This window comes from Microcaecilia unicolor, chromosome 2 (genome assembly GCF_901765095.1).
Source record: "Microcaecilia unicolor chromosome 2, aMicUni1.1, whole genome shotgun sequence".
In the NCBI taxonomy this organism is placed as follows: Eukaryota; Metazoa; Chordata; class Amphibia; order Gymnophiona; family Siphonopidae; genus Microcaecilia; species Microcaecilia unicolor.
In genome coordinates, this window is record NC_044032.1 from 336,968,485 (window position 1) to 337,040,573 (window position 72,089).

At 42.4% G+C, this 72,089-nt stretch overlaps 1 protein-coding gene across 2 annotated transcripts; it reads right to left on the bottom strand.

Moving 5' to 3' along the window:
* Positions 1-11,732: 11,732 nt before the first annotated feature.
* On the bottom strand, positions 11,733-49,234 carry LOC115462444 (zinc finger protein 501-like). 2 transcript variants are annotated; one of them, XM_030192448.1, is made up of 3 exons: positions 49,011-49,234; positions 29,647-29,773; positions 11,733-14,180 (listed from the first exon to the last, which is right to left on the bottom strand). In XM_030192448.1, exons 1-3 carry the CDS (start codon positions 49,203-49,205, stop codon positions 13,129-13,131), a joined length of 1,374 nt encoding a protein of 457 aa, XP_030048308.1. In that variant the 5' UTR covers positions 49,206-49,234; the 3' UTR covers positions 11,733-13,128. The 2 variants fall into 2 exon arrangements, with proteins under 2 accessions (XP_030048308.1, XP_030048307.1); XM_030192447.1 differs by having other exon boundaries at positions 11,733-14,183.
* Between the last annotated feature and the right edge of the window lie 22,855 nt (positions 49,235-72,089).

Here is a 72,089-nt window from a genome sequence, read left to right on the forward strand (position 1 = left end):
AAGACAATTATAGTCCAATTCTGACTGTCCATTCATAATAGAGAGTGTGTCATTAGCTAGAAAGGGAATAACAAAAAACAAAATAAAATTGAACTTTTCAATCAGGATTATGGCTAAACTGGAAATAAAACAAAATATGAGTCTATAATGTCCATAAACAGCAACAGTAAATCTCTAATTAAGTATCGGTTGGTTCAGAATTCTCTTTCATCGATCATGGTTGAGACGGTGGAAGCGCTGAAGAATCTGGACGGAGATCTGGAAGATCTAACAGGGCTGGATTTTCACAGCAACTTGGGCAAGGAATCAGTAAAAGTGACAGTTTTAATACTAGGAATTGGGATTTGCAGAATGTATCCCCACTTCTGGCTTGCATAGTGTGCAAGACAGATTGGTAATTACTACTAAGAGATGATCAAATAACAATAGTTAAGTATATGGAACAAAAGAAAAGGGTACAAAACAAAACAATAAAAATTAAAATTTAGAGATGATGTTGATGGTTCAAGTTATTGATGTATGGAGGGTCAGGAATATGGTGCACAAAAATAGTCAAAAGACACAGGCAATGCGTTGCAATCTATCGCCAATAGGTATGGAATCTTCACCTGCGATGACTACCATTCACCAAGGGTTGGGCCCTCAGCTGCAGGAGGCCAGCAGGACTTACGAATTAGATGATTCAGAAAGAAGGGTAGCTTAGGAAATAGTCATTGTCAAAGCAGAAGACTAATGTGCAGAAATTTGAAACTCATAACTAGTCCAGGTGATGGAAGTATCTTCTGGAATCATGGTCGCTGTCTGTTGTAATAGAGAGCTCATACGTAAAGTGCCATGTAGGCTCTGGAAAAGATGAGCCTGCAAAAATATTTAATACAGTAGAATATTTAAGAGCATAACCAAGAAGGTCTAAATTAATGACATCATTTGGACAAAACAAAATTCTCATTGGAGAAGTTAGCACTTCTTTTTCTTGCCAGAGGTCAGTGGCAGCAGAAGTACCAAACTGGAATAGAGGCGGTGGATCAGGAATTGGATTTGCAGTCTTCACTCAACCTACAGGACTTAATAAATAGAGATGAAATACGAGTAATGCCTAGTAGTTAAATCTTAGCACAGGATCATTAGAAAGAAAAGTCAAAGAATACATTGTTAGTTCCTTGGGGCACCAATAGGTGGAGCATAGTCTCAATATATAAAATCACAAGTTACAAGTAGAAAACAATTTTTCTCTGCAGATTAGATTTTGCTGGCACAGGAAGTCAGCAGAGTCTGAGGAAACATTGTGGTCAGAGTCTGCTCCAGGAAAAGCCTTCAATATGATATTTAGAGAGATAGAGAAAAGCCAATATCAGAAATGTAAAAACTATATATTTCTATGAGGCCTCCTCACGTGACCTTTACAGGGTTTAAATAGGTCAAATGAGAAGGACAATAACCTATAGTCCTCTGTAATAGTTCAGAACCAATTTGGAAAATGAAAATTATATTAAATTCTAAACTGATCATTTCTATGCTTTCACAATTTGGGCCCTAAATTATGACAGCATATCAAGATTCACATTCAGAGGGATAGCTAAAAATAAGCTTATATATTCCCAGGAATCAATTTACAATTTAGAATATATTTTAAATACAGAGGAGGAGCCGCTTTATAAGCAGGAGACAAGTAGGAACATTTCTTAAAACATTTTAGTAAAATGCAAAAAATCAAGGATATAATAACAATTTTTATTAATGCAATAAATGCACACAATTGACCAATAGGATATGTTCATATAGACCAGTATGATAAATGGAACAGCTTGTAAGCCTACATTGTAAATTAGAATTCTAAACAAAGAGTAGCAAGGATAACACAGAATCATAGAATAACCCATCTAGTTATTAAAAATCTGAAACACATAATGAATTCCTGTATCATATTTTCTCTAAAGTTCATCTTTACAAAAGCTTTGGACTCAGTATAAGTACTACAAGGGTTAATCTCTGAACCCTATTGCATAGATAATAAGGCAGGCACTGTAGTATTATGGAATCCGGAAATGAAATTTAACTGCGCCATTTGGGGTTTGAGAACCAAAAATGCTCGAACTCTATACAATAATATATCTTAAAACTATAAATCTTCAAGAGGCAGGGAAGGAAGTTTGAAAGTAGGAGATAAGACGTGAAAAGGAAAATTAAAACAGTTAATTCATTATTACGGAACACATCTCCAATAGAGAGCCAGGAAGTGAACATCAGCACTAGTTATTTTAAACAACGTCACAAATAAACAGTGTTTTAGATGGCATATAATATAGAACCTTTTATAGTAAATATCTGGAATAATTATGCAATTTTCAAAGAACACATACACATACAAATTAAAACTAAAAAGTGCTTGCATTTCTAGTGAAAGCAATTTACCAGAAGTCAAAAACAATCAGGTATTTAACATCACGTCACAAATCAAACAAACATTGCTTAAATGAAATAATATACAATCCTGGAAAAAAAAACACTCCTTTGAGATTTACTACCACTGCAGTTGATAGGCAATCTCTCGGGGTAACCTTAGAGCACTAATTTAAAACTAAAGAAATGATTCCTTAATAACTAGCTGGTTTAATATATGCCATTTACCACAGGACACACAGCAACATATAGACATGAAATTAAAACAGTAACCTAATCCTGATAAGTAGAAAACTTGAAGCTCAGAAGAGGAAGCAAGATATTTCTAAATGTAGTCCAAAACCAATCATTGGAATTGTGCACGGTTAAGGAATTGTTTAGGGTTTCAAAACAAAAAACATAAAAATAAATATTCCAGTAGCCAATCACAAGTCACAGCACACAGACAGAAAAGGAAAACCACACTCATACACATACACAGCTATTGTCCCACATACAGAGGTGTCCCTGTGTATTGAGGACAAAATCTTAATCCTAAATTTGGTAAAATAAAACATTTAAATTAAAGCTAATCCAACAGGCCATGAAAGTATACAAAGGCAAGCTTAATAGTAACACATACAATAAATGAAAATATACTCACGATTCATGCAACATACTCTCCAGCGCAGAAAATCAATTGAGAAAAAGGACAGTTGGCGGGATCACTATGCCCTTCTGAACTCTCGGTGGCATAGGGAGGTCAACCGCAAAATAGGAAGGTTTGTTTCGGACGGAAAGTCCTTACCAGAGATCTGAATAGATGTCAGATCACCAGTATCTGGTGTTGGGTGCGGAGAGGAAGATATGATATAATGGGTAGTGAACAACATCACCCAATATGTATAATAACGGGACCTAGTGAGCAAGTGGTCTACAAATAAGCTTCAGACCTGTAATTTGCTATAGAAAAAATGAACTAGATTAATAATAATATATATATTGACCAGATCTAGAACCTGGTACAAGGTCAGTGGTTCAAAAAGCAGCTTCAGAGATAGCAGGGAGACCTAGAAATGATAATGTGCTAACAGTTTACAAAAACATGCAATGATTATCCTGATAGTAAAACATACAGAGACATAACACAATCATACTCACGCATCTATTAATGTATTCCAACATAGGGACCCAAAATAAAAATTACCAATTGGCGGAAAGCTCCACGCTTTGACCGCAGGTGACATTAACAGAGAAACAAAAACTACAAAGTATTCAGTGTCAGCTAGTATACGTATCCTACTCTAAAAATACTGCCCTCCAGAGTATGCTTCTATAGAAATTGACCATGGGATTACACTCGCCATGAATTTGGCATGGGATTACACTCGCCATGATATGGGATTACACTTGCCATGAGGTGGGATTACACTCGCCACGAATTAAGCATGGGATTACACTCGCCATGAGGTGGGATTACACTCGCCACGAATTAAGCATGGGATTACACTCGCCATGGTATGGGATTACACTCGCCATACTGAAACCCCAAAGAGCGGGGGAAGCAAAAACTCCTGAAAAATGTTAGAGAACGGCGAAAATAAGTTCCCTAAAATGAAAGGGCAGCGATCTAATTGGTTTTCGCCGGTTAGGAAATTGGGAATACCCTCGCCAATTTGTCACTAACCCCCAATAGATGCTTAAATATTCGTCTAGAAGGAAAAAAATTATAAGGCCCTAGTCAACCTGTACACAATCGCAACTCAAAGCGTTAGACGTCTCTTTATTGCCTCAGCGGTCATCTGCACAAGTAACTCCAATGTGGGCAATAAACCCGAATCATAAAGGCAGGCCACTCCGAAAATGGAATGGAATTTCTGCTCAAAATCTAATAATTGAGATACCGTCATCCATCGAAGGGTCTCTGATCCTCCGATGGGTGTAAGCCCCAGGCATCGATATCAAAGCCAATGGTTATAGCGTAACACTGGTACATAAGAAAATAATAAAAGTATAGCATGTCCAAGGGAAGGGCCCCTAAAACCTACTTCAGAGGTGGTAAAAAGAGGACTAAAAAAGAAATAATTTAAAGCAAAGCAAAACACATGTAAGGTCATCGGGGAAGGTACAACCATTAAAAAAAAAAACATTAGTTGGAACACCTTAGCCAGAAAAAAGTGAAAAATCCCACGTTCATCATTCACTAGACAATATATTTTCCCATTCAACAAATCACGAGAAGGAAACTCAAAAGCATTAGAACGGAACAGCTGACAGTAAGGAAGCCTGCAATGCAAGGGCAAACAGTACAAATAGATTCATTCATGCAGTTATACCTGTAGTAAAAGAAGAAAACTATTTAGGACAAATAAGGAAAGGAAAAAAAGTTTTGCAGCTTGACAACACATCTAAATTCAAAAGTGAGTACTGCTATTCTAGCATTGAAGTCTCAAAGAAAAATGACAGACTGCCAATAGATTCAGATTCAGTGAAACCGGAAACAAGCAGCGGAAACTGTTGCCAAGCAATAATGAGCAGCTTAGAAACAGTTTCTACAGAGAAAAGGGAAGTGAAAAAATGTCGCAGCAAGTTTAATATACCCAAATAGTGTTTAGACAAAAAAGAAACATAACTGGCAGTACGGGAAAGTTCAATAAGTGAATGTTGGAAGCAGCTTTGTAAAAAAAAAACTTTAAAAGTAAAGTTAGTACTGAAAACAGAGAAACTTACAGTCTCCAACAGGAGGGGAGGGGCTTTGCTGAAATCTAAGTAGAGTACATCTAGCACACATCCTCAATTCAGTTCTCTGGTCACCCATTCAAACAATTCAATCAGATTTGTTTGGCACGATTTACCTTTGGTAAAACCATGTTGTCTTGGATCTTGTAACCTATTGGATTACAGGAAATTCACTACCAAGAAAAGCACAATGGACTTAACCAACTACCGACCAGTCGCTTCCATCCCACTCACAACAAAATTGATGGAAGGCATAGTGACGAAACAACTCACGGAATACCTGACCAAACACTCAATTCTACATGAGTCTCAATCAGGATTTCGATCAAATCATAGTACTGAAACTGTACTAGTGTCGGCAATGAACACATTCAAAACAACGATCGCAACCGGCAAGAACATATTCATTCTACAATTCGACATGTCTAGTGCCTTCGACATGGTGGATCATGGAATACTATTACATCTACTAGAGTACTTCGGAATCGGAGGCCCAGTTCTCAAATGGTTTGAAGGATTCCTCACCACCAGATCCTACCAAGTAATAACGAATATGGACAGATCACCACCTTGGAGACCAGAATGCGGAGTTCCCCAAGGATCCCCCCTCCAACTATCTTCAACCTAATGATGATACCACTAGCCAAACTCCTAGCCAACCAAAACCTTAACCCCTACATATATGCCGATGATGTTACGATCCATATCCCGTTCAAAAGCGACTTAAATGAAATAACCAACGAGATCAACCAGAGCTTCCAGACTATACTCTTGGGCGAACTCATTCAAGCTAAAACTCAACGCAGAAAAAACTCAATGTCTAGTTCTCACCTCCCAATACAATACAAACAACTACCCTACAATAACCACACCCTACTGCACACTTCCTATCTCAGAAAATCTGAAAATCCTTGGAGTCACCATTGACCGAAACCTCACTCTCGACACCCACGTGAAGAACACGACAAAAAAAATGTTCCAATCGATGTGGAAACTCAAAAGAATAAAACCTTTCTTCCCAAGAAACATCTTCCGCACCCTAGTACAGTCACTGGTAATAAGCCACTTGGACTACTGTAACGCTCTGTACGCAGGCTGCAAAGAACAGACCATCAAAAAACTCCAGACAGCCCAGAACACCGCAGCCAGACTCATTTTTGGAACACCTAAATACGAAAGTGCGAAACCCCTCAGAGAGAAACTGCACTGGCTCCCACTCAAGGAATGAATTGAGTTCAAGATCTGCACGACTGTACACAAAATCATTCATGCAGATGCCCCACTCTATATGCTAAACCTAGTGGACTTACCGCCCAGGAATGCCAAAAGATCGGCCCGCAAATTCCTCAACCTGAACTTCCCCAGCTGTAAAGGAATGAAATACAAACAGGCTTATGCTACTACCTTTGCGTACAAAAGCACACAGTCTTGGAACGCACTACCCATGGCCCTGAAAACCATAACCAATCTAACAAGCTTTCGCAAAGCTCTGAAAACACATCTCTTCAACAGAGCCTACAAAAGTCACCCTCAATGAAACAAATCATTCCTTAAACTACCCAAGTACACCTAAAACACCTCTCACACGACCTTACCTAACACCTTTCCATCTGAATTCCTCTTTCACCTCAGCTTATGATTGACTGTTTTTTTTTTTTTTCAAATCATGTAACAACATTTTCATTTCCATACTCTGTAAGCCACATTGAGCCTGCAAAAAGGTGGGAAAATGTGGGGTACAAATACAATAAATAAATAAATCCTTTCCTTCAGTATCGCTTCTATTACTTTACCAATAACTGAAGTGAGGCTTACCAGCTTGTAGTTTCCAGCTTCTTTTCTGTCACTTTTGTGAAGAGGGCCCACATCTGCTCTTCTCCAATCTCATGGAACCTCCCCTGTCTCCAAGGCTTTATTAAACAGATCTTTAAGAGGACCCCCCCAGAACCTCTTTGAGCTCCCCCAATATCCTGGGATGGATCCCGTCCGGTTCCCTGGCTTTGTCCACCTTCAAATTTTCAAGGTGGACAAAACCAGGGATATTGATATTTTTCTTCCATAATTTATTTATTTATTTATTTATTGCATTTGTATCCCACATTATCCCACCTCTTTGCAGGCTCAATGTGGCTTACAATTCATCATGGATAATGGAAATAGAAGTGAATATACATATGGTTTACAGAGGGTTTTGTGTTACATGGTGGTGAAATACATGATGGTGTAAAGCAGAAAGACATTATAAGACAGTTCTGGAAGTTTTAAAGATTATACAGTTACACATGTTGATCTTTGTGATATATCTTGTCGAAGAGATAGGTTTTCAATAGTTTGTGGAAATTGGTCAATTCATAGACCGTTTTCAGGTTACGTGGCAGCACGTTCCAGAGCTGCGTGCTCGTATAGGAAGAGGTAGATGCATGCATTGATTTGTATTTCAGACCCTTGCACTTGGGAGGATGAAGATTAAGGAATGTACGAGAGGATCTTTTTGCGTTCCTGGGTGGTAATTCTATCAGGTCTGACATGTAGGCTGGGGCGTTACCATGGATGATTTTATGGACTAGAGTGCACAGTTTGAACGTGATGCGTTCCTTTAGTGGTAGCCAGTGTAGTTTTTCCCGTAGGGGTTTCGCGCTTTCGTATTTTGGTGCGCCGAATATTAGTCTGGCTGCCGTATTCTGGGCTGTCTGGAGTTTTTTAAGTATTTGCTCTTTACAGCCAGCGTAGAGTGAGTTACAATAGTCCAGATGACTGAGTACCAATGATTGTACCAGATTGCGGAAAACAGTTCTTGGAAAAAATGGTCTAACTCTCTTTTTAGTTTCCACATTGAGTGAAACATCTTTTTAGTTATGTTATTTGCATGGTTCTCAAGTGTTAGATGTCGATCAATGGTGACTCCAAGGATTTTTAGGGAGTCCGAAACTGGTAGATTTAGTTTAGGTGTATTGATGGTGGTAAATTTATTCTTGTTGTATTGCGAGGTGAGTACCAGGCATTGGGTTTTCTCTGCATTGAGTTTCAGCTGAAATGCATCTGCCCAGGAATTCATAATATGTAGGCTTTGCTTGATTTCATTGGAGATTTCCCTTAGATCTTGGGATGAAGATCGTTACATCATCATATATATGGGTTTAGGTTCTGATTCGATAGTAATTTGGCCAAGGGTGTCATCATTAGGTTGAATATGGTCGGTGTGATGCTATAGCCGCTCCATTCTCATATGTACCTTTGTCAACCATTCTCCAGGATTTTCTTCCGTGAATACAGAACAGAAATATTTGTTTAGCATGTTTGTTTTTCCTCAACATTTTCCACATTTTGGTTCACAGCATCTTTCAGTCTCAAAATTCAATTTTTAGTCTTCCTCCTTTCACTAACATACCTGAAAGAATTATTGTTGCCCCTCCTTAAATTTCTAGCCATTACTTCTTCCATTTCCACTTTTGTCAGACGTATCTCTCTCTTGGCTTCTTTTAGTTTCATCCGGTATTCCTCTCTATGTTCCTCTTCTTGAGCTTTTCTGTATTTCATGAACGCCAACTCTTTCGCCTTTATTTTCTTAGCCACTTTTTTGGAGAACCATATTGGTTTCCTTTTTCTCTTGTTTTTATTTACTCTTACATAAAGGTTAGTTGCCATATTTATAGCTCCTTTCAGCCTGTACCACTGCCTTTCCACTTCTCGTATGTCCTCCCAGCCCATCACCCCTTTCTTCAGGTATTTCCCCATTTTGCTAAAGTCAGCATGTTTGAAATCCAGGATTTTGAGTTTTGAGTGGCTGCCCTCCACTTTAGCTGTTATATCAAACTAAACTGTTTGATGATCACTGCTGCCCAGGTGGGCACCCACTCGGACATTGGACACAGTTTCCCCATTTGTGAGCACCAGATCAAGTGTCACTCCTTCCCTCGTGGGTTCTGTCACCATTTGTCTGTGCAGAGCACTTTGTAAGGTGTCCACTATCTCTCTACTTCTTTCAGATTCCACAGATGGAACTTTCCAATCCACATCTGGCTCTCCCAGCAGCAGCATCTTTCTTTTCTTTCCCAACTTTTGGATACAGATCTTTATCTGGTTCCTCCAATTGTGTTGGAGGTCTGTAGACAACACCCATGTGGATAGAGGTTCCATCATTTATTTTCAAGGTGATCCATATCGCTTCTTCATTTCCCCAGGCCCCTGGCATTTCAGTCACTGTGATATTGTTTCTTACATACAGAGCTACTCCTACACTTTTACGACCATCTCTATCCTTCCTAAATAGATTGTAGCCGGGTATGTTTGCATCCAATTCATGGGAATCATTGAACCATATTTCAGTGATAGCAAAAATGTCTAAGTCTACCTCTAACATCAGGGCTTGCAGATCATGAACTTTGTTGCTTAGACTGTGAGCATTTGTGGTCGTCACTTTTCAGTCACATTTAAGTGGCAGTTTCATCTTCTGTTTAGTTTTTTTTCTTTAGTCTCACTTCTGCTGTGTTGGTAACAAGTGATTTGCTAAGACTGTTGTTTTCATTGTTTTCTTTACTACCGTCACACCCTGTCTTTAGCTGGGGGTGACCACTGGAAGTGACCAGCCTTCATATGCCATCCCCGCCTTCTAGTTTAAACACCTCGATACATATTGTCTGAATTTCTCACCAAGGGTTTTTTTTCCCTGTCATAGTGAGATGCTGTCCATCATTACAATATAGTCTTTTGTTTTTGTATGTATTGCCCCATCCTCTTATGTACCTAAAATCTTCTTGATGACACTAAGCTTTTGAGCCACCTATTGAAATTCTATTTTGTAAACTTTTCTCTCCCTTTCCAAAAGTAGTAGTACTTCAGAAGCTACCATTTGTAACAAAGGTTTTAACTCCTCCTACAGCTCCCGAAAGCTTTCTGCACTGCAATGGGGTATTATTGGCCAGGTCGTTTGTTCCCAGGTGGATAACATCGGTGTTAGACTCCTTAGTTTCTTCTCTGATTATAGTATTTGCCTGGTACGCCTTGAAGCTGAGGAGCCTGAAAGGCATTTCACTTTGTTGGGCCCCTTAAACTGTGTTCCAAAGTTAATGCCTCCGATAATGGAATCCCCTAGCAGCAACAGTTTTTTGGTATGAGATTCTTTATTAGTGCTTTGGGGGTGTCTTTTCTCTTGGGACACCTTCAATGCTTTTTGTTCTACCTCAGTTCTATTTTCTGGAGCATCACAGTGCTGTAATGGAGCAAAAGAATTCTGTAGGGGCAACCGTTGTGAGGGTGTATGCTTCTGTGGCACATGTTGTAGTCTACCTGAGCCTACTATGTTATCAATTTATTCTTAAGTGGCTTTATTCTTTGAGGCAGTGGTGAGAAATTGGTATGATTCTGAGCAGCAAAATTAAGCCAGTTTTTATCCTAAAGATGCTTTAAAAAACAAAAAATTTAGGACTAGCAATGAAAAATAAACCTGGCAGCACTTTTCCACAATATAGTAGCCAAAGTTAGAAGGACACAGCTAGAATTAGCAGGGTGAAGGACAAGAAACAATTTGAAAAGCCTATACTCACGGCCTTCAGAGCTAGGCAGAAAGGGAGAGATTTTTTTGTTTGTTTTTGTCTTTTTGGTGATCTGGGTTAAAAGACAGAGAAGTACACCACAATACAGATTCACAGAACAAATTAATTAAACAATGAAGTCCAGAAAATAGATATATCTGGTAGCTAAACCTGTAGCCAGAAAGTTGAGAAATTGGCAGTATTATGGTTCAGGCCCAGCACATGGAATGATTCAAAGAATCCCCTCTCCTTAACTGTCTGGTTTTGATCAACAAATGGTTCCTGGAATAATACTTGGTATTTTGTACTGTAGTTGTGCATTTGCTATTTGTTGTCCCTCATGTGCTGATCTAATGAGTTTTTCTCTTGGTTTGCAAATTATTTTGCTTCCTTCCATATCTGCATTGGTGGATTCTAAGTCCTTCTAAGTGTTGGAATGCTTGTCCAAGTTTAATGATGGAGATGGATTCTGAAGATTTACTTTTGGATTGAGCTACAACTGAAAAAGGTGTGAGCAAAGACCTTTTGCTCAAAGACAAGTTACATTCAAATACAGTAGATATTTTCCTCTCCTATACCTGAGGCAATGGAGGGTTAAGGGACTTGCTCAAGATCAGGAGACATGGTAGGATTTTAATCAGGTTTCTCTAGGTCTCAGCCCACTGCTCTAACCATTAGACTACATCTCCATTTCAACATTTTTTGCACATTTGGATCGAATGACACTGTTCTGATAGTAGCTCTACAGGTATAATCTATTTCTATGAAGCCCATTCCTCCTCCTTTTTGGGGAATGTACAGTGTTTGCATATACTGATTATTTATAAATTATGTTGTTGGAATGGAGTTTTCTTGATCATACATCCAGTTTTTCCAAATTCTAAGAGGTCAGTCTGCAATTGCAAAGCTGTATGAGAACATGGGAATTGCTGGCTGTTTTAATGGATTATATCTTATGCCATGATGGTAACGCACTTTTGAATATCAATGTTTTTATTTATATACTTTTGAAAATATACAAAAGGAGATCACAATCAGAGATAATGAAAAATAAATAGCCAAATATCATAAAGAGAAAAAAAAAGAATAATAAAAGAGAATAGCATTCATTTTTATAAGACAACAAAAAAAGGGGGATGGATGAGAATCTACACAAGGGAGATAATTATTACACAACATACCACAAAAGCAAACATATACAATGTACATCATACTTCTGGAAGACTTCCAAGAAAAAAAGGAAAACACTGTAAAGGAGAAACATTTATTTCTCAAAATTCATTGCAGTGGGTCAAACACCCTCCCCCCTATCATAAATAACATTATTATACCGTACAATACACTTTCAATTGAATTTCAACAAAAACATCACCTGAACCTGAAGAACCCTAGGTCTCATAAAAAGAAATTGCTTCCTCCTTTTGCCTAAATTTAACACCTGATTATAATCACACTCAAAGGCAAATGTCACCAATAAAATATAGGGATGAGCAAAGTTTTCATGCCTTTTTCTGTTATTTTTTTTTATTCCAGAATGAATATCAGTATGAGCGTACACTCCTCTTAAAAGTATTATGTGCAAACAGCATGCACTCTCTCGCTAGTACATACATGCATGCACTAAGAGTGCACTTTCTTTGCACATCGTGTGCACCTTTTCATGAATACAACCTCTTTGCACAGAGGAGGCAACAGCAAACTGAGGAGTCAAGTCCAAAAAGTCTGAACAGATGGTTGAAATATTAGGCTGTATCTCCTTTCCAGTCCTCTGTGGACATGATGGAACATAAAAGATTAGTCATTATAGGAAGAGACTCTGCAGCCACTTTCAAAAATATCAAAATATATACCTTTTTCATATTTCTGGAGGGGGACAGATAGAGCTTTTGGCAAGTTAATGAACTTAAGATTCTTACTCCTCAATGAACTGTCATTTCCAGTTTCCTAAGCAAATCAATATTTTCCTTCAACAAAAGTTGCCACATCTTGCTCAAATGTTTCAATTTTCTGTTCAGTAATGTCAGTCCCTCTCCCCTTCAATATGAGAAAAACAACAATTGTGATTAGCTTGGAGAGTTGAAGAGTAAGGGTTTTAAATTGAGTAGAAAGTCTTGCCCATGCCAGACCCATGAATCTGAATTAGCAAACACTGCTCTTTCTACATACACCATCAATCTTCCAGCAACATCAAAAAGTGCACTTAACCACAGTCATCCCAACTGTGGCCTCACTGGGGTCCAATAGGCATCTTCTTTCCTCAAGGCTCAAGGTTGTATATTAAAAAAAAACAAACAAAATCCAACAATAACAACAAAGGAGTTATTGGATCTCCCCCTTGGAGTGAAGCATCCAGCAACTGACGGAGCAGAACCAAGACGCACAAAAGAATAAATCAGGGAGCAGCCCCAGTAGATGACAGCCTTTCTCGTCCCCATAATGCAATTTCTCCTCTAGGCTTCTGCCAACTTGCTCTTTTCTCTCAGACACCTATGCTTGACTGTACTCCTAGGTACTTACAAACACCTTCCTTTTCAAGTTCTGTTATGTCACAGTCAGCAGTGAGAGAGATGCTTTCAACATTAAGTGGTCCTTGGTTGCATAGACTTCCTTTATTTCCACTATGTCGCATTTGGTGCCTTTTCAAATGCCATGAACGACTAAAACTTTTATTACACTCAGTACACATAAAAGGTCTCTGTCCACTGTGGGTCATTTCATGCCTTTTTAAAAGCCATGACTGATCAAAACTTTTATTACACTGAATACATGTAAAACATTTATCTCGGGGGCATTTAATTCCACTATGAATCATTTGGTGCCTTTTAAGAAGCCATGACTGATCAAAACTTTTATTACACTGAATACATGTAAAACATTTATCTCGGGGGCATTTATTTCCACTATGGATCATTTGGTGCCTTTTCAAAAACCATGATCGACTGAAACTTTTATTACATTGAATACATGTAAAACGTTTATCTTGGGGCCAATGTTTATCTCCAACTTTGTTCGTTTTACGCATACTATCGCCAGTATGGATCATTTGGTGCCTTTTCAGATGTGACAACTTATTGAAACTTTTACCACAATTACTACAGGTATAAGGTTTAGGTTGTGGGTTTTCATTGTGGATGAGTTGGTGCCTTTTCAGTCCTGATGACTGAGTGAAGCTTTCACCACACTCAGTACACATAAAAAGTTTCTTTCCACTATGGATCAATTGATGCCTTTTTAAATGCCATGAACGACTGAAACTTTTATTACACTCAGTACACATAAAAGGTTTCATTCCACTGTGGATCATTTGGTGCATTTTCAAATGACCTGATCGATTAAAACTTTTGTTACACTCAGGACACGTAAAAGGTTTCATGCCACTGTGGATCATTTGATGCCTTTTCAGAAGCCATGACTGACTGAAACTTTTATTACAGGAAGTACATGTCGAAGGTTTCTTTTGGGGACTTCCACCCTGGAGCAGTTGGTACGTTTTTAGACTCAGTCTCTTCGTCTCGTCTTTGATCTTTTCATCTGCTGGATATAAACAGAATACATTGATCACAAATGAATGACTATGGAAAACTGCTACTAATCAAAGAACAGCATTTTCTGGGATCTATGATGTTTAGAAAATTCTGTGGATTAGAACAGTAGTTCCCAAACCTGGTCCTGGAGGCACCCCAGCCAGTCAGGCTTTCAGGATACCAACAATGAATATTCATGAGAGAGATTTGCATGCACTGCCTCACTGCATGCAAATCTACCTCATGAATATTCATTGTGGATCTACTGAAACCATGACTGGCTGGTTTGCCTCCATGACCAGGTTTGGGAACCACTGGATTAGAAGAAGCCTCATAAGCACAACTAGAAGTACACTGCTGTGATGGAGTATATAGAAAGATACTGGTTCCCTTTAACTCTCACAGTGCCATCTTAAGAGGCCTAGGCCTGGGAACAGACAGGTGTGGTTCAGCTAAGGGAAATAAAAGTCCAGGGCTGGGGACAGACAGGAAGGTGACCTCCAGCATACTCTCACAAAACAAGTTTGAAGGGCCAGAGGGGTATCCATAAGGTAGGAAAAGATTTTACCTTGCAATCTCTGTGCATGCTGATTTTTCTATACTCAAGTAGGAACAAGACCCTCCATTTTGTTTGCTACAGAACTCCAAGTTACTTCAGGTATAGGCCTGAGCTAACAGCTTTGAGTGGAATAGGTTTCTTTGTGTTTCCTTTTCAATCAATCAACCAATTACAACATTCTTTGTTCCCTTTTAAAGCATGGTCTGGCTGTGCTTGTAAAGGTTCCTTGCCCTATGCCCACTCATGCTATCACAACTTCCTTGATAAGGATTGGTAGACTAGTTTCAGCCCAGTCTATTATTACATGTGGAGTCTAATTTTACAGTTTTAGCTAAGCAGTGTCATTCTACCAACATCTAGAGTTCAGGGAAGCAAGTATACAGAGCATTGAGCAGTGCTTTGTGCACTTCAATCATTGGTGGCCTAAAAAGAAATAACCAGGAGAACAAAAAAAAAAAAAAAAGCACCAAGGGCCTCTGAAGCTGGGATAGCAATTCTTTACTCAAGGACCCTGACATGGGCTGCGTTTTGGCATTCCTGCCTGCATCAGAGATCTATTAACAAATATTAGGGTTGCACATTTAATGCATTTTTAATATAACTAACGCATTAAAATTTTAACTTGCAACAACAGGCTGCCTGCTCCTTGTTGCCACTACCTATCTTTCTCTCCCTTTCCTCCTCTCCCAGACTTCCTTCTTCTGGCTTATGTTTCTCTCCTACCGCTGCCTGCCTGCCCGTTTCACCCCCCCCCCCCCCCTCTTGCCAGGTGCTCCTGCTGCTTTTTCTCTCCTGCCACACCTTGTTCTCGAGCCTCTTCTTCTCTCTCCCTCCAGTGGCCCCCTGCACTTGCCTTGTACATATGGCAGAATTAAGTACACACCAGGGGTGTAGCCAGACAACAAATTTTGGGTGGGCCTAGGCAAGAAGTGGGTGGGCACCAAATGTTCTCCTCCCTTCCAACCACCACCAAAAAAATATTTCAGCTAGCAGGAAAATGCTTCTTTCCACACTGGCAGTATGCAGCAGGCATGCGCTGAAAACTGAGTGTGTGCAGGTGCCAGTATCATGGAGTAGCATTTTTGTTACCATCAGGGGGCAGTCTTCAGCTAGCCGAGCTTGAGATCCCCATCAACTACCTCTAAATGTATGCTACTGTTGGGTGGGCCGGAGCACTAAATGGGTGGGCCCCAGCCCACCCAGGCGCACCAGTGGCTACGCCACTGGCACACACTGCTCTTCTGTAACTGGAGTCCTCCCTCTCCTAGTGTCCCACTTCCTCTGATTAAACTTCCTGTTTCCTGCAGATAGGACACTAGAGAGGGAGGGCTCTGGTTACAGAAGAGCAGTGTGTGCTTAACACTGGAGTGTACAAGGCAAGTTCAGAGAGCTGCCGGGGGGGGGGGGGGGGGGATAAGATGCCAGAGAACGCAGCATGATGAGAAAAGGCTGCCAGAGCACTGGGGAGGTGGAGGTAGGAAAGAATGCAGGGTGGCTGGAGAGAAAAGGCTGCAGGAGTGCCAGGGGGGTGGGGGAGGAACAGTGGTAGGAGAGGAAAATAGCTAGGGGAGGGAAAGAAACTCAGACCAAAGCATCCTAGATTATATGTGGAAATGAGATATGCCCATAGAGAGGAAGGGAAGAGAAAAGAGAGGGAGCAGATGGTGCCCACGGAAGGGAGGAGGGAGGAGCTGGTACCAATGGATAAAGGGAAGACATAGAAATAAGACAGATATGAGGAGGAGGAGGAAAAATGGAAGAAAGTTGAATGTGAAAGATGTATATAGGGCAAGAATTGAAGGACAGGAGGAGAGAAAAGAAATAAATAGTTAGTAGAGAGGAGGCCCTGAAAACAGAATTCAGAGCACAGACAGAGGAGCAGAACCAGAGACAGGGAATAATATGATTAGAAAAATAAAAATCACCGGACAAAGGTAGGAAAACTTATTTTATTTTCAGTTTAGTAACCGAAGTATAGTACGTCAGTTTTGAGAATTTACATCTGCTGTCTATACTTTGCACTGTACAAGTGAAAATGTGAGGGGGACACTTTATGCGATTAATTGCACTATAAAAATTTTAATCATGATTAATCGTGTGACTAAAACATTTAAATTGATGTGCAGCCCTAGTATATAAAAAAAAATTATGGGCACAGATCCAATCCAAGTATACTAGAGGTATATGGTGTGCCAGATGTGTGTTACAGCAAAAATACAGAGCAATATATAACTTTGACATAGCATAGAAATGATAAAACATACAAAATAACTAAATTAATAAATATATATGTAAACATGAAAAAGTGACATGTGCAAGTAAAATATATATATATATATATAAATAAATATATGTATACAAATAATATATAAATTATGTGACAAAGTGACGTGCTAGTTAAAAAAACAACAATGTATTTCAGATGTTCATATTCTTGTGGAATGTGCAAGAATCATTAAAAAACACAAGTGATTAAGGAAATAAAAAAACAAATCAGAAAGCGGAAACACCACTGCTGAAGGGCGGCAATCCAATAAAAAACCTTAAATAAAAAAAGGAAGGGAAAAGATATATGACAGTCAACATACCTTGCAACCATTAGAATTAAAAAAAAACAACATCTTACAAATGAACTTAAACAGGCACTATTTAGGGATAAATGTGATATGAAATAATATTAAATTTCCCCTATCTACCAATTATTGGACATAACTTAATACATTTCTTGATTAGCTTTCGAAGGTTGCCCTTCTTCGTCAGATCGGAAATAAGCAAATGTGCTAGCTGACAGTGTATATAAGTGAAAACATTCAAGCATTACTATGACAGTCTGACAGGGTGGGAGGATGGGGGTGGGTAGGAGGTATGCATGGGGACATCAAAGCATATCATTGATATTCTAACAGGATGGGTGTGGATAGGTGAGGGGGGGTGATCAATAGAGAAATACAGCTTTATGGTTTATAATGGGCTAGGAACCCCAGATCCTTGTTATGTATATAAAGCAAGAAATGAAGAAGAAAGGAGGAAAGTAAAGAAATAAATGGAAAGGAAGCCCTGGAAACGGAGTTAAGAGGACAGATAGCAGCAGAATCAGATACTGGGCCAGCATGATCAGAAAAAGAAAGTCACCAGACAACAAAGGTAGAAAAAAATCATTTTATTTTCATTTTAGTGTTTGGAATATGTCCACTTTTAGAATTTAATCTGCTATCTTATTTTGCACAGCCAGAATCCGAATCCTATAAGGAGAAGAAGCAACATAGAAGTCCTGGGAGGAAAAGAGAGAAAACTGGACCGGACACCCCGAGAGTAGAAACGGCCTTCCAGCCCGGGGTCTCCAAGGAAGAGGCCGGAACGAAAGAAGCCTTCATCCCCAAGAACGTACTGGGCCCTTTTTCCCAGCAGCCTTCATTGGTGGAGAGCTCACAGATAGGCTTTGTCTGGGGTAGAACAGTAACTAAAAATATCTGTTTAATTTTGGCTTTTCTAGAAGAGGTTCAGAAGTGGGGACTGCTGTCTCTTTTAATCAGTTCCAATGAAGAGAAGGCATTCAACTGTGTTCATTGGCGTTTTCTGTTTAAGATTTTAACAGCAAATGGAAAAGAGGATTTTTTTTGCAACTGTGGTACTTGTTTTGTACTCAGACCCAAAAGTTATGTGATAATCAGGGTTTTTTTTCAAAGCCATTTCCTGACTAGCAAGGCATGTGCCAGGAATGTCCCTGGTCTTCCTTAGTTGTTCTTTTGGCTTTAGACCCTCTTATCAAGGACTTATTAGCTAATCTGCATATTTCTGGGGTGGTTTAAGCATTTTGAGTTTAGGATTTCTGCTTTTTCAGATGACTTGTTAGTACATATTACTACCCCCAGCAGTCCCTACAGGCCCAGATGGAGTTGTTTGAGGAATATGGGGATTTGTTTGGACTTTATGTTGAACCTTTTGAAATCCCTGGTATTGTTCTGTCCTCTGACAGTCTTTTCTTGGTTGTGATGTGGCTCTGGGGTGAGTGTGACACTTTTTCTGTTATGCTCACTGCAGAGTCACATCAGCAATGCATTATGGTGGGTGTAGTCATAGGGCAATGTGATTCCACTTGCCTGTCTGTTTAGAACTGTTAAATGATTGGTTAAGCTGTTGCCAGTTGGTAAGCTCTGTTCCCATTGGTGGGTTTCCCCCCTGCTTACTGGGTCAGAGCATCCCCTGTTTTCAGTGTTGCCAGGTGGGCGGTTTTACCGCCCAATTGGGCGGTTTTCCGCGACCCGCCGCAGGAAATTTTTGCCCGCGGCGGGTTGCGGGTTTTTGGGCTCCTTTTGGGTGGTTTTAAAAGCGTTTTTTTCGGCCACGGGGGGCGGGGTTAGTGACGTGGGCGGGGTTAGTGACATTTTAGGCGGGGCTGATGACGGCGGGGCGGGGTTGATGACGGCGGGGGTGGGGGTGATGACGCGGGGGTGGGGGTGTCAGGGGCGGGGTTTGACTTTGGGCGGGTTTTGGGCTGGATTTGGCCTCGATTGGGTGGGAAAAAATTTTTCCACCTGGCAACCCTGCCTGTTTTATTCCCTCTAGTCATGAGGTAGTTGCCATCTTGTAAGACAGTTCAGAACCCTTTCTTGTGTTACCCTTGGTTAGTGCACTTAGTTTTTACCTTGTATGTTGCTGAAAAAGGGCATTGTACACCATTCTGCCAGCTCTGAGCTACTGCTAATCTCAGTACCACAGAGACTCTGTGCCAGTGGGCAGAACCTCTGATCTGCAGTTAACTCTAAGTAAACATTGTTATTCAATAAAGGACTTTTCAGAGAGATAGAGTCTCCAGGTGTGAACTGGTGTGCCAAGGTTTGTACGGTGGGATATAGGACTTATAGCAACAAGTCTTAGAGGCCTGCACAGGTATTGGTATCTTCAGATGGGTTCGACAGGGGTGGGCTGGTCAGTTCCCCTTGCATTTGGCTCGCCACTCCTTTCAATACTTGGGGATTCAATTGACTATAACAACATCTGAGTTAGCTTAATATTTCCTATTTATTAGCATCTATGATTGAAACTTTGTCAGAGTGGCAGCAGCTCCAACTTGGTTATATGCTTTATAAATGCTCCCGCTAAAATTGTTGAAAAAGGATTTATGTATTTTACATTAGCATTATCTCAGTTCTGTTGGGGAGGTAAAAAGCCGAAGGTCCCTCTAAAAATGATGTTGGGTAGTTGGCATCAAGGGGGGGGGGGGGTTGGGTCTACCTGATTTACTTAATCAGGCGTGTTTATTTTATCACTTGGGAGATTGTTTTTTACGGAGGGTAGGGAGAGAGAGGATTATACTCCAATACGGGTTGAGGCAAACGTGTTAGTCCTTGGCATTTTAACCTTCCCTTACAGACACCTTTGCAATCAATCCCTTCAGGATTGCAGCATAGCATTTTGTGAGGCCTGTGAAGGCACTGTTGCAAGATGTCACCCGATGCTGGGGACTGGCTTCTCATATTTTGGCTCTTTTACTTATTCGGAGAAACACAATGTTTCTACTGGGGGTTGAGACTGGGACTTTTTAATGGGAACGTTTGGGGATTTTGTGTTTAGAACATGTACTGCAACCAACTGGTGCCCTTACAGAGTTTGGGGAGTGGGACACTTTATTTCATTTGGCGGATGTTTTTGCTTATCAATTGTGGCATTATATTTCTACCCTGGAGAAAGATGCTTTAGTGGCACAACATAGGGAATGGACTCGCTGCTTATTTTGGAGTTGAAGGATAGAGACAAGCTATAGGCATTGGCTCTTCATAGGTCTCTATTAGAGATCTATCCTCCAAAAAATACATCTGACTTGGAAATAAAATGGAGGGCTGATTTGAAAAGGACACCTGCCTCTTTGAATTTTGGTAAATTAATTGCCTGAATACTGGACTTGATCGTTTCTGTGGAATTAAAGGAATGTCAGTTTAGGGCGTTTCACCGGGCCTATATCACTCACTCAAGTACAAATTTATAAGATAGGAGGGGCTGCTTTTCTTCTGTCAGAAATGTGCTCAAGCTCCCAATTCAATTTTTCATGCTTTTTGGGAGTGTTCAGATGTTGATTTATTTTGGAAAAGATGGCTCGTTATTTAAGTTTTATTAGGATCTGCAATTCCCTTATCGGACACAGGTATTATTAGATAAACATGAAGTTTTTGCATTTCAGAGCAAGGGCAGCCGCAGGGCCGTACCTAGGGTCTCTGGTGCCCCCCTGCAGACTATCAGTTGGGCCGCCCCCCCCCCGTGTGGCACAAGATGCAAAGGAAATAGGAGCGGAAAGATGGAGTTCATCTTTGTTGGATTGTTGAACAAATAGAGGGTTTACAACCACTTAGCTTTTTGTGCTTTCATGTTCATGAAATTAGTAATTAAATCCTTGATATCTAACTGGGCACATATATCATTCTCAATAGCAATCATGGCAAGGCTTACAAGCCTTTCTTGCAAAATACTTGATCGCAAATAAATGTTTATGATTTTTAACCGTGAAAATGATCGCTCACCACTTGCCACACTGACAGGAATTGTCAGCAATATTCTTAGAAACAAATTGCTATACATTGCAAAATAAGATAGCAGATTAAATTCTAAAAGTGGACATATTCCAAACACTAAAATGAAAATAAAATGATTTTTTTCTACCTTTGTTGTCTGGTGACTTTCTTTTTCTGATCATGCTGGCCCAGTATCTGATTCTGCTGCTATCTGTCCTCTTAACTCCGTTTCCAGGGCTTCCTTTCCATTTATTTCTTTACTTTCCTCCTTTCTTCTTCATTTGTTGCTCTATATCCATAAGTAAAAGCTGGGTCCTCCGCAGACTTGACTGTCCAGTGGATCCAGCTTCTGCCTATTTTCTCCATCCATGTGCAGTTTTTCTCCTCATCTCATCTCCTTCCTCTCTCTTCCCTCCCCTCCATCCATGCCCAGCACTTCTTCTCTCTCCCTTCCCCTCCATCCATGTGCATCTCCTTCATCTGTCTTCCCTTCCCTCCCCTCCATCCATCCATCCATGTCCAACAATTCTCCTCTCTCCCCTCCATGTCTAGCAATTTCTCCTCTCTCCCTGGGCCCTGCCCTCCCATCCAGGTCCATCCATGTCCCTCTCTGCCCTGCCCTCCTCCATCCATATCCAGCAATTCTCCTCTCTTCCCTCCCCTCCATTTCCAGCAATTTCTCCTCTCCCTGGGCCCTGCCCTCCCATCCATGTCCATCCTTGTCCCTCTCTGCCCTTCCATCCTCCATCCATATCCAGCAATTCTCCTCTCTCCCCTCCTCTCTGCTCCATTTCCAGCAATTTCTCCTCTCCCTGGGCCCTGCCCTTCCATCGATGCTCCTCTCTGCCCTTCCCGCCTCCATCCATCCTCCCATGTCCATCTGCCCACCCTCTGAGTCTGGTTTCTTGTATTTAATTTAAATTTACCTCCATCGTGGCAGCAGCTGCGCAACGTCAGTGAAAGCGCTGCCGACGTCTCCAGCCTTCCCTTCGTGCTCGTTCGTTCCCTCAGTGTCCCACCTTCTTCTGACATCATTTCCTTGCGAGGGCAGGACACTGAGGGAACGAACGAGTGCGAAGGGAAGGCTGGAGACATCGGCAGCGCTTTCACTGATGCTGCTCAGCTGCTGCGACGTCGGAGGTAAAAGATTTAAAGCCCCCAGGGCGGCGCGGAGCTGAGGTAAGCGGTGAGGGTAAGCACCGTGGCGGCGCCCTCCAGAGGTCAGCGCCCCCCTGTGGTGCTTACCCCGCTTACTGTGTTGGCACGGCCCTGGGCAGCTGTTTACTAATCCGAAAAGCAGCTCTCTTAGGTAAAAGTCCATTCTTAAAAGTTTCGACAGTCCTGGATTCACTTTCTTTCTGGGGCTGATGTGGCATGTTGCATAAACTTTTGTTAATGGAGAAGGAAAAAGCTAGTTTATCCTACAAACGTAAAGAGATTTCTATTTGTTTGGGACTCTTACATAAGCTCTCTATCTTCTAGATCTCAGAGTCTTATACTGAATACAATATAAACATCTGGAGTGGAGTGGGAGACTGTGCCCCCTTTTCCCTTTGTAATTTTGTTCGGGCAAAGGGTTGGGAATGGATGGGAGGGATTGTTCTCAGGATATAATTCAGGGGCTGTCGGGTTCGTCTGTCATAGTGGGAAGCTATAAGAAACAAGACCTTTCACTATCCATCTATCTTGCTTGTTTTGTTGTTAGCCCTGTGTGGCATATTATATGTTTTGGTTATCTCAATGGGAGATTTTTGTGATGTATGCCTTTTTATTCTGTTGTACTGTATGTACTGTTCCAATAAAAAGATTTAAACATTTTTTTTTTAAAGCGGTGGTCCCTGCACAGAACTCTGGGGAACCCCACTATCTACCCTTCTCTATTGAGAATACAGACCATTTCACCCTACTCTCTGTTTTCTAACTTTTAACCAGTTTTTAATCCACAATTGGACATTACCTCCTATCCTATGACTTTCTTTCTCTGGAGTCTCTCAATACATACTTTGTCAAATGCCTTTTGAAAATCCAGATACACAATATCTACCGACTCGCCTTTATCCACATGTTTATTCACCCCTTCAAAGACATGTAGTAGATTGGGGGGGGGGGCAGCAAGCAAGCTAGGTACACCACTGTCTATCCCCCACTCCCCATAGCTCAACATCAGCCCTCCCCTACCCTCTCCCCCTCATAGTCTGGCAACAGCCCTGTCCGTCCCTACCCCCTCCCCCATAGTCTGACATCCCCTCTACCCTTCCCAGCATACACACCAGATGTTAATTTTGACATTTGCAGTTGCTTCTCTAAGTTTTTATTTTACCATTCTCCTCATTTTATCTCCTTTTTGAAAGTTGAATGCTAACATATTGGATTTCCTGTGTGTACTTACTCCAGAGCTATATGAAATCTGATTATGTTATGATCACTGTTATCAAGTGGCCCCAGAACCATTACCTCCTGCACCAGATCATGCGCTCCAGTCAGGACTAGGTCTAGAATTCCCCCTCCCCCAGCATGCCCAGTTACCTTTACCGTCGAAATCAGGGTAATTGAAGTCACCCATTCTTATTGTATTCCCCAGTTTGTTAGCCTCCCTAATTTCTGATAACATTTCTGCATCTGTTTGTTCATCCTAGCCAGGTGGACAGTAGTACACTCCTTTTCCCCTTTACACACAGAATTTCTATTCATAGGGATTTCAAGACGTGTTGTGTCCTGAAGAATTTTTAGTCTATTCAATAGAAGGCGCTCCCTAACATATAATGCTACCCCTCCACCAATTCGATCCACCCCATCACTGCGATATAATTTGTACCATGAAGTAACAGTGTCCCACTGATTATCTTCCTTCCACCAGGTCTATTAAAATCTGTCTTTTTATTTAGTGCAATATATTCTAACTCTCCCATCTTATCTCTTAGGCTTCTGGTATTTGCATGCAGACATTTCATACAATGTTGTTGTTCCTATTTACAAGTTGCTAAGCAGTTGACAGTGATAATTTGCTATCTTGCAAATCTGTCTGCTCTTCATTTAAAGACACCTGGAGGCATATTTTTAAAGCACTCAGACTTACAAAGTTCCACAGAGGCGTAGTCTCAAAGCACTTAGACTTACAAAGTTATACAGTAATCTATGGAACTTTGTAAGTCTAAGAGCTTTGATAATGAGCTACCTTGTCTACTACGGTCTCTACAGCAAAAGTCTCTACTAAAAGCAAAAGAAAAAGGAAACCGATATGGTTCTCCAAGCAAGTGGCTGAGAAAATAAAGGCTAAAGAGTTGGCGTTCCAGAAATATAGAAAATCTCAAGAACAGGAACACAGGGAGGAATACCGGATGAAACTGAAAGAAGCCAAGAGAGAGGTACGTCTGGCGAAGACGCAAGCGGAAGAACAAATGGCTAGAAATGTAAGAAAGGGAGACAAAAACTTCTTCAGGTATATTAGTGAAAGGAGAAAGACTAAAAACGGAATTGTGAGACTAAAAGATACAACAAAACGCTATGTAGAAAATGATGAAGAAAAAGCCAATTTGCTAAATAGATACTTTTGCTCTGTTTTCACAGAAGAAAATCCTGGAGAAGGACCGCTAGGGACTGGCAAAAGTACACCTGAGAATGGAGCGGATAGAGCACCGTTCACGGAAGAGAGTGTTTATCAACAACTTGGAAAGCTAAAGGTGGACAAAGCCATGGGACCGGACGGGATCCACCCCAGGATATTGAGGGAGCTCAGAGAGGTTCTGGCGGGTCCTCTTAAAGATTTGTTTAATAAATCCTTGGAGACGGGAGAGGTTCCGAGGGACTGGAGAACGGCGGAGGTGGTCCCTCTTCACAAAAGTGGTGATAGGGAAGAGGCTGGAAACTACAGGCCGGTAAGCCTCACTTCGGTTATTGGTAAAGTAATGGAAGCGATGCTGAAGGAAAGGATAGTGAATTTCCTGGAAGCAAATAAGTTGCAAGATCCGAGACAACATGGTTTCACCAAAGGGAAATCGTGCCAAACGAATCTCATTGAATTCTTTGACTGGGTGACGGGAGAATTAAATCAAGGACGTGCTATGGACGTAATCTATTTAGATTTCAGCAAAGCTTTCGACACGGTTCCCCACAGGAGGCTCTTGAATAAACTAGATGGGCTGAAGATAGGACCCGAAGTGGTGAACTGGATTAGGAACTGGTTGACGGGCAGACGCTAGAGGGTGGTGGTGAATGGAGTTTGCTCGGAGGAGGGAAAGGTGAGTAGTGGAGTGCCTCAGGGATCGGTGCTGGGGCCGATTCTGTTCAATATATTTGTGAGTGACATTGCCGAAGGGTTACGAGGTAAAGTTTGCCTTTTTGCGGATGACACCAAGATTTGCAACAGAGTGGACACCCCGGAGGGAGTGGAAAACATGAAAAAAGATCTGAAGAAGCTAGAAGAATGGTCTAACGTTTGGCAATTAAAATTCAATGCGAAGAAATGCAAAGTGATGCACTTAGGGAGTAGAAATCCAAGGGAGACGTATGTGTTAGGCGGGGAGAATCTGATTGGCACGGATGGGGAGAGGGATCTTGGGGTGATAGTATCCAAGGACCTGAAGTCGACGAAACAGTGTGACAAGGCGGTGGCCATAGCTAGAAGATTGCTAGGCTGTATAGGGAGAGGTGTGACCAGCAGAAGAAGGGAGGTTTAAATGCCCCTGTATAAGACGTTGGTGAGGCCCCACCTGGAGTACTGTGTTCAGTTTTGGAGGCCGTACCTTGCGAAGGATGTCAAAAAAATGGAAGCAGTGCAAAGAAAAGCTACGAGGATGGTATGGGATTTGCGTTCCAAAACGTATGAAGAGAGACTTGCTGACCTGAACATGTATACCCTGAAGGAAAGGAGGAACAGGGGTGATATGATACAGACGTTCAAATATTTGAAAGGTATTAATCCGCAAACAAATCTTTTCCGGAGATGGGAAGGCGGTAGAACGAGAGGACATGAAATGAGATTGAAGGGGGGCAGACTCAGAAAAGATGTCAGGAAGTATTTTTTCATGGAGAGGGTGGTGGATGCTTGGAATGCCCTCCCGCGGGAGGTGGTGGCGATGAAAACAGTAACGGAATTCAAACATGCGTGGGATGTGCATAAAGGAATCCTGTGCAGAAGGAATGGATCCTCAGAAGCTTAGCTACAATTGGGTGGCAGAGCAGGTGGGGGGAAGAGGGGTTGGTGGTTGGGAGGCGAGGATAGGGGAGGGCAGACTTTTATACGGTCTGTGCCAGAGCCGGTGATGGAAGGCGGGACAGGTGGTTGGGAGGCAGGAAAAACTGCTGGGCAGACTTATACGGTCTGTGCCCTGAGAAAGACAGGTACAAATCAAGGTAAGGTATACACATGAGTTTATCTTGGGCAGACTGGATGGACCGTGCAGGTCTTTTTCTGCCGTCATCTACTATGTTACTATGTTACAGCAACCTTGCAGAATGTTGCCCAGTTCCTAACAAATTTAAAACCCTCCTCCCTGCACCACTGCCTCATCCACACATTGAAATTCCAGAGCTCTGCCTGCCTCTTGGGTTCTGTGTGTGGAATGGGGAGCACTTCTGAAAACGCTACCCTGGAGGTTCTGATCTAAGCTTTTTACCTAAGAAGGAGGTTCTGATCTGAGCTTTTTACCTAAGAGCCTAAATTTGGCTTCCAGAACCTCACTCCCACATTTTACGATGTCATTGGTACCTACATGGGCCAAGACAGCAGGCTCCTCCCCAGCACTCTTTAAAATGTTAAGTATGTGCTACGTGAGGTCTGCTACCTTTGCACCAGGCAGGCAAGTGCCCAAGTGATCCTCAGATCCACCAGCCACCCAGCTATCTACATGCCTAATGATTGAATCTCCAACTGTCATCCTAACCCTTCTCTCCTGGGCAGAAAGCCCCTGGAGACACATCCTCAGTGTGAGAAGATATTGCATCCCCTGGAGGGCAGGTCCTGGCTACAGGATCACTTCCTGCCTCTCCACAGTGACGCTCTCCCTTCAGGAGACCTTTCTCCTCCATGGCAGCATAGAGGTTGCCAAACTGGAGGTGGCATTTCTCTACTATGTCCCTGTAGTCCTCCTCTATAAACTTCTGTCTGCCTCAGCTCCTCCATGTCTGTTATTCTAGCCTCCTGAGATCGGACCTGTTCCCTGAGTGCTAGGAGCTCTTTGCACCAAGTACACACATATGACTTTTCACCAACTAACTGGGAGATAATCAAACATGTAACAGTGAAAATGACTGGATAACCCCCATCTCACTGCTGGACCATTGCCTGCATCTTACTATTGGTGATTTCTTAAGTTACTAATGGAGTGGGAATATATAAACAAGATTGCTAGTTATATGTTAGGCTATGCTAGTATTTTATTGGCCTAGTGGTTAGGGTGGTGGACTTTGGTCCTGGGGAACTGAGGAACTGAGTTCGATTCCCACTTCAGGCACAGGCAGCTCCTTGTGACTCTGGGCAAGTCGCTTAACCCTCCATTGCCTGATGTAAGCCGCGGGGAAAGCGCGGGGTACAAATGTAACAAAAATAAAATAAATAAAAATATTAGTAGGTTCTCCTCTATGTTTCCACAGGGGCACGAACGAGAGAAGGTCTCCTGGGTCAACACAGGGCAGGAGGCTGAATGTAAAACGCTGCCGCTATTAGTGGTCCAAAGGGGAAAATCAGGTTGAAAGGTACATGGCGGGGGGGGGGGGGGGGGGGGGAGAAGCTCAGGAGAGCTAACGCTGGAGGAAGCAAGCGTCTGTAGGAGAGAGAGAAAAAAAACCCCAACAATTCAGGACAGCTGCCGCTGGAGGCTTACTCATGGGGAGCAGGTGAAAAAAAGGTGCCGGTACACTGTACCGAACTATAACAGAGACTTTAAGGAATAGCTTTTTCTTAGCATACAAACTCCATTGCTAAGTGAGCACAGTAACTTAAAGTTTAAAAACAATTTCCCAGCAAATTCTTACCAGTGGTGGTAGAAGAGAAAACAAAAAAAAGCTATACATTTTTGTTTCACTGTGCTCTGGCTTGCTTGGCTGATAATTGTAAACATTATATTTAGGGCTCCTTTTTCTAAACTGTGCTAGCGATTCCCAGCATGGCAATGCCGACAAAGCCAATTCACTTTGAAAGGGCTTTGTTGGCATTACTGCGTGAGAATCGCTAGCATGGTTTTGTAAAAGAGGCCCTTAATGAACTGCTGGAAATTAATGGAATTTTTACTAATACTGCCTTGCAATGTTGAATGTTTAAATTAAATGTCTGATGCACACTGGAAGTTAAGAGGGAAGTTTGATTTTAGAACTTTATTGATTTTGAAAATTGCATTCACAAAAGAGTATCTGAATTAAATAGGATTAAATAGAGTAACTTTTTTTAAAATGGTGTGATGAGACAATTGCCAAATATCTGTAAAAGAATGAATATTAGAAACAATTTAGACTCTCTAAGAAGGACAATTGATAGATTAAAGATACAGCTTTTCCTTCACTGCCTGCACAGGTTTGCCCTGCAATGAGAATTAGATTTCCTGATCAGATGGTTTGGAAAAACAAAGAAAGAGTTGCCAGCAGAAATCAATAAAAAACATGCAGGTGCTTGTGAACTGGACTGGCCACAGTTAGAAACAGGACACCGGGCTAGATGGACCATTGGTCTGACTCACTATGGCTATTCTTATGTTCAGACAGGAGTTTCCAGGAGCAAAAGGAATTTAGAAAGAATTGTTAAGAGAAATGTAAAGATAAAACTAATTGAAAAGTTATTTGTGCCTCTGCTTGATACTTCCCACTGAGCTGTTACATCATACATTTCTCTTTTGTTTGTTGGACGGAATGCAGGTTTTCCTGTTTAAAGGTCTGCTTATTGTTTTTGGTAAAACAAAGCTGGATTTCAGTTGCCGTAAGTAACAAGTGTGTGTGTATTAGCGATAACAAATTTTGTAGATAACGTAGGGGATCTTTTACTAACGGTTAGAGCATGTTACCTGCCAAAGGAGCTATTTTATTCCTATAACACGCACAGAACGTAGAAGCCTGCCCAGCTCTGGCCTTACTCCCCAACTACTAGAGTTGCACCGAAGCCCCACTCCAGCCCATCCAGACCTATTTTTTAATTGAATCTGCTTGTTAAAATAATGCTATATGAAAATGCCAGAACCTCACATGTTGTAAATGATTCTGGGAAACGTAGGAGCCCTTTTACAAAGCTGTGGTAAGCACTAATGCATACCGGAGGCAAGTTGAAGTATCCCATGGCAATTTTGTCATGTGTGCATGCTAAGGCCATTTTTTACACAGTTTGGTAAAAGAGCCCCATAGTTCGCCAAGGGTTAGTAAAAGAGAGACTGTGTGACAAAAGCCAGAGAAAAAGTCATAAAATTGCAGAGATTAAATCAAATTACCTAGGGAGATCAGGGTCTCATAATTCTCCTTCATCACCTCCCTGTAAAGCTCCTTCTGTCCTTCATCTAAATATTCCCACTCCTCCTGAGAAAAAGAGACAGCGATGTCCTCAAGTGTCACCTGCATCTGAAACAAACCAGAAACACATTCAGTGAATGGGATTTTTGAATTTAGCACATGCCTTTTTCCATGTCCTTGGAAGGCTCACAATGTAAGTTTGCACCTGAGGCAATGGAGGGTTAGGTGATTTGCCCAAGATTAAAAGAAGCTGCAGTGGGATTTGAATTGGGCTTCCCTGGTTCTCAGGCTGCTGCTCTAACCATTAGATTATTCCTCCACTCAGTAACATGTGAAGGTGCTCAGAATGAATCACATTTCAGCTGACTTTCTTCTCCTAACATTTTATTATGGAAGAGGGGACCCTGGGATTCCTCTCTCCCAGAACCTGCCAGACTTGTTCCCACCAGTGTGTCCCTAGAGTCAGTTTCCCCTAAGAACCTCAAGATTTTCAAGTTTAACTATGGGTAAAGAGAAGCAGTAGCCATGTTAGTCCACTTTTAAAGGTAATAAATAGAAATAAGACCAGACAAGAAAATAAGATGATAGTCCAACTTAATACATTTTTTGATTAGCTCTCGAAGGTAACTCTTCTTCTTCAGATCAGAAGTAAGCAAATGTTTACAAATATCAGAATATATAAAGTGAAACACAAAAGCATTCCAACAACAGTCTCACAGGAAGAGGGTGGAGTGGATGAAAGACAGGAAGAGATGGATGGTTGCAGAGAGTGACAAAGCAGAAAAATTTTATGTTTTACAATGGGTTAGAAAACCCAGATCTTTCTTAAGGCTTGTCTGGTGGGTGTCAAAATATTCCATTATTTTTACTTTAAAGGTCGTTACTTGATTTTCTTAAAGTTTCCTTTTAGTATTCTCACCATAAAATGATTGATGCAGTGTTCTGGTTTTGTAAAGTGCTGACCCACAGAGGCGACATCTTGGTTGGCACTGTCATGTTTCATATGATATCCATGTAGATTAAATCTCGTCATTAGCATGTGGCTTGTTTCTCCAATACAGCACCCTTCTTTGCATTGAATGATATATACCATATTTGAAGATGAGCATGTGAATGATCCCTTTATGCTGAATGTTTTTCCCATTTGAATGACTATGTGATGGGACCCTGTGAAATTTGTTGGCACAGTTTGCTGCTAGATATATTGCAGGGATGTGTGCCACTTTCTTTTGAGCTTCTATTGGGAGCCTGCTTTTTGCTAGTTTGTGTTTTAAGTAGGGTAGCTGTCAGAAGGCCAGCACTGGTGGGACTGGGAATATCTCTTTCAGTAGTTCATCCTCCTGTAACAGTGGCTATAGATCTTTTATGATTCTTCTCAATTTTTTGGCTGTGGATTGTATGTAACTATAAGGGGGATTTCTCTGTGGCTCACTTGTCCTTGCACTGCAATAGATTTTCCCTGGGTATTTTAAGGGAAGAGGCAACATTCTTGGAGATTATTTTGGGTTTTTTTGAAGTATTCAGTCAGGATATTGAGGTGTTTATCTCTGTCTCTTGGGTCAGAGCACATACGACGGTATCTTGTGGCTTGGCTGTGTATAATGGACTTTTTTGTATGTGAAGGGTGGAAGCTGGAGTTGTGTTGGTAACTGCGTCTGCAAGTTTCTTGTATATAGATGTTTGTACATAGCCATTGCTGATGGAAAATGGGGTGTCCAAAAAGTTGACTTTTTCTGCGGAGTAGTCAATTTTGAATTTGATTGTAGGATGGTATGTATTGAAAGAACTGTGAAATTGTTTGAGAGTCTCTTCTCCCTCATCCAAATCATAAAAATGTCATCAATATACCAGTAGCATTTTAGGGGTTTAGTTTGATATGTATTCAAAAATGTCTCTTCCAGTTCTGCCATGAAGAGGTTATCATACTGGGCTGCCATCCCAGTGCCCATAATTTGCAGATAGATATCATTGTTAAAGCGGAAATAGTTGCGAGTGAGAATAAATTTGATTAATTTTGTAGTAGTTTCTGGGAAGTTTTGGCAGTCCAGGGTGGATGTTTTTAGGGATTTATCACATGCCATCTGCATGGGTAATGTTACTGTATAGTGATTCTACAACCATTATGGCCAGAAGAACACCCAGTGGTGACTGGAGGAGTAGAAAGGAGGAAGAGCTAAAGACTGGCCTGATGAAGAGAGATCCTGCAGCTAGTCACTCTGTGGCTCCCAGCTGGGATGTGTCCTTAGCTGTGTGGGCAGGAGAACTGGGTCAGACTGGATAGTCTTTAACAACATCATTTACACAGATATAAAGCTTTAGTATAAAATATTTATTTATTAGGATTTATTTACCGCCTTTTTGAAGGAATTCATTCAAGGCAGTGTACAGTAAGAATAGATCAAACATGAGCAATAGGCAATTACAGCAGTAAATATATTCAAAACAATACAAAGTATGGAATGGTATACTACTTCTTTTCGGAACAAACAACATCTTACATAGACCATAGTATCATTAAAAAGAAATCCCGTTGGAACCCTCCTGGTACAACGGATCCACATCACAGCTTTTCAAACGTGTTATGAATGATCTGATTAAATTAGAGAATAAAAAGAAAAGGCCATATTATAATCTCTCAAAGAAAGAGAAAGATGCACTTACATCCCTTAGAAACAACGAGGAACTAATCATCAAACCGGCAGACAAGGAAGGTGGGATCGTTGTCCAAAACATGAAGGATTATAAAGAGGAAGTACAGCGCCAATTATGTGACACCTCCTTTTTTCAACAATTAGAATAAGACCCCACCGAAGAACTCAAACACGAAGTAGACTTCTGGATTAATTTAGGATTCAGTTCAGGGTTCCTGACATACAAAGAGAGAGAGTTTCTCATGGTAGAACATCCCATCATGCCAACCATATACATGTTGCCCAAGGTACACAAATCTTTAACTAAACCACCAGGACGGCCTATTATTGTGGCTATTGGTTCACTTCTTGAACCACTTTCCAAATTTGTGGATGTATTTCTAAGACCTTTCATCCCTAAAGTTGAATCGTACGTAAGAGACTCTTCACATATAATCCAACTGTTACAAGAATTTGATGGAGATACACAAAATATCATTTTGGTAACTTTCAATATCGAGGGCCTGTACACCAACATCCCTCAGGACAAAGCACTGACTATAATCACTAACATTTTGAATGAAAGAACAGAAACAGTGAGAGTACCAACATTCTTTGTTATTCAACTAGCCACCCTGGCTTTAAAAGAAATTTTCTTCTGTTTTCAAGGACAACACTATAAGCAAATGGAGCCACCATGGCTCCCGACACTGCCATCTTATACGTCAGGCACAAAGAAAAGGAAGTGCACGTCGTCCACAAACAAGCCAAAAGAAGCAAACTACACAAGGGTGGAAGAAAACAAGTCCAAAAAACCAGTACTGAAACCATGGTGGTAAAAGCACCAAAACCACAGTTTATTGGGACTCTACATGGTTCGTGTTTCGGCTACAAAGCCTTCCTCAGGGGTCTAAAAACATAAAATACAAAGTGTAACCATATAATCTAAAAAATATATATAAAGAGGTAAATCAAAACTATAATACAAAAAGCTAAAAATACATGAGAATTATGACAAAAACTAGAATCATAAGACATGACAGATAAAAATATAAACATAATAAGAATATACATTGAAAAATCCAATTATATATATATATATATATATATATATATAAAGATATTTTTTTTTCACTTTAAATATTTTTATTAATGAAGCAACTTGCAACATTCACGACAGTACAGATAATGCCAAGTTGACCTAAAATATTGGACATCCATATAATATAACAGAAAAGAACAAAACAACAACCCTGTCACCCTTATGGTGAAAACTGAACTATCAACTCCCAATCACTATAAACAAGGGTCTACACCCTCAGCTCTGTCCTACCCCCTTAAATTTGTTCAAGCAAATAATTGCCTCACTTCTCCCTCTAGCCCTCCTCTTCCGTTCCTCCCTTCCATACCACCCCTCCCTCCCTCCCTTCCTCCCCCCTCCCCAACTATCACCCGTTCCTATCAAAGTTTGATTGTCCCCACCCATTCTTGCAGTTGAGACCATCCTCTCTTGCGCTGTAGCTCCCCATCTCTACGGTATGCCGTTAAGCGTTCCATAGCTATGAGTTGTTCTAATTTTGCTTTCCAATCCCCCAAGGAAGGAGGGCCAGTAACTCGCCACTTCCGAGCTATCAGACATTTTGCTGCCGCCAGACCCCAACGTAACATTTTGCTCCATTCCCATGAGTCACTGTCATTATACATCCCCAGCAAGCACACCTGTGGACTGCACACCATGGAATCTCCAAACATTCTTACCAATGCTTTCATCGCCTGCCTCCCAAAACGGTATCAACCGGGTGCAGGACCACCAAATGTGCAGAAATGAGCCCTTGTCTTTACCACATCTCCAGCACCGGTCAGAAGCATTAGGGTACATACCCCTAATTCTCTCAGGAGTGTAATACCACCTTGATAGCACCTTGTATGCATTCTCTTGCACTAGAGCGCACGTGGAGGCCTTTTGAACCTCCCCACATATCCTCTCCAATTCCTGATCATTGAAGCAGCAATTTAAGTCTGATTCCCATGCTCCCTTGAAGCGAAAGGGGGCAGGGTCACTGCCTCTCATAAATTTGTATAGCACCGAGATGGATCTAGGCACCCTTCGTAATATACCCCATAAATTCTCCAAGCTCTCCTTATCCTGAGGGCTGCCCCCCCTCCATCCCATCGCTCCCATAAAATACTTAATCTGTAAGTAAGAAAAACCATCTCCTTCAGGGAGTCCATATTGTAACCTCAATTCCTCAAAGCTCTTAATCTGGGCCCCTTGGAGCACATCTCGAAAACTCGAAAGGCCCAAGTGATCCCATCGCACAAAAACCCGATTATCCTTCCCGGCCCTGAACTTCGGCTCCCATCTTATCCCCGCCCTAGTGGAGACCCCATCTCCCTGTCCCCACTTCCTCCGAAACTCCTCCCATACAGTCAAAATGTGCCTAAGATATGGGTTATCCATGCCCACCAACACCCCCCCCAATCCCTCAGTGGTCCATAGTAACGATTTTAAATCCCTATGTGGGAAGTACGATTGTTCCACTTGACCTGTTGGCTTAAGCCTGCCCCCTTCCCACTCCAGCACCATCTTGACCTGAGCTGCCTGATAATACCACTCAAGCCGAGGCATTGCTCTACCCCCTCTTTCAATCTCTCCCCATATCACCCTTCCCGCTAACTGGGGATGTTTTCCGTCCCATACAAATTGCAATATCTGGCGTTGTAATGGCTGCATCTCCCGCTTGGGGACCGCCACTGGCAAACACTGAAACAGAAACAACAGCCTAGGCAAGACGTTCATCCTTATTACCGCCATCCTCCCCCACCACGACAGCCACAACCCTTTCCACCGTCATAATTCAATTCTAATGCACTCCACTATTTTGCCATAATTAAGTCCATAGCCTCTACTCAGATCTCTAGGAATACAAACCCCCAGATACCTAATATGACTTCCGGCCCACTTAAAAGCAAACCTCTGCTTCAAACAGTTTTCTTCTTCCTGGTAGACCGAAATGCCTAATATTTCGCATTTCTCCATATTAATCCGCAACCCCGCATACTGTTCAAATTCCCCCAGGACATCTACCACCACCTCCAACAGATCATCCGCATACAGTGCCATGCGATGTTCCCTCTTCCCCACTGTGAAACCCCGAAACTCCGGATGGCCATGTAACCTCTCTGCCAAGGGCTCTATTTACAGTGGGGGAAATAAGTATTTGATCCCTTGCTGATTTTGTAAGTTTGCCCACTGACAAAGACATGAGCAGCCCATAATTGAAGGGTAGGTTATTGGTAACAGTGAGAGATAGCACATCACAAATTAAATCCAGAAAATCACATTGTGGAAAGTATATGAATTTATTTGCATTCTGCAGAGGGAAATAAGTATTTAATCCCTCTGGCAAACAAGACCTAATACTTGGTGGCAAAACCCTTGTTGGCAAGCACAGCGGTCAGACGTCTTCTGTAGTTGATGATGAGGTTTGCACACATGTCAGGAGGAATTTTGGTCCACTCCTCTTTGCAGATCATCTCTAAATCATTAAGAGTTCTGGGCTGTCGCTTGGCAACTCGCAGCTTCAGCTCCCTCCATAAGTTTTCAATGGGATTAAGGTCTGGTGACTGGCTAGGCCACTCCATGACCCTAATGTGCTTCTTCCTGAGCCACTCCTTTGTTGCCTTGGCTGTATGTTTTGGGTCATTGTCGTGCTGGAAGACCCAGCCACGACCCATTTTTAAGGCCCTGGCGGAGGGAAGGAGGTTGTCACTCAGAATTGTACGGTACATGGCCCCATCCATTCTCCCATTGATGCGGTGAAGTAGTCCTGTGCCCTTAGCAGAGAAACACCCCCAAAACATAACATTTCCACCTCCATGCTTGACAGTGGGGACGGTGTTCTTTGGGTCATAGGCAGCATTTCTCTTCCTCCAAACACGGCGAGTTGAGTTCATGCCAAAGAGCTCAATTTTTGTCTCATCTGACCACAGCACCTTCTCCCAATCACTCTCGGCATCATCCAGGTGTTCACTGGCAAACTTCAGACGGGCCGTCACATGTGCCTTCCGGAGCAGGGGGACCTTGCGGGCACTGCAGGATTGCAATCCGTTATGTCGTAATGTGTTACCAATGGTTTTCGTGGTGACAGTGGTCCCAGCTGCCTTGAGATCATTGACAAGTTCCCCCCTTGTAGTTGTAGGCTGATTTCTAACCTTCCTCATGATCAAGGATACCCCACGAGGTGAGATTTTGCGTGGAGCCCCAGATCTTTGTCGATTGACAGTCATTTTGTACTTCTTCCATTTTCTTACTATGGCACCAACAGTTGTCTCCTTCTCGCCCAGCGTCTTACTGATGGTTTTGTAGCCCATTCCAGCCTTGTGCAGGTGTATGATCTTGTCCCTGACATCCTTAGACAGCTCCTTGCTCTTGGCCATTTTGTAGAGGTTAGAGTCTGACTGATTCACTGAGTCTGTGGACAGGTGTCTTTCATACAGGTGACCATTGCCGACAGCTGTCTGTCATGCAGGTAACGAGTTGATTTGGAGCATCTACCTGGTCTGTAGGGGCCAGATCTCTTACTGGTTGGTGGGGGATCAAATACTTATTTCCCTCTGCAGAATGCAAATAAATTCATATACTTTCCACAATGTGATTTTCCGGATTTAATTTGTGATGTGCTATCTCTCACTGTTACCAATAACCTACCCTTCAATTATGGGCTGCTCATGTCTTTGTCAGTGGGCAAACTTACAAAATCAGCAAGGGATCAAATACTTATTTCCCCCACTGTATATAGCAAACAATAGGGGCGACAGGGGGCAGCCCTGCCTGGTTCCACGTTCAATAGCAAAAAAGGAGGTATACTGGCCATTGATCTGTATACAGGCCTTCGGCGCCGCATACAAGGCTGCTATCCACCTGCAGAAATTATCCCCAAGACCCATACGCTGCATAACCTCTTTCAGAAACACCCAGTCAACCCTGTCAAACGCTTTTTCGGTGTCTAGTGTTAACAGTATTGCCCCTGGGAGTCTCTTCTGTGCTTCCCATTGCAAGTGGAGGGTACGGCGAATGTTGTCACCCACCTGTCGACCCGGGATAAACCCCGACTGGTCATCCCCTATCAACTTTGGTAGGACCCGTCCCAACCTGTTGGCCCACACCTTGGCCAGTATCTTTACGTCAACATTTAAAAGTGAAATGGGTCTATAGGAGCCACATACAGTGGGATTCTTTCCTGGCTTAAGCATCAAAGAGATCCCTGCTTCCATCATTGAATTAGAGATCCCCCTTCCCTCCAATACTCCATTCCCTAGCCTGATAAGCTGGGGCCCCAACTCCTCCGCATAGCACTTAAAAAACCGAGCGGTGTAACCATCCAATCCCGGGGCCTTCCCATTCGGGAGGTTCTTAATTACCCCATATACTTCCCCCCATCTTTAAAGATATTTTAATGAAAATATTTTAAAGAATTTTAGAAAAGATTGTATGACACATACTGTAGAAGGTCATAATTATATATATGTGTATATAACACTCATATAAAAATAAAAAATATATGAAAAATATATGTAGATGACCACATAAAATCACTTCAAAGGATATAGAAATTGAGGGGATCTATATTACAGCTGCAAAATGCAAAACACAGGCACACTTGTAAATAACGTTATAAGTCGCATCCTTAACCTCTCTCTCTCCACTGCAACTGTCCCTGACTCCTTCAAGCATGCCGTAGTCACACCTCTCCTCAAAAAACTATCACTTGACCCTACCTGCCCCTCCAACTATCGCCCCATCTCTCTCCTACCCTTCCTCTCCAAAATACTTGAGCGTGCCGTTCACAGCCACTGTCTTGATTTTCTCTCCTCTCATGCCATCCTCGACCCACTCCAGTCCGGTTTCCGCCCTCTCCACTCGACAGAAACAGCACTCTCTAAAGTCTGCAATGACCTGCTCCTGGCCAAATCCAAAGGCCACTACTCCATCCTCATCCTCCTCGATCTCTCTGCCGCTTTTGACACTGTCAATCACGATCTACTTCTCGCCACACTGGCCTCATTTGGGTTCCAGGGCTCTGTCCTCTCCTGATTCTCCTCCTATCTCTCCCACCGCACATTCAGGGTACACTCTCATGGATCTTCCTCCACTCCCATCCCGCTATCTGTTGGAGTTCCCCAGGGATCTGTCCTTGGACCCCTTCTCTTCTGTATCTACACCTCTTCCCTAGGCTCATTGATCTCATCTCATGGCTTCCAGTATCATCTCTAAGCTGATGACACCCAGCTCTATCTCTCCACACCAGACATCACCGCAGAGACCCAGGCCAAGGTATCGGCCTGCCTATCCGACATTGCTGCCTGGATGTCCAACCGCCACCTGAAGCTGAACATTTCCAAGACCGAGCTCCTCGTCTTTCCACCTAAACCCACTTCTCCTCTTCCTCCACTCTCTATCTCAGTTGATAACACCCTCATCCTCCCCGTCTCATCTGCTCGCAACCTCAGAGTCATCTTCGACTCCTCCCTCTCTTTCTCTGCGCATATCCAGCAGACTGCCAAAATCTGTTGCTTCTTCCTTTTCAACATCAACAAAATTCGCCCTTTCCTCACTGAGCACACCACCCGCACTCTCGTCCATGCTCTCATTACCTCTCGCCTCGACTACTGCAACTTACTCCTCACTGGCCTCCCACTCAGCCATCTATCCCCCCTTCAATCCATTCAGAACTCTGCCGCACGTCTTATATTCCGCCAGAACCGATATACTCATATCACCCCTCTCCTCAAGTCACTTCACTGGCTTCCGATCAGATACCGCATACAATTCAAGCTTCTCCTCCTTACTTACAAATGCACTCAATCTGCTGCTCCTCACTACCTCTCTACCCTCATCTCCCCCTACGTTCCTGCCCGTAACCTCCGCTCACATCACAAATCCCTCCTCTCAGTACCCTTCTCCACCACTGCCAACTCCAGGCTCCGCCCATTTTGCCTTGCCTCACCCTATGCCTGGAACAACCTTCCCCAATCCCTACGACAAGCCCCCTCCCTACCCATCTTCAAATCCTTGCTTAAAGCTCACCTCTTCAATGCTGCATTCGGAACCTAACCTTTCGAACCTATAGGTTGCCCCAATCTGTCGGACCTATCAGATTAACACTACATTTGTCTTTTAGATTGTAAGCTCTTCGAGCAGGGACTGTCCTTCCATGTTAAACTGTACAGCGCTGCGTAACCCTAGTAGCGCTTTAGAAATGTTAAGTAGTAGTAGTAGTAGTAGTAAGTATACATACCAACAAATTGACGTGTATAGATTACGCATCTGAGCCTCTCAAAATGAGGTGCAATGAGCTTCTTCGGATAAAAAGGAAAAAAAGGGGAAAAAATGGACAACTGTGAATATAATTGCGTATTGCAAAAAACTGTAATTTTGTATTACAAAGACGTTTTTCACTGCATATGTCAAAGATGGGTGATAGCAATGCTAAAGTCAAAAGATAGTGTCTATAACCGGAAAGAAGAACAAGTAATAAAAAGTAATAAAAATGAAAATACAAATAAACCTACAAACCACCGCTGTGAAGAAGGCAAAGAGATACTAAGATGCTGAAGTCCGGGGAGGGAAAAAGGAACAGAACCCAAAAAAACTAAATAAAAACTGCTGTTGGAAAAGCAGACTACGGAAAAGCAAGAAAAGCCTAAAGTGGGGAACCAAAAACAAAAGGAATTGACACAAGCTACTACCAAAGAACAATTAAACAAGTAAATAAGTAATAAAAAATGTCACGAGAGAAAGTGCATACCTACACGGTGCAGTCCACAATCCACGGTAAGAAAGTGAATAGCAATCGAAAATAAAATTAACCATCAAGATACAAAGAAAAATAAAAAGAGAAATAAAAATAATCTCTCTTTGTCTTCTTCACAGTGGTGGTTTTTAGGTTTATTTTTATTTTCATTTTTATTACTTGTTATTACTTGTTCTTTTTTCCGGTTACAGACATTATCATTTGACTTTAACATTGCTATCACCCATCTTTATGATATATGCGGTGAAAAACGTCTTTGTAATACAAAATTACAGTTTTTTTGCAATAGGCAATTATATTCACAGTTGTCAGTTTTCCCCCCTTTTTTCCTTTTTATCTGATGCAGCTCATTGCACCTCATTTTGAGAGGCTCAGATGCTTAATCTATACACATCAATTTGTTGGTATGTATACTTATAACGTTATTTACAACTGTGCCTGTGTTTTGCATTTTGCAGCTGTAATATAGATCCCCTCAATTTCTATATCCTTTGAAGTGATTTTATGTGGTCATCTACATATATTTTTTATTTTTATGTGAGTGTTATATACACATATATATAATTATGACCTTCTACAGTGTGTGTCATACAATCTTTTCTAAAATTCTTTTAAAATATTTTCATAAAAATATCTTTTTATATATATACTAGTAAAAAAAGGTCCATTTCTGACACAAATGAAACGGGCGCTAGCAAGGTTTTCCTCGAAGTGTGTATGTTTGAGAGAGAGTGTGTGTGAGAGATGGAGTGTGTGTGCCAGAGAGAGAATGAGAGAGAGACAGAGACAGCGTGTGTGTGTGTTTGTGTGAGACAGAGTGTGTGAGAGACAGAGTGTCTGTGTGTGTGAGACAGAGAGATAGAATGTGATAGACAGGGATTGTGTCAGAGAGAGTGTATGTGAGAGACAGTGAGTGAGTGAGTGTGAGCCCCCACCCCCCTCTCACAGGGCCCCACCCCCACCTCTCTGGTCTCAGGACCCCCTCCCCACTTCCCTCTCCCCTGCCCCGCCTCCAGCCATCCATGTCCAGCGACCGTCCCCCCATGTTCATCGACCCTCCCCTCCCCCCTTCCCAGCACATCATCCAATCCCCCCTCCCCGGCACATCAAACACCCCCCCCCAAGCACATCAAACACCCCCCCCCCCCGGCGCATCAAACCCCATTGCCACCCGCAGATGCCAGTAGTAACGCTGTCCAGCCGTTACTGCTTCTCCTGTTGAGCAGCAGCAGCCGCTACAAAAAGAAAAGAAGCGATAAATGTTTTTAAACCCAGCTCAAATCATTCGCAAATGCCTGAGTCTTACAACGCAGTCTCTGCAGCCGCTCCTCCTCTCGCCTCCATGTCACTGCCCCTGGAGTAAGACCCCGGAGGAGCGCAGTGACGTGACAGGCGAGAGGAGGAGCGGCTGCAGAGACTGCGTTTTAAGACTCGGGCATTTGCGAATGATTTTGGCTGGGTTTAAAAACATTTATCGCTTCTTTTCTTTTTGTAGCAGCCGCTGCTGCTCAACAGGAGAAGCAGCAGCCGCCGGACAGCATTACTACTGGCATCTGTGGGTGGCGATAGGGTTTGATGCACAGAGGGGGGGTGTTGATGTGCTTCGGGTGGGGGGATGGGGTGTTTGATGTGCTGGGGGGGGGGGGGGTTCTGTGGTGCCGCGCTTGTAGTTTTTTGATGCGCCGCTCCCTGCCACTTGCTCCGAAGTGGCAGGAAGCGGTGCACTGACAGCTGATTCCCAGGCAGGGGAAGGAGTAGGGAAACACAACTCCAGGAGCCACGGACACAGGCAGTCCCACATTAGAACGTTGGTGGTGAGAATTATTATATAGGATATATATAATTGTTTTTTTATATATATAATTGGATTTTTCAATGTATATTCTTATTATGTTTATATTTATCTGTCATGTCTTAAGATTCATGTTTTTGTCATAATTCTCATGTATTTTTAGCTTTTTGTATTATAGTTTTTATAGTTTTGATTTACCTCTTTATATATATTTTTTATATTATATGGTTACATTTTGTATTTTATGTTTTTAGACCCCTGAGGAAGGCTTTGTAGCCGAAACACGGACCGTGTAGAGTCCCAAAAAACTGTGGTTTTGGTGCTCTTACCACCATACTGGTTTTTTGGACTTGGTTTTCTTCCACCCTTGTGTACTTTGTATCTTATATGTCGCCCAGTTCGAGAAGGAATTTTTAGAATCATATCCATTCAAAGAAGAAGTCAGATTATGGAAAAGATACATTGGAGGAGCCAGCATTTGTAGTGCACTGGTCCCCCTCACATGCCAGGACACCAACCGGGAACCCTAGGGGGCACTTCTAAAAATGTTTAAAAAATACACAAATAGCTCCCAGGTGCATAGCTCCCTTACCTTGGGTGATCAGCCCCCCAAATCCCCCCCAAACCCACTCCCCACAACTCTACCCCATTACCATAGCCCTTATACTACTACTACTACTATTTAGCATTTCTATAGCGCTACAAGGCATACGCAGCGCTGAAGGAGGGCACCTACATGTGGGTACAGTGGGTTTTGGGGGGGTTTGGAGAGCTCAACACTTAGCACCACAAGTGTAACAGGTGTGGGGGGGGGGGGGGGGGATGGACCTGGGTCTGCCTGCCTGAAGTGCACTGCATCCATTAAAAACTGTTCCAGGGACTTGCATACTGCTGTCAAGGAGCTGGGTATGACATTTGAGGCTGGCAAAAGAGGTTTTTATTTTTTTAGTGTAGGAGGGGGTTGGTGACCACTGGGGGACTATGGGGAGGTCATCCCCCATTCCCTCTGGTGGTCATCTGGTCAGTTGGGGCACCTTTTTGAGGCTTGATCATAAAAATAAAAGGACCAATAAACCTGGCAAAATACTGCTTAACGCCGCTTTTTTTTTCCATTATCTGTGAAAGCCGGCCATCTGGTAGCCACACCCATGCCCGCCCATGTCCCGCCTTTGCTATGCTGCCGACACGCCCCCTTGAACTTTCACCGGCGCAGCGATGGGAAAGTGGCAATGGTGTCAAAAAAGCCGCTTTCGATTATAACAATTTCGCCGCTTTTGAGAGACTGCCGACCATCTCCCGATTTATGTCGGAAGATCGCCGGCGATCACTTTCGAAAATAAGCCTGATAATGTCACAGCCCCACTAGTTCATCATTGCATGGAATTGTCACATACACAAAAAATCTGAGGTCTGAAAATGTATCAAGTCGTAAATACCTCATGGCGTGGAGTTGATTTGGACTCAGTACTATTACAAAAGGAACAAAGGTACATCTTCAAAATGAATACCATTGCTCTAGTAGGACTTAACAATGAGATAGATTCGTCCGTTTTTTGATCATTACACTAGCCCATGTGAACCTTTTGTGACTATTTGAAGACAGCTTATTTTCAAGTACCTTTTAATGTTTTTTTCACATTTTTAAATAATATATTTTTGGGGGATTAAAACAACATTTTATTATATTATTTTACTTTAATATTTTATTATTATATTGTCAGAGGATTTAACAATTATGTTTTATTCAGTAACTTGTGTTGCCTTGTAGTGGACCTTCATTTATTATTATTTTTGTAATTTTTCATTTAATGGACATTTTTATGTTGATACAGCGACCATGTAAATTGCATAGATGAATACTACATAGTTGCAGTCCTTCCATTAATGCTGATGATGTTATGTTTTATCGACTGCAGTTTACTTATGGATGTAACATTAGCACTGTTATTTTAGAACATCATTATTCAGTTTAAAAGATTATTTTATCATATTTAGAAATGTTTTCAGATGTCACCATTATTGTTTCTGATGTTGTTTTTATGATAATGACTTATTTCAGGCAGTGCAGCCAATTTTGATTGTTTTTTGGTTTTAGAAACACCATATTGTTACACCTAGTCACTGTCAGAGACACTGTAAAAAATGTTTGATTGACAACCATTCACTTCAGGCACTGTAAACAATACTATTCTTTGGCTTAAGAAATACCTTATCTTTAAACCTATACACTGCCAGAAACAAAATAAGGGAATAAGGGTTTAAGTAATATGGGTTGGCGTTTATTTCTCACAGTCGGCTGTTTACACGCAAAAGAACTAAGATAAGACGTCATTCGTGACGTTGATCGATACGTCATTCTGATTAACAAATTTAAACTGCATGACTCAATGGCACATCCATTTGCTTTCTGAACAAGATACGAAGGGACTTGACATTCCTGACATATCGAGTACAACTTTCCTTGAACTATACGGGTGAGTTTAAGCCTGCTGGTTTCCAGCACATCTCATTTAACATTCGTGTTTGAACATTACATTTCTTCAAAAACACAATCAACTGTAAAAATGTTTTTTAACAATCAAGTGGAAGGGATAGTTGCAACATTGACCACATACTTAAGACCATAGTATTTTGGAAACGTTTAATTTACAGTCTATATTGCTACTCAGCTTTATAATTTTTTTTTGTTACATTTGTACCCCACGCTTTCCCACTCATGGCAGGCTCAATGCAGCTTACATGGGGCAATGGAGGGTTAAGTGACTTGCCCAGACTCACAAGGAGCTGCCTGTGCCTGAAGTGGGAATTGAACTCAGTTCCTCAGTTCCCCAGGACCAAAGTCCACCACCCTAACCACTAGGCCACTCCTCTACTCCTGATCCCCAATGTCCTTGCGTTTTCCCGCGCTTTCCTAGACATAGGTAACACCTTAATCAAAAGAAAAGTCTGTAAGTCTTATGAATATCGCTTTGACGAAGGGATGGCTTCCGATCAGATACCGCATTCAATTCAAGCTTCTCCTTCTTACCTACAAATGCACTCAGTCTGCTGCCCCTCACTATCTTTCTACCCTCATCTCCCCTTACATTCCCGCCCGTAACCTCCGTTCACAGGATAAATCCCTCCTCTCAGTACCCTTCTCCACCACCGCCAACTCCAGGCTCCGCTCATTCTGCCTCGCCTCACCCTATGCTTGGAACAACCTTCCTGAGCCCTTACGCCAAGCCCCCTCCCTGCCCGTTTTCAAGTCTTTGCTTAAAGCCCACCTCTTCAATGCTGCGTTCGGCACCTAACCCTTACCGTTCAGTGAATCCAGACTGCCCCTATCGGACCGACCGTTCACTTGTCTATTAGATTGTAAGCTCTTTGAGCAGGGACTGTTTCTCTTTGTTAAATTGTACAGCGCTGCGTAACCCTCGTAGCGCTCTACAAATGTTAAGTAGTAGTAGTAGTAGTAGGATGCATTTATCACTGGTAAACACAATCTATACTACCTTACACCCTGTGAACATAGTTTCTTTTTGCTGTTCACATTTAGTCAGTAAGCTAAGAGACATACTGCACCATGGTTAAGCATTTGCAAGCGTTAGTGTTTATTATTTATTTAATTTTATATATCTCTTACCCATGATCCACCAGTTCAAACACTTGACTAATACATTGCTGTTGTATCATAGGCAGCCTTTTTTTGATACCAATATCTCCAATATAGCACATTTAGCACACTTAAAGAATAAGTATCAATTTTGTTACTTTTTTAGATTGCTATCCAACTTTATAGGAAAGAATTTTTGGTCTTTGAACTCTCCAGGTGAGCAGTTACATTTTACAAGGTTCCTATTGTACCAATGTTGATGCAGCTACAATTTATATGGTTTTATTATTACAAAGTTTTACATCACTTATCTAGGAGAATTACTTGGGCCATGATAGAAACTGTGTTTTGCCATTACAACCCATCTTTGCTGCGCAGATAATGGATATTTTCAAAAGGATTTTTAAAGACATTCCTTGGGTATAATTATGTAATAATATCATTCTTTGCTTTTATACGTGTATTATTAAGTGCAACATACAGAATTAATAATTCTATAATATCAATATAATTGATCATATATATAACTATATTCTGTGCAAACATGTAATTCATATCTTTGACACAATTTCATAACAGAATGGCTATTATGATTTAAAATTTAAAATAATTTTTTAATTGTTTTTCAATTAGTGTTCTTTATTGTTTTTTTAATTACTGTTTTAAACAATTTAAATCTACACGTTTTCATTTTATGTTTTATCTGTATCTCAGTATTGTCGTTCTGATTGATATGTTTATGTATGTTTAATACAGACCTCTGACGCAGGCGCTAAGCGCCGAAACACAGCCCGTGTCGGGTCTATCTTGGAATATTGACTGTTGTTAATAACGAATTGTGTCCCATTTCCGAAGGCTCTTGGTGCTTCTGTGTTTTTCCAGACTTTTTTGTACTTTGGATCCTCTCTGTACTGTTTTCTATACTACTTAAGTCAACACAATACGTAATAGAACATTATAAATCCATAGTGAAGGGTAAATATGCACCTCAACCACCATCCCCTCCCCTCAGTCTCATTCATCCACTCATCTGATCATGTGCACACAACCCCCCTCCCCCCCCCCAAAAAAAAACACACACACAAAATATGACTGACGAAGAGGAAAGGCGCACAGCCTGTCACCATAGAACACTGACCCAAAAAGGCCTCGTAATGGTACTTACAGGCAGGGCCGGTCTTAGCAAGTGCGGGGCCCTATGCAGACCAATTTGGTGGGGCCCCATCCTAGCCCCGCCCCCATCCTAGCCCCGCCCCCACCCTAGCTCCACCCCATTGATAAGATTATTCCATTTTTAGAAAAATTTATGAAATTTCAAATAAAGACAAATGAAGCTAAACTTGTACAAAAAAAACTGATTGAAATAATAAGCACAATGCTATCATGAAACCTCCCCTCCCCAGAAATTATTCAGTTCAAGTCCACTACAATTAGTAGTTCCAATTCTCATAACAAAGGAGAATAACGGAAAAATATTAAGAAAAGATCCAGTACTTTCAAATTCCCCTATTACTCTGTAACCCATCAAACCAGAGAGGCAAGTAGCCACATCAGTTACTAAAATAGTTTGAACTGATTGTACCTACTTTATATCAGATTTTGCTACTTCATGATTTCCATTCTCAGATTGCAAATGTGATTAATTCAAGGTGTCATATCATTAATTACTGGAAGCAGTGTTTTAGCTAAATCTGCTATTGCCCATCCAAATTTTTATCAGGAGAAATATCTGCAGATCTATGTGAAAATAACCCAGATATGTTAGAAACAGCCTCTTCCAAGCCAGAAGATCTTACTTGCTCAGCTTCTCCAGCCACTAATGTTGTTGGGCCAAATTCCTCTCAGGGAGGCAGACATTTCCAACCCTTGCACCGTCCACAAGCGTCGTTAGATGAGAGACTTCTCCTGATCTCCTGCCTGCATGGAATCCGATTTCGATTTGGCATAAGTGCACAACTGTTGGCGTCAGCAACGATGGTTCACCTCACGTCCTCACCACCTCTGACCAAGCTCCAGCTTTTCCCGCTCAGTGACTCCCACCCTCGCGTCCGGAAACAGGAAATACATCAGAAGATGGGACATTGAGCGGGAAGCTGGGGCCTGGAGGTGAGCCGTCGCACTGCAACTGTCTGTCGTCGGGGGCGGGGCCGTCGCTGCCTGGGCTGGCATCGCTCAGTCGCCAGGGTCCGGGGACTCGGGAGCTGACGGCGGGCTCAGCGGGCCCAAGCTGGGTGTGGGCGCTGCGCCGGTGGTGGCGGGAGCGGAGCGGCTGAGCCGCGGGAATGGGGATCATCTCAGGCGACTAAGGCAAGCAGCGGCGGAGGTCGGAGCGGAGGCACGAGCGAGGCAGAGTTGAGGCGCGCCACGCGGGGCCCTCTTAGGCGCGGGACCCTATGCGGCCGCCTTGGTCGCCTCTGCCTAAGACCGGCCCTGCTTACAGGTGGGCAAAATTAGGCCTCTAAACAGAAAAAAAAAACTTGGCTTATGATTCACTGATTTGCTCTGTGAATCTACCTGGTTAAGACCACAGCTTATAATTTAGGCTTCTCCTCTGACAGTCACAATAACACTGTGATCTGATGACTCCTAGTACAGACTTTGGTTCTCCTATAATCCAGAAAGTGAAGAGGTTGTACTGGTGGGCATGTCTGTAGTGCAGGTTGTGTTTCTCTGGGTTCATGACCGTCTTGGAGTGATGCATTGTCTTTCTGTGTCTCCCTGGTAAATTCTGCATTTTTCCCATTATTGTATCAATAACAAGAGATTTAAAAAAAAATCATAAAGCAAAGCACTTTGCCTCCTATATATCCCACTATGCTCACCTGTCTCACACTTTTTGTCAAAAGTCAAAAAACATCGGGAAGTAGCGCAGGACCAACTGCAGTAACTGACGTTCACTTGTTTCCTGCTCCCGCCCCTCCCCAGCAAAGACTGCAAAAGAAGTCCTGGACCCTGAGTGAGGCAGGGGGAAGGGATGGTACACATAGAGGGGCTGTGGGAGTAAGTGCAAGAGAGGAGAGGATAGTACGGGGGGGAAAGAACACCTAAACACACGCCCTGTCACTGAGGTTCAGCAGGCCCATGCTGGAAAGCATATAATTGTGTACGCATATGAGCCTGACAATTTTCAAAGACCCTACTTCTAATTACCTAACACATGCAATGCGGATTGTACAGAACGCTGCTTCCCTTTTGGTTTCTGGTCTGTCTAATCTAATCTGGCATTTATTATACCGCTAATTCCTTCATAGATCCAAAGCTGTGCACAAAAGGCACACTATCTACAGTTTACAGCAAAAATACAGAAAAATACAAATTACACAGTGCATCTAAAAATACACAAGCCATATTTATATATACAGATTACATAATGCAGCTACAGTCTGGATATTTTAAACTGCATATTTTTAACTAGTTGTTCTTAGGGTCCTGAATTTGCAATGCCCAGTGTCAGAAAGCTACAACAGTGTTTTTCATAAACAAAATAAGAATTTGGGTGAAAATCTCCTACCTCGCCAGAAGCACCTTCAAGCATTTTCCTCTCTGCTTGTACTTTGCAAGATTTAGAAATTAATTTGAGGCTCTTTCTCTGGTTACCAGGGAGGAGCTGAGGATTTGTCTCTTGCAGTGTTGCGGGAAGGCAGAGGAGGAGCAGAAAATAAGATTTGGGACTGGAGATCTCTGGTTTACCTGCAAATTCGAACATGAAAGAAAAAATTCTGCCTCCTGCTAGGCACAGACAAAGAGGAGGGCGGAACTTCAGACAGCTAGCAGCTCCTGAGTCCTGACTACATTTCCTAGCATCCACCCTGCAGCTGCAAAGTCCCTTCTCCTGGAAGGAGCGGAGCCTTATGCAGAGCAGAGACAGAAGCCGGCATGAGCCTATCTCGCCCATTATCTGGGCTGAAGGCAGTGGGCGGTGCTTGCCGCCATATTGGCCAGAACAATATATCGCTATTAAAAATAATAGCAAACTTGTGAGGTTTTATTAAACCTCCTACGTTTTGCATTCCCTCTGATGGGGGAGGAAGAATTTGAGGAGTTTTCGAGCGGTTTGTGAACCCTACAGCTAAACTACTGCCCTTCTCCAGAAAACGATTTCCAACCTTACCTCCTTCCCTACTCCTACATACAAGGAGGTTTAATAGACAGGAGTCCAAATAACCTCAAAAACGTTGAAACAAATTAGGTCAGTCTTAGTTTCCCCTTCCTCGGGCAGCCGTCACCGCCGTACTTTCTAAAGAAAGCAAGGTTATCAATGGAAATCAAACAAAATAAAACATGGAAAAGAAAATAAGATGATACCTTTTTTATTGGACATAACTTAATACATTTCTTGATTAGCTTTCGAAGGTTGCCCTTCTTCCTCAGATCGGAAATAAGCAAATGTGCTAGATGACAGTGTATATAAGCGAAAACATTCAAGCATTACTATGACAGTCTGACAGGGTGGGAGGATGGGGGTGGGTAGGAGGTATGCATGGGGACATCAAAGCATATCATTGATATTCTAACAGGATGGGTGTGGATAGGTGAGGGATTGGGTGATCAACTGAGAAATACAGCTTTATGGTTTATACTCTACTTAAAAGAAAGCAAGGTAATAAAACAAAATAAAACATGGAAAAGAAAATAAGATGATACCTTTTTTATTGGACATAACTTAATGCGTTTCTTGATTAGCTTTCGAAGGTTGCCCTTCTTCGTCAGATCGGAAATAAGCAAACATCAAAGCATTTCAGTGACAGTCTATATGCATGGAGACAGGAGTGAAACATCCAGGGCTTTTTTTGAGGAGGTACTGAGTACCAGCACCTTTTCCATTGTCTGCTAAAATTGACCCATGCAACCCAAGTTTTAAGGACAGAGTTCAGGTTCTACACACCAATTCTGTCTTTTCACAGACTCTGTGACTGGTTGCAGGGGGCCTGTTTATGGTGGGGTGGGTCTCTCAGTGATCACCCCACCCCTGAAGGGTAGCCTGGCATTTGAGTACCGGAACCTTTTTTGCTAGAAAAAATGCACTGGAAACATCAAAGCATTTCAGTGACAGTCTAACAGGATGGGGGTGGATAGGTGAGAGTCAGGGAGACAGGAAAGTGACAGAGCAATACAATTTACAAAGCAATACAATTTTATGCTTTATAGTGGGCTAGAAAACCCAGATCTTTGTTAAGTCGTGTCTGGTGGGTGTCAAAATATTTCATCATTCTGACTTCAAAGGTCTTACGTTCCTGTATTGTTTTAAAGTTCCCTTTCAGGATCCTTACCATAAAATCACTGGTACAGTGTTCTTGTTTTGTAAAGTGCTGTCCCACAGGCGTGACATCTTTGTTGGTACTGGCATTTTTCATATGATGTCTATGTAAATTAAATCTCTTCTTTAGCATCTGACTTGTTTCTCCAATGTAGCAGCCTTCATCGCATTTTTTTACATTGAATGAGACATACCACATTGGAAGATGAGCATGTGAAAGATTCCTTAATGTTAAATATTTTCCTTTGGGAATGACCGCTGCTACATTGGAGAAACAAGTCAGATGCTAAAGAAGAGATTTAATTTACATAGACATCATATGAAAAATGCCAGTACCAACAAAGATGCCACGCCTGTGGGACAGCACTTTACAAAACCAGAACACTGTACCAGTGATTTTATGGTAAGGATCCTGAAAGGGAACTTTAAAACAATACAGGAACTTAAGCCCAATGAAGTCAGAATGATCAAATATTTTGACACCCACCAGACAGGACTTAACAAAGATCTGGGTTTTCTAGCCCATTATAAAGCATAAAATTGTATTGCTTTGTAAATTGTATTGCTCTGTCACCTTCCTGTCTCCCTGACTCTCACCAATACACCCCCATCCTGTTAGACTGTCACTGAAATGCTTTGATGTTTCACTCCTGTCTCCATGCATATAGACTGTCACTGAAATGCTTTGATATTTCACTCATATATACTGTCATCTACCAACATTTGCTTATTTCCGATCAGACAAAGAAGGGCAACCTGCGAAAGCTAATCAAGAAACGTATTAAGTTATGTTCAATAAAAAAGGTATCATCTTATTTTCTTTTCCATGTTTTATTTTGTTTTATTTCTATTGATTACCTTTAAAAGTGGACTAACACGGCTACCACACCTCTCTACAAAAGAAAGCAAGCAAACCTATGAGCTGCTGCATCCATGTTGTCACTCTTTATTGCTGGTAGCATTTGTATTTAATCTCACTTATATTTTCAAACATGCCGGCTTGTGCAGCATACAGATGTACACAGAGGAAGTATAATAAAGGAATAACTTTTCATAGGTAATTGGGAAAGCAAAGTTAGTACTTTCTAGGCAGATTTCTATGGTCTGTGCCCTGAAAATGGCAAGGACAAATCAAGGTCAGGTAACGTGGAGGGGCATAATCGAACGTCACCGGCCAAATAGATCGCCGGCGATCTATGTTGGCGGCGGCACTACAGCTGGCCGGAACCATATTATTGAAAAAGATGGCCGGCCATCTTTTTTGTCGATAATATGGTTTAGCCCAGCCAAATGCCATGGAGTTCGCCGGGTTTGAGATGGCCGGGTTTGTTTTTCAGTGATAATGGAAAGTTATGTCGGCCATCCCAAACCCCGGACAAATTCAAGGCATTTTGCTTTGGGAAGAGCCAACATTTTTAGTGCACTGGCCCCCCTGACATGCCAGGACACCAACCAGCCACCCTAGGGGTCACTGCGGTGGACTTCAGAAAAGCTCCCACGTGCATAGATCCCTTACTTTGGGAGCTGAGCCCCCCAAACCCACTACCCACAAGTGTACTGCGCCCACTAAATTTGCTCCAGGGACCTGCATACAACCTCTAGGACTCATTGCTGCTGTATAACTTTGGCACACCAGTTCACACCTGAAGACTAATCTCTCTGAAAAAGTCCTTTCTTGAAATAAGCACGTTTACTCACAGTTAACTGCAGATCAGAGGTTGTGCCCCACTGGCAAAGAGTCCCCTGGTACTAAGATTAGCAGTAGGTCAGAGCTGGCACAGTGGTGTACAATGCCCTCTTTCAGCACCATTCAAGGTAAGAACTACGTTCTCTAACGTGGGTAACACAGGAAAGGGAACTAAAACTGGCTTACAAAAATGGCCACTACCGCATGGACTACAACAGGAAACAAAACAGGGCACACTCTGACCCAGTTAGCAGGGGGGAAAGCACCATGGGAGTAGAGCCCAGTACCCTACACCCACCACAATGCATTGCTAATGTGACTCTGCAGGGCACCTAACAGAAAAGGTGTCACACTCACCCGAGAGACACATCGCAACCAGGGAAAGGCTGTCAGAGGATACAACACATTCTGCTGTCATGGAGGTTGGTATGGCATTTGAGGCTGGCATACAGGCTGGGAAAAAAGGTTTTTAGTTTTATTTTTTTAGTATGGAAGGGGGTTGGTGACCACTGGGGGAGTATGGGGAGGTCATCCCCCATTCACTGCAGTGGTCATCTGGTCAGTTGGGGCACCTTTTTGAGGCTTGGTCGTGAAAATAAAAGGACCAAGTAAATCCGGCGAAATACTGCTTAACGCCGCTTTTTTTTCCATTATCAGCGAAAGCTGGCCATCTAGTAGCCACACCCATGCCCGCCCATGTCCCGCCTTCGCTAATCTACTGACACACCCCCTTGAACTTTTGCCGGCGACGCAACGGGAAAGCAGCGATGCTGTCAAAAATGCCACTTTCGATTATACCGATTTCGCCGCTTTTAAGAAATCGCCGGCCATTTCCCGATTTGTGTCAGAAGATGGCTGGCGATCACTTTCGATTATAAGCTGGATAGTAACATAGTAGATGATGGCAGAAAAATACCTGCACGGTCCATCCAGTCTGCCCATCAAGATAAACTCATATGTGCCACTTTTTGTGTATACCTTACTTTGATTTGTACCTGTCTTTTTCAGGGCACAGACCGTATAAGTCTGCCCAGCACTATCCCCGCCTCCCAACCACCAGCCCCGCCTCCCACCACCAGCTCTGCCACCCAATCTTGGCTAAGCTCCTGAGGATCCATTCCTTCAGAACAGGATTCCTTTATGTTTATCCCACGCATGTTTGAATTCCGTTACCGTTTTCCTCTCCACCACCTCCCGCGGGAGGGCATTCCAAGCATCCACCACTCGCTTCGTTGAAAAATAGATGGGTACAGCGTGGAGGCTGGGGGGGAGGGGGGAGAAGGGTGGAGATCCAATAGGGGGAGGTAGAGGTGGGGTGGGGGAAGCATAAGAGCTACGGGGAGGGTAAGGGGTGAGAAATGAGAGTTGTTAAGGGGATGGGGGGGGTTAAGGGACTGTTTGGGAGTGTTGTCAGACACTTCTTTTTCATAGAAAATTATTTAATGTTCACAAGGTTTCGGCACGGTGCTTGTTTGTATACCACATGAGCTGATGTAATTTGAAGACGAAAATGTAATGGTTATTTGAACATCAATAAAATTGTTAAAAAGTAAAAAGCTTCTGACATTTCTGAGGCATATTAAGGTCTTTGACAATGTAAGACAACACTTTTAAATCAGCAGGCATCAAAAAGTTTTTGAAATACAGTCAAAATCATACTGAAAAACAGTTCCAAACATCTAATCACTGTACATATAAAGTAGCTCATACAATGAGTTTATCTTGTTGGGCAGACTGGATGGGCCGTACAGGTCTTTATCTGCCATCATCTACTATGTTATAAATCATAATCAGTGTGTCATTTGGAGGGGCTAGTTATAGGGACACCCTTGCACGTTACATTTGTGCAGAGATTTTTTTTTCCTGGTAAAGGGCCACTAAAACAGACATCATGTTATGAGAATCAGCTGCTCAACATTCACAGTTTCTATTTATTTATTTATGACATTTATACCCCACATTAAACATGAATTAGGTTGAAACCTGGGAGCATTCTAAATCTTTTTTTTTTCTGTGCCTAGATCAAAAGAAAAAGACGGGATGTGGGAAGTTGCTCCTTTTATTTTGTGGATTGCAGAGGTATATTATAAAAATGCACTTGATATTTTTATTACTATTAATTTAAAAGACAGATATTGAATAATAAGGGCAGAGATACCTTCATGCAGAAGTCCAGAGTCAGTCTAAATGTGAAAACATCGTCCAGTTCTGCACACTATTAGCTGCCAAGTTCATACAAAGTTAATTATGTTCACTGTAAAATAAATTTGTTGGCTCATCGTTTCATTATTGCTACCAGTAAAGAGGTGTGTTAGCCATGTTAAGTAAAGAGGTGTGTTAGCCGTGTTTTTTCTTTTTTCCATGTTTTAATTTTGTTTGATTTCTATTGATTATTGCTACCACATATTACATTTAGGCATTTGCTTTAAACTGTGATTTAATTTGTTTATCCAGACCTTACATATGCAATGTTTGCTTTTTAGACCCAAAGGTGAATCCTAATTTTGGTTGAGATATATACTGTGTTGTTTCTGACTTTACTTGTTTTGGAGTGCTTTGGGTCCTGCTGATCTGTTACATCTGCTGTCTCGAATTTTGGAAGATGGATAGAAGGAAATAAAAATTAAATTTTGGATGTACTCTGTAGAAGTTGTTGTTTACTTTTGCAATGTGATGGATGCTTGTTCTGGTGCATGCACGTGATAATCTTTGAATAACTGCTTATGAATATGATTTCTGAACATATGGCATCATTAAAGGACAACACAGAAAAGAAACAGGTGGAAAAACAACTTCAAGGGATCAATCCAAGACAAGGGGTGAGATGCTCCAGAAAAACTTTATTAAGGAGCATCTCACCCCTTGTCTTGGATTGATCCCTTGAAGTTGTTTTTCCACCTGTTTCTTTTCTGTGTTGGACTTTTGTGGAAATTTTTGGACCTCTTTTGTTTCTGCGATCATTAAAGGACAAACTTTTAAATGCCCAGTTGGGTATATATGCTAATCTCAACTTTGTTAAATGTTTCAGACATATAAATATCCATCTATTTGTTCCCATTATATAACTGAATTCTATTATTATGTCTCACTGTATTTTCAAACGTAAGCCACACTGATTCCAACTTTGCTTGGAATAATGTGTGATATAAATGTTTTTTAAAAATCCTTTATCTTCCACTTTTTAAGACACTGCCTACCTGCTGGATAGTGATGGCACAAAGAAAGCAAGTTTAGTCCAGTGAAGACAAACTCAAAATAACCTGTTCCTTAGCTGGGTCCTAGTATTACCATTACCATATTGAAAATGCGACCATACCATGCTTCCGTGGTTATTTTCCGCTAAGTTAAACGATTAACTAGATTTCTTGAAAGGATTATATAAACTTAGGCTGCATGACTAGGAACTAAAACATGCACTTATTTATTCAGTATCACAAGTCCCCATATACAACCACAAAACAACCTTGTAGGGTGGATAATGTTCACAATGAGCACCTTTTATTATCGACCAGATAGAGATAAGAGATTTTAGTTTTGTCAGAGAATATGTCATCACAAGAACAAAATATAAGAAAACCAATGGGCTGCATTAGGGGCTTATAGCCCATTTATGTTTAAACAAAAGAGATCTGAATGAACCAAAATATTTATTTTTATTTTGACTTATAAAACCACTTGCCCCTGTAACATGCTCAAAACAGAATAATCCATCCCTGTATCTAAAAGGTAAACTTCTACAAAACAGATGAAGATGTGATTCCATATGCCCCAGTGAAAGGAAAGTTTAATTCTACTTCCATTTCAATATATTCCTTCATCTTTATAACACCAGGCTTCCCAAGTCAGATTACAACAGTTAAGATGAACTCATCAGGAAACAGGATATCCTCACTAAAATCTGACCATCTGTATTGTATAGAAGAACAGTGAAGAAAAATTAGCACAAACTACAGAGTTTATAATTGCTGTTTCTACTAGGTACAATAATTTTTGAAGATGTTTTAGTGATATTCAATTGTTATTTCTTTTCTCCTACACCTTTTAAGGCACAGCCTATCCAACTGAAACAGTTTTAGACTTGTTACAGATGGACCAACAATAAAGAACGACAACGTGGTTTGCTTGCTTTGTTTTGAGTGTATGGCAATGACGGTTGCGCGGGGAGGGAGTGGAAACAGAGATTAACCTAATTGGTTTCCTTGCTTACAGTGGACTAGATAGACTCATTTGCACTCCTGTCTATTAAACCTCCATGTAGTCCACTGTAAACAAGAAATTTCCACTCCCTCTCCCTGCCGTTATCTCTAGTAAACTCAAAACAAAGCAAGCAAACCTATGAGCTGCTGCATCCACATTCGTTCTTTATAGTTGGTAGCATTTTTATTTAATCATACTTATATGTTCAAACATGCCAGCTTGTACAGCTTAAGGATGTACAAAAAGGAAATATAAGAACCGTATAGGCAGAGTAGTAATTTGTTATAATTAGGTTGAAACCTGGGATCATTTAAAATCTTTATTTTTTTCTCCTGTGCCTAGATCAAAATAGAAAGATGGTTTGTGGGAACTTGATCCTCTTGTTTTGTGGATTGCAGTAAAATGGCAAGACAAATCAAGGTCAGGTATCCATAAGTAGCTCATACAATGATTTTATCTTGTTGGGCAGACTGGATGGACCGTACAGGTCTTTATCTGCCATCATCTACTATATTAAGTTATATTATAAAAATGCATTTAATATTGTTTATTACTACTATTTAAAAGATATTAAATAATGAGGGCAGAGATACCTTCATGCAGAAGTCCAGAGTCAGTCTACATGTGCCAACATTGTCCAGTTCAGCACAATATTAGCAACCAAGTTCATACAAAGTTAATTACGTTTAGTGGAAAATAAATCTGTTGCCTCAGGTTGCTTGCTATATGAATATTCCGTAATTGTTTCATATTGCTACCCAGTGCATCTTTTCTAGCAAAAAAGGTGCTGGTACTCAAATGCCAGGCCACCCTTCAAAGATGAGAGTGATCACTGAGGAACCCACCCACAATAGCCAGGCCTCCTGCAACCAGTCACAGAATCTATGACAAGGCAGAATTGGTGTGTAGAGCCTGAGATCTTTCATTAAAGCTTGGAGTCCATGGGTCAATTTTAGCAGACAATGGAAAAGGTGCCGGTACTCAGTACCCCCAAGTACCCCCTCAAAAAAAGCCCTGTTGCTACCACATATTACGGGCATTTGCTTTAAACTTGTTTATCCAACTCTTTCATGCACATGGTTTTGCTTTTTAAACCCAAAGGTGAATCCTAAAGTTGGTGGTACAATTAAGTATAAATTGTTTTATTTCTGAATTTACTTGTTTTGGACTGCTTTGGGTCCTACTGACTCTGTACATCTGCTGTCTGGCATTTTGGAAGATGAAAATGAGAAAATAAAAATTAATGTACGCTGTAGAAATTGTATTTACTTTTGCAATGTGTGTATGAATGCCTGTTCTGGTGTATGCGATAATATTTGAATAACTGTCTATACTTATGGCTAAGATTTCTAAACATGTGGCATCATTAAAGGACAGACTTTTAAATGCCCAGTTGGGTATATATGCTAATCTCAACTTTGTTAAATATTTCAGACATATACATATCCATCTGGATGGTGATGGCACAAGGAAAGCAAGTTTGGTCCAGTGAAGACTAACTCAAAGTAACCTGTTTCTTAGCTGGGCCCTAGTATTACCATATTGAAAATGTGACCATACCATGCCTCTGTGGTTATGTTCCACTAATAAGTTAAAACAATTAACTGGCTTTCTTGAAAGGATTATATAATAAACTTTGGATGCAAGACAAGGGACATAAACATACACGAACTTATTCAATATCACAATTCCTCGTGTATAGCCACAAAACTACCCTTTAGGATGGATAGTGTTCACAATGAGCTCCTTTTATTATCAACCAGATAGAGATAAAAGTTTTCAGTTTGGGCACAATATACATCATCACAAGAACAAACTATAAGAAAACCAGTGGACCGTATTGGGGCTTATAGCCCATTTAATTATGTTTAAACAAAAAAGATCTGCATGAAACAAAATATTTATTTTTATTTTGACTTATAAAACCACTTGCTCCTGGAACATGTTCAAAACAGAATAATCCATTTGTGTATCGAACATGTCAAATTCTACAAAACAGATGAAGATGTGATTCCATATGCCCAAATAAAAGAAGAGTTGAATTTTACATCCATTTAATTTCAATATATTCCATATTTATAACACCAGGCTTCCCATTACAGTTAAGAAGAACCCATCAGGAAACAGAATATCCTCACTGAAAGTTTTGCCATCTGTATTGTATAGAACATTGTAGAAAATGAGCACACAATACAGAGTTTATAACTGCTTTTGCTACCAGCTACAATAATTTTTAAGCTGTTTTAGTGATATTCAATTTTTATTTCATGATATTTATATCTAGATAAGGGAAGCTTTCAAATAATTAAAAAGCTGCCAATAAATTAAAAAAAAAACCACACAAAAAACAACTTTTCTCCTCCACCTTTTAAAGCACTGCCTAGCCAACTGAAACAGTTTTAGACTTGTTACAAATGGACCACGCATAGGCAGTCCCTTATTTCTAATAATCTTTTGCTATTGTTTTGGGTGTACTAAAACCGCGGCAAGCTCCGCCTACTGGCTTCAGCTCATACAATGGACTAGATAGGCTCACTTTGTCTCCTGTTTTATCCAACCTCCTTGGGGCTGAATCTACTGAAAGACTCAAGGAGGCTCAGGCTCAAGGAGGTTAAAAATACTTCAGTCTCCTTGCTCAGGCTAACCTTTATCCTTGGAGAGACGCACAGTCTTTTCTCCTAGGTTCTGCCCCCTTTAGAACTGAATAGTCAGAATGATCCTAGGGCGGGAAAAGGAGCAGGAAGTTCCACCCTCTAGCACTGGTCGAGTGGCTGTTCGAGGTGGAACGGAACCGGAGTTCCACACACAGCCACAGCCGTTCCACACACTGACTGGGGAACCCACAAAGGCTGAGGCTTCGCACACAGACAGAGAACAAACCCGGACAAAGGCCTCATCCCAACCCAGGGTAAGCCAGGAACAGAGGCTTCACCCCAACACAGGGTAAGCCTGGAGCAGAGGCTTCACCCCAAACACAGGGTAAGCCAGGAAGGACCTGCAGTCCACAGACAGACAGTGGCAGGGAAGGCCCCCCATGGAAGGACAACAGAGACACAGACACAGAAAGAAACTGGGCTGGAACCCAGACAGAGGCTAAGCAGTAGTGCAGCAGACACTTACTAACCTGACCTGGCCTAAGAGCATAACACTTATGCAAAAGGCACTGACTGCAAGCCCAGCACTTCCTTATGAAGGCTCTCACTGATGAGTCACCAGCAGTAGGACAGAAGCAGGAAGTACACTGACCCCAAAGAGAGGCTTGACACACATAGGAAGTGAGCCCACAGGAAAGACAAGCAGGAGCCATCTTGGAAGCTGGCACAGAGCCGGTGGCAGCCATCTTAGATGCTGGCTCCCTAGAGAGGCATAGCCCACACAGGTGAGGTCTAGTGAAGCAATCAGCACAGAGACTAGAGACAAGACAAACACAAACACAAACACAGACAGAAGCCAGCAGAGCTGCTGACCCCCAGAAAGAAGGTAAGGCTGAGGGGGTCAAGGCCACAGACGTGACAGCAAAATACTGAACTGGAAAGTTAACTCAAGAAGTCAGACTTAGCATGCAGCAATACCAGAAAAATTGAAACTTACATGCAAAATATCATAGATGCACATTTCAAAAAGCTGACATATTCCAATTAATAAATTCTGAATAAAATACTTTTTTCTACCTTTGTTGTCTGATCATTTAGTTTTTCTATTCGCTTTGGTCCCAGTGTCTTCTGTTTTATGCAGTGTCTTCTTTCCATTTGATATTTTTTCTCTCACCATGTCCACCATCCTCCTGTGTCCTTATGCATCCTGTCTACCATCTGTAGCCCTGTCCCTATCCTTCCTCGAGTTTCAGTATCTGCCCTCAACGTGTTCCAAACCAGCCCTTAAACTCAGCAGTTTCCCCTCCATCCATATCCAGCATTTCTCCTCACTCCCCTCCATCCATGTGCATCTACTTCCTCTGTCTTCTCTCCCCTCCATCCTTGTCCAACATTTCTCCTCTCTCCCTTCCCCTCCATCCATGTGCATCTCCTTCCTTTGTCTTTCCTTCCCTCCATCCTTGTCCAACATTTCTCCTCTCTTCCCTGCCCTCCACTCCATCCATGTCCAGCATTTCTCCTCTCTTCCCTCCCCTCCATCCATGTGCATCTCCTCCCTGACTTCTCTCCCCTCCCTCCATCCATCTGTCCAGCAACTCTCCATTCTCCCCTGCCCTCTCCTCCATCCACCCATATCCAGCAAATGTCCTCTGTCCCCTCCATTCATCCATCCATGTTCAGCAATTCTCCTCTCTCCCCTGCCCTCCCCTCCATCCATCCATGTCCAGCAACTCTCCATTCTCCCCTGCCCTCTCCTCCATCCATCTCCAGCAAATTTCCTCTCGCTCCTTTCCCCTCCATCCATCCATGTCCAGCAATTCTCCTCCTTCCCCTGCTCTCCGCTCCATGTCCAGCAACTCTCCATTCTCCCCTGCCTTCTCCTCCATCCATCTCCAGCAAATTTCCTCTCTCCCCTGTCCCCTCCATCAATCCCTGTTGTCCAGCAATTCTCCTCTCTCCCCTGCCCATCCTGTTTCTTTCCACCCCCTTCCACATTCTATCCAGCGTCTCCTCCCCCCTCTCCTCCTTCACAGCATCTCTCATCTCTCTCTCTCAATAAAGAACAACAACTTGGATGCAGCAGCTCACAGGTTTGCTTGCTGTGTTTTGAGTGAACGGTGACGGCTGCATGGGGGAGTGGAAACAGAGATTTACCAAATGGCTTCCTTCCTTACAGTGGACTAGATAGGCTGGCTCACTTCCACTCTACTCTAGTACCAAAGTTGCAGCGGCGAACGGGCAGGTGGCGGTAATAAAAGCAGCAACCAGTCAGGCTCGACTCCGTCCTTCGCTTCCCTGCCCTCTCTGCGTCCCGCCTTCCTCTGATGTAATTTCCTTTCGGGTGGGCAGGACGCTGAGAGGGCAGGGAAGCGAAGGACGGAGTCGATCCTGGCTGGTTGCTGCTTTTACTACTGGAGTGGTGCCCCACCCGCTAGTTCGCCGCTGCGGGTAAGAAGACTAAGTTGTCGTCATCGTTTGGGGGGTTGCCCCCCCAGTCTACGCCCATGCTTCATTGCCATCATGTGTTGTTCCTCCTTTGCTTAAGCCTTTGGTGGTCACTCTAGAAGATCTTTGGAAGACAGTGGAATCTATACACAAGTTCTGTGGAATATTTTGCACATACTGCTTCTCAGTCTTTGGCCAAATCACAGTCCACTGAGCCTGGGGTTAATAATTTGAAAGAAAAGGTTGTTAATTTGGATCTAGAGGTAAAATCTATTAAAAGAACCCAATCTTCTCTAGTAGTGGACAAGATGGCTATTTACTGGAGGTTGGAACTTATGGAAAACAGCGCTAGGTTTTTAAATCTTCATCTTCTGAATTTTCCCCGAATAATTTCCATGGCACCTAGAGGGGTTTTTCATAAGTACTTAAAGGATATCTTGAAGTTTCCAGAAAATACTGTGCCTCCTTTAAATAATATATATTATGTTCTACCTGCTGGGAAAGATCAAGGAGGCCCTATATAAGCCGAGTCTTCTGAATTAGATGTTACAGGCCTTTTGGAAGCCTCTGGAGAGTGTGGTGCTCGTTTTCAAAGTACTCAAGACTTACAAAGTGCTTTGAAAATACGCCTCCACATGACTGGGACTGCAACTTTAATTGTTTCCTTTGTATTTGCACAAGATAAAGGCTCAGTGTTGCATTTGCATTTTCAAAATGTAGAATTTCTTGGATATAAAATTATAATTTTTCCAGATGATTGTTTTCTTGATGTTTATTTGGAAATTAATAAATACATATTAATTGATCCTGACCTTACTTTGCCATTTTCAGGACACAGACAATAGAAGTCCTCCCGGTGCTGCCCATATGACCAACTACTGCCATCAAAGTCGTGCTGATCTTGATCTATCTTGCCATACATGGGACACAGACATGCTGAAAATGTTATTTGATGGTGAATAGTAGCCATTGCACTGTGCTCCTAAAGACGCCAATTGGCAAAACACAGTCTTGTGTAGAGCAGTCAGCAGGATATCTTTCAATTGGCATTTAGATCTTCATTTCTATGAAGACTATTGCACACATCAAAAGTTGTTCTTTTGGACTGCAACTGCTTGGTTGATTTATTCATTTAAAGGATCCTTTAAGGAACCACGGTATTTTCTGTGGTTGAATATTGGACTTACAAATACAGGTGGATTTGGATTTTTCCTCCAGATAGTTTGTGTATAACCTAAAGCAATTTTTATAACATAAAGCAACAGAGAATGCACAAACTACAAGGGTCAATTAAAAGATAGCAGGTGTTCTAAGGGTCTGCTGACATATTTGCACAGTGGCGGTGAGACATTCAGGCAGCAACATCAGACAAGCAGGCTTAGAATTGGACCTTGGATTCCTTCTGAAATTTCTGGTGTAAAGAGGTAGATCTGGGAGTCATCATTGTAAAGATACTGAAAACCATGGGAGGACATCAGAGCACCAAGGGACTAAATATATATAGAGAGAGGAGAAGAGATCCCAAGACAAAGCCCTGAGGTACACTGACTAATAGGATTGCAGTGGAGGAGGATGCCTCAGAGCACACACTAAAAGTGTGATGGAAGAGGTAAGAAGAAAACCAAGACAGAAGAGTCCTAAAATTCAAGTGACCATCAAAAGCAAATAAGAAAGATGAGGATTGAGTTTGGCATCTTCTCCTCTCCAGTCTCCTCTTGTAGTCCAGCATCTTTCCTGTCCTACCCACAAGGTTCCAGAATCTCTCCTGTCTGCCCTGCAGATTCTGCATCTCTCCTGCTGCCTCCACTCCCCAGATAGATCCAATGCCTCTGCCTCCTCCCCCCCAGATATATCCAGTGCCTCTACTTCTCTCCTTCCTTCCTTCCTTCCATCCCCCCTCCCACTGGTCCAGCACCTCTTCTTCTTCCCTCCTCCCTGCAGCTCCAGCACTTCTTCCTATCACCCCCAGTCTCGTGAGTTCAGGATCTCTTCCTCTTCACCTCTCCCAGAACAGCACCTCTCTCATCCACTCCCTCAGATTGATCCACCCCCTCCCCCTACAGGTCCAGCACCTCCTCCTCTCCCCTCATGGTCTTTCAAACGTATTTGCTCTGGTGGCGGCAGTGGCAGTGATAAACATATGCTGCCTGCAGCCTGCCCAAAATCCATGGTGCATCTTACCCTTTGTGACTCAACTTCTTGTTTACTCGCTGCTGAAGCAGATAGGTTTGAAAGACTGGGGAGAGGGAGGAGAAGAAGTGCTGGATCTGCAGATGAAGGGACAGGAAAAGGAGAGATACCGTTGCAAAAAAGTTTAATCTCCATCCCACCTCCCCCCCCCCCCCCCCAAAAAAAAGCAAAAACAACTAAACAATTTATAGTATGATGGCAGGGCTGGGGATTCACTGAATCCCCTGAAGGCCCTGACCGCATGCCACTGCTGCAGACTCCACAGAGCAGACAGGGCCCCCCGCCTGTAGGAAGATGTAGTCTATAATCTGTTTGTGTGGCTAGTATGCCTTCAGATTACTAAGAGTTGCTGTATTTCTTCCTTCTACAGACACATGCAGGCTTATTTTCGAAAGAGAAGGGCGCCCATCTTCCAACACAAATCGGGAGATGGGCGTCCTTCTCTCAGGGTCGCCCAAATCAGCATAATCGAAAGCCGATTTTGGGCGTCCTCAACTGCTTTCTGTCGTGGGGACGACCAAAGTTCATGGGGGCATGTCGGCAGCGTAGCGAAGGCGGGACTGGGATGTGATAATGAGATGGGCGTCCTCGGCTGATAATGGAAAAAAGAAGGGCGTCCCTGATGAGCACTTGGCCGACTTTACTTGGTCCATTTTTTCTTGCGACCAAGCCGTGAAAAGGTGCCTGAACTGACCAGATGACCACCGGAGGGAATCAGGGATGACCTCCCCATACTCCCCCAGTGGTCACCAACCCCCTCCAAACATAGTAACATAGTAGATGACGGCAGAAAAAGACCTGCATGGTCCATCCAGTCTGCCCAACAAGATAAACTCATATGTGTATACCTTACCTTGATTTGTACCTGCCTTTTTCAGGGCACAGACCGTACAAGTCTGCCCAGCAGTATTTCCTGCCTCCCAACCATCAGTCCCGCCTCCCATCACTGGCTCTGGCACAGACCGTATAAGTCTGCCCTCCACTATCCTCGCCTCCCAAACACCAATCTCTCTTCCCCCACCTGCTCCGCCACTCAATTTTGGCTAAGCTTCTGAGGATCCATTCCTACTGCACAGGATTCCTTTATGCATATCCCACGCATGTTTGAATTCCGTTACCATTTTCATCTCCACCACCTCCCGCGGGAGGGCATTCCAAGCATCCACCACCCTCTCCGTGAAAAAATACTTCCTGACATCTTTTCTGAGTCTGCCCCCCTTCAATCTCATTTCATGTCCTCTCGTTCTACCACCTTCCCATCTCCGGAAAAGATTTTTTTGCGGATTAATACCTTTCAAGTATTTGAACGTCTGTATCATATCACCCCTGTTCCTCCTTTCCTCCAGGGTATACATGTTCAGGTCAGCAAGTCTCTGCTCATACGTCTTGGAACGCAAATCCCATACCATTCTCGTAGCTTTTCTTTGCACCGCTTCCATTTTCTTAACATCCTTCGCAAGGTACGGCCTCCAAAACTGAACACAATACTCCAGGTGGGGCCTCACCAACGACTTGTACAGAGGCATCAACACTTCCTTTCTTCTGCTGATCACACCTCTCTCTATACAGCCTAGCAACCTTCTCGCTACGGCCACCGCCTTGTCACACTGTTTCATCGCCTTCAGATCCTCGGATACTATCACCCCAAGATCCCTCTCGCCCTCAGTACCTATCAGACTCTCCCCGCCTAACACATAAGGCTCTCATGGGTTTCTACTCCCTAAATGCATCACTTTGCATTTCTTCGCATTGAATTTTAATTGCCGAACCTTAGACCATTCTTTTAGCTTCCTCAGATCCCTTTTCATGCTTTCCACTCCCTCCCGGGTGTCCACTCTGTTGCAAATCTTAGTATCATCCGCAAATAGGCAAACTTTACCTTCTAACCCTTCGGCAATATCACTCACAAATATATTGAACAGAATCGGCCCCAGCACCGATCCCTGAGGCACTCCACTACTCACCTTTCCCTCCTCCGAGCGAACTCCATTTACCACCACCCTCTGTCGTCTGTCCGTCAACCAGTTCCTAATCCAGTTCACCACTTCGGGACCTATCTTCAGCCCATCTAGTTTATTTAAGAGCCTCCTGTGGGGAACCGTGTCAAAAGCTTTGCTAAAATCTAAGTAGATTACGTCTATAGCACGTCGATGATTCAATTCTCCAGTTACCCAATCAAAGAATTCAATGAGATTCGTTTGGCACGATTTCCCTCTGGTAAAACCATGTTGTCTCGGATCTTGCAACTTATTGGCTTCCAGGAAATTCACTATCCTTTCCTTCAGCATGGCTTCCATTACTTTTCCAATAACCGAAGTGAGGGTTACCGGCCTGTAGTTTCCAGCTTCTTCCCTATCACCATTTTTGTGAAGAGGGACCACCTCCGCCGTTCTCCAATCCCTCGGAACCTCTCCCGTCTCCAAGGATTTATTAAACAAATCTTTAAGAGGACCCGCCAGAACCTCTCTGAGCTCCCTCAATATTCTGGGGTGGATCCCGTCCGGTCCCATGGCTTTGTCCACCTTTAGCTTTCCAAGTTGTTGATACACACTCTCTTCCGTGAATGGTGCTATATCCACTCCATTCTCAGGTGTACTTTTGCCAGTCCCTCGTGGTCCTTCTCCAGGATTTTCTTCAGTGAAAACAGAACAAAAGTATCTATTTAGCAAATTGGCTTTTTCTTCATCATTATCTACATAGCGGTTCGCTGTATCTTTTAGTCTCACAATTCCCTTTTTAGTCATTCTTCTTTCACTAATATACCTGAAGAAATTTTTGTCACCCCTCCTTACATTTCTAGCCATTTGTTCTTCCGCTTGCGCCTTCGCCAGATGTACCTCTCTCCTGGCTTCTTTCAGTTTCATCCGGTATTCCTCCCCGTGTTCATCTTCTTGAGATTTTCTATATTTCTGGAACGCCAACTCTTTAGCCTTTATTTTCTCAGCCACTTGCTTGGAGAACCATATCGGTTTCCTTTTTCTCTTGCTTTTATTTACTCTTGCTTTTATTTACTCTCCTTACATACTTCTTTCAGCCTGGACCACTGCCCTTCCGCTTCATGTACGTCCTCCCAGCCCATCATCTCCTTCCTCAGGTATTCCCCCATTTTACTAAAGTCAGCACGCTTGAAATCCAGGACTTTGAGTTTAGAGTGGCCGCCCTCCACTTCAGCCGTCATATCAAACCAAACCGTTTGATGGTCACTGTTTCCCAGGTGTGCACCCACTCGGACATTTGACACACTATCCCCATTTGTGAGCACCAGATCCAGCATCGCTCCCTCCCTCATGGGTTCTGTCACCATCTGTCTGAGCAGAGCACTTTGGAAAGCATCCACGATCTCTCTACTTCTTTCCGATTTGGCAGACGGAACCTTCCAATCTACATCTGGCAGATTGAAATCTCCCATCAACAGAACCTCTTTTTTCTTTCCTCATTTTTGAATATCTGCGATCAGATCTTTATCTAGTTTGTGTCGGGGGTCTGTAGACAACACCCACATGGACAGAGGTTCTATCATCTCTTTTTAAGGTGATCCATATCGCTTCTTCCTTTCCCCAGGTCCCTGTCATTTCAGTCGCCGTGATATCGTTCCTCACATACAGAGCTACTCCTCCACCTTTACGACCCTCTCTATCCTTCCTAAATAGATTATAGCCTGGTATGCTTGCATCCCATGCATGGGAACTGTTGAGCCACGTCTCTGTGATTGCAACAACATCTAAGTCTGCTTCCAACATCAGGGCTTGAAGGTCGTGAACTTTATTGCTTAGACTACGAGCATTTGTGGCCATCGCTTTCCATCTATATTTCCTGTTATGTGTTCCAACATTAGTGATTTGGGGGGGTATTTTTACTTTGGGTACCTTCGTGTCTTTTTGTTCCAACTTTATTGCTTTTTCCTCTGCCTCAGTTCTATTTTCAGGAGCATCACAGTATTGTAATGGAGCAAAAGAATTCTTTAGTGACAACACTTGTGCGGGTGGATGCTTCTGTGTCACCTGACGAAGTCTGCCTGAGCCTACTGTGAACCATCTGTTCTTATGTGGTTTTATTCTTTGAGGCAGTGGTGAGAAGTTATTTTTCTGTGTAGTTCTAGAAGCTGCTTTAATTGCATACAATTCTTGCATTACTTTACTGAGCTCTTGTTGTAAACTAGATAGCTGAAGACAGATAGGACAAGCTTTAAGTCTCCAGATGATTGGCCTTGAAACTAAAGCACCACAATTATTACAGAGAATAAAAGTCATCCTGATTGGTTGAAATGGGTATGAACAGGTGTACTATGTTGGGTTAACAGTCTGCAAGACTGCCTGTGTATGATTGAGGAGTAAAGGTAATGAGGTTTGGTTTGTCTATATATGAGTGGAAAACCTTGGGGTGGGTGGGATTATAAGTCCCAAAGTGTCAGCTAACTACTGTTGTTATCAAGGCAATTCTCTAGATGGGGACCAGAAATGGTAGTCTGATCAAAGAATTTTCAATTGATTTAACTTTTAAAATTGTCTTAGAATATAACTTTCCTCTTGGTAATATAAATCTAAATATTCCCAATAATTATAGCAGTTTCAGCAGTGTAAAATGTAACTTTTGAGTCTCAATTGAATGCAATGCTGTTTAAACAGCCTCTCCTCTCTCTCTATCAATCAGAGCTTGACAGGAAAAGAAAGAAAGAAATAAAAGGTTTCACAGGGCAAATTCATTAATTAAGCAATAAGCATTAAATTAAAGAGAATATCAGGTATCTCACCTATAGCCAGAAAGTTGAGAAGTTTGGAATTTAAAGGTCAGAGTTTACTTTACTGTGCAGGAGTTTGGATTCAGGGGTCCAATACCTGGAAAGTTACAAACACAAGTGGGTTTGTCTCCCCCTTCAGAGGCCAAACCTATCTCCTGCTGTGCAGTGAAGTCCTCCCAAAGTGTCAGCTAACTACTGTTGTTATCAAGGCAGTTCTCTAGTGGGGAGTTGTGCGGATCCAGGCCCATCCCCCCCTACCTGTTACACTTGTGGTAGTAAATGTGAGCCCTTCAAAACCCACCACAAACCCACTGTTCATACATGTAGGTGCCCCTCTTCACCCCCTAGGGCTATGGTAGTAGTGTACAGTTGTGGGGAGTGGATTTTGGGGGGCTCAGTGTACAAGGTAAGGGAACTATGCACCTGGGAGCAATTTCTGAAGTCCACTGCAGTGCCCCCTAGGGTGCCCGGTTGGTGTCCTGGAATATCAGGGGAAGGGAAGGGAAATGGGACTTGATATACCGCCTTACTGAGGTTTTTTTGCAACTACATTCAAAGAGGTTTACATATATTCAGGTACTTATTTTGTACCAGGGGCAATGGAGGGTTAAGTGACTTGCCCAGAGTCACAAGAAGCGGCAGTGGGGACCAGTGCACTACGAATGCTGGCTCCTCCCACAACCAAATGGCTTGGATTTGGTCGTTTCTGAGATGGGCGTCCTCGCTTTCCATTATCGCTGAAAACTGGGGACGACCATCTCTATCTCTAAGGTTGACCTAAATGTGGAGATTTGGGCGTCCCCGACCGTATTATCGAAACGAAAGATGACCGCCCCGTTCGATTATGCCCCTCATGGTGTTTCACTACAGAAAACAATTCTTTGGCCTGTGTGCCTTCATTTTCAGCATATTGTGTGCTGTCTAAGCATGTCTCACTGTTGTTTTCTGTGAAAGTAACTTTTAAATTTGCATTGTCTGCTTGTTCAAGACAGTTCCGTTTCCCAAATGACAACCTTTTATCTGTTGTCTGTATTCTGTTAATTAATAGACAGGCCAATCAGGTAAATCATATTCTTTCTTTTTATTATTCAGTCTGTTTCCCGGCAGGGTCCAGCCCCAGCCTTAAGGTCCCTTTTAGAGTGTGAATCTGAGCTTTTAAATCTGTAACCTGCTCATCTCATTCATTAGCTGTGATTGCTAATTGAGCTTTGAAATTGGCAACATGCTTATTTCTTTATTCAAGTTTTTAATTGCAAGTGCCAATTTTTCTCTAGAGAGCATGTGTGCTTCTTCTAGCGTACTAAGCTTACCTGCCCATTCTGAGATTATGGTCTTAGACAGTTTCAACTTCTCATCTATGCAGGGGAGAGCAGTCAGGAAAATCCATCCTAATTTTCCAACCGCTTCGCATTCTGACAGATTATGGTCTACTTTCAGGCACATTACCTCAAGGATGTTGAAAAACAACTCAATGTTCTAAGTCCTCTTGTGTACTAGATAGTTGTCCATCTTTTTTGTTATGTAATCCTCCTCATGAGATTTTGAACTGGATAGTTCATTTTGTCAACTACATTCTAGGGATAGCCTTCAGATGAATATTTTGAGAGTTGCTTTTTATAGCTGCATTACTGCCATTATCATAGATATGCTGGACTGGATTGTTGAAAACTTTCATTGCCTACAACTTTTTTTGCCTGTTCATGTGGTAGATGTCTGTTGTTTGCAATCTTTTGTAATTATTATATTTGTGGAGTTTTTTGACCAATGGTTGAAGGGGAGCTTTTCACTACTATCAGCTGTGGCTGTTTGTTTTAAAACCCTGTTATTTCTGAAGTCTTTTTTCTCCACATTTTTTTTTGGGGGGGGAGGGGGGACTAAAAGGCAGTAGGAGATACCTTGAATAGGTGATTTTTTTTCTTTGATTTCAATTACCCCAATATTGACTGGATAAATGTTACATCAAGGAGTGCCAGGGAGATAAAAGTTCTAGATGTAATAAACAACTGCTTCTTGGAGCAACTGGTCCAGGAACTGACAAGAGGGGGAGCCATTTTTGATCTGGTCCTTGATGGCATGCATGGCATAGTTTGAGAGGCGGCGGTGTTGGGTCCCCTGCGAAACAGTGATCATAACATGATCAAGTTTGAGCTACTATTTGGGATGAACCCACAAAGACAATTTTATTCTTTATAATAATGGACTTATGGCTAGAGATTATCACTTTAAAAAAGAATATTATAAGAAACTAGTAAAAAAGGCCCGTTTCTGACATGAATGAAACGGGTGCTAGCAAGGTTTTCCTCGGAGTGTGTAAGTTTGGGAGAGTGTGTGTGAGAGTGACTCTGTGAGAGAGAGAGAGTGAATGTGCGAGTATGTGTGTGTGACAGAGTTTTTTTTTGTGTGTGTGTTTGTTTTGTGGTGGGAGGGTGGAGGTTGGGAGGGGCGTTTGAATGAGTGTATGTGTGTGTTACTGATAGAGGTGTTTTTTGGGAACTCCCGGGGGGGGGGGGGGGGGTTGGAGGCATGGATGGTGAAGTTGGAGGGGGTAGTATTGGGCTTGTGTGTCTCTGTGTGTCAGAGAAAGAGAGACAGTGTGTATGAGTGTTAGACTCTGTGTCTGACAAATAGAGTGAATGTTTTATTGTCTGGGTTGTTAGTGATACAGACACCATTGTGAGTGAGGGCATCTTTTTTTTTTAGTTAAATTAAGCTGTACCTTGTTTCTTTATAGGGGAGTTTATCTTTATTGTGGCGCAGGTACTTGCAGAACCTTTTTTTTTTTTTTTTACTATTGCTGGTATGTGTGTGTGTGTGTGAGAGAGAGAGAGTGTGTGACTGTGTCAGAGTGTGTGTCACAGAGTGTATGAGAGAGATTTTGTGTGTGTGATAGTGACTGACTGAGTATGTGAGAGAGGTGGAGTGTCAGAGTAAGTCACATTTTTTGTTTGAGTAAACTGTACCTTGTGCAAAAGTTGTTGTGGCAGCGTTGAAGAGCTTCGTTTTTTTTTTCTTTGTTGCTGTTTCTTGACTGAAGCACAGTACAGCCGGCTCGCATTTACCTTTCCCCTTCTCTCTCAGCTGTGGTCCCGCCCTCATTTCCTGTTTATGCAAGGGCAGGATGCTGATAGAGAAGGGGAAAGGTAAATGCTTCAGTCAGGTTAGTAAAATGTTTTGAATTCGGAGAGGAGAGGGAGGTAGGCGGGAGTGTGCTTTGGGGAGGAGGGTGGGTGATGGGGGCTGTGTGCAGGTGACGGGGTCCAGTGGCAACTTTGGATGGGAGAGGGAGAGAACCCCGGGAGGGGGGTGTTGTTGCGTGTGTGGCTGATGCTGCTTGTCTTCTTTCGTTCATTGATTGAAGTTCGGGCACGCGTGTTATGCTGTTTTTTTAGTCCGTTGGAGTTGTGATTGGGCACTGCTGCTGGTGACGCACACGGGAAGTGCGTGACGTCATTTCAAGAGTTGGAGTTACAGAGCACGAATGC

Excerpts from the sequence above, each read along its gene's own strand:
- LOC115462444 (XM_030192447.1), bottom strand. The coding sequence starts at position 49,205 with ATGTTCGAATTTGCAGGTAAACCAGAGATCTCCAGTCCCAAATCTTAT. Across the intron at positions 29,774-49,010 it reads TTGAAGGTGCTTCTGGCGAG|ATGCAGGTGACACTTGAGGA; the intron begins GTAGGAGATTTT and ends GGTTTGTTTCAG. Across the intron at positions 14,184-29,646 it reads TGAGACCCTGATCTCCCTAG|CAGATGAAAAGATCAAAGAC; the intron begins GTAATTTGATTT and ends GTTTATATCCAG.